We start from the raw sequence: 72,073 nt of genomic DNA, 5'->3' as shown, positions 1-72,073 counted from the left end.
TACCATACGACCTTGCCCCTGTTCCCCATCTAAACCCTCAAGCTGTACTCCTGCTTGCCCAGCCGATCCAGTAGATTCCCCTTGAACCGGTGGTAGTAGGCGAGAGGGTTGGTTCCTCTACCTCGTAAACCGAAGGACTATCAGCCGATCGGCAACGAAATAACGCAGGGGGATTATCATCTGAACCGTATAGACGTTGCCCGAAAAGGTTTCTTGGTACCATATGACCTTGCCCCTGTTCCCCATCTAAACCCTCAAGCTGTACTCCCGCTTGCCCAGCCGATCCAGTAGATTCCCCTTGAACCGGTGGTAGTAGGCGAGAGGGTTGGTTCCTCTACCTCGTAAACCGAAGGACTATCAGCCGATCGGCAACGAAATAACGCAGGGGGATTATCATCTGAACCGTATAGACGTTGCCCGAAAAGGTTTCTTGGTACCATATGACCTTGCCCCTGTTCCCCATCTAAACCCTCAAGCTGTACTCCCGCTTGCCCAGCCGATCCAGTAGATTCCCCTTGAACCGGTGGTAGTAGGCGAGAGGGTTGGTTCCTCTACCTCGTCGCTAGAGGAGCAGATCGATAAATTTGCATTCGAGGGAGAAGCTTTAGGAGGGGAGCGAGTAATAGAGCTCTCGGACGCCAAGGAAAAAGGCGACAGGCAGTCTAGTGTCCACCCCATCTTAATAACTACCCTTCCCGAAGACTCTTCGGACGATGACATGGTGGACTTAAAAAGCCTGATGAAGAAAAGGGGCACAAAGGCAGAGACGAAAGGGACTGGAACGTCCCAACCAGCTGCGAACCTTCCACCGCCACCCCCTCAGATTCCTCTAGATCTTAGCACCAAGCAGGTGCCAGATCCGAAAAAGAAGAGACCAATTGTTGATACTGAGGAGAGGGAGGTGGTCGCTCTAAGAGGAGCCAAGCAGCAAAAGGTGACAAAAGGTCACCGTGACAAGAGGGCCTCCTCCACTGAGAGCTAAGAGGACATACATGTGGCCGAGGTGCGCCGAGGGCCCCTCACCTAGTCCCCTAGGTTGGAGTTGGACGGAGCCCCTATCCCCTGGGATACCTCCCTCAGAAACTACGATGGGGGGAGGGCAGGCCTTGTTGCCGAGGTTTTGGAGCAGCTTCTTCTTCTCCCGAAGGACATGGACTCGTATCGGCGCTTCAACCAGTACGAGCTGTTCCAGTCCCTCAAGAGGGATATTGCCATAATGAGTGAACTGATCCTCTTAGTTCAGGTACCCTTTTTTTTGTTTTTACTTTACCTCCTGTCTTTACTCTTCGTTGAAAACTCTTGTCACGTAGGTTACCCAGCAGATATATGTGGTCGAGGAGTGGAACAAGAAAGCCCACCTCGAGGCTCAAGTTGCAGCCTAATCCCAATCGGAGGCTGAAAGATCTCTGGGTAGCCTCAAGGAGAACTACTCTCTGCTCTCTGAGCAATTAAAGGACATGACCAACCAGAGGAATAGCCTTGACACTGGGCTAAAAAACGCTGAGGCTCAAGCCGAAGACCAGCGCAAAAGGTTGCACCTGGCAGAGATTAACCTAGCAACTGAGAGGGAGCTGGTGAAGGGTCTTAGGGCTGAACTTCAGAAGGCCAAGGAGAGTACCCGAGTAGCTGAACAGAATGCTCGGCTGGCAAATGAGGCAGTTGAGGCCGAGAGGAAGGCTGCTTACCAGCTGAGGGTGGAAGAGACCGGGAACCAGCTTACAGAGCAGTTTGCCTCAGTTGCTCGAGACTACTGTGACATAACTTGGCAAAAGGCACTGGATGCTGCTGGAGTCCCCCTCGATTCTGACCTAAGATTACCTGGGAGCGTATATTATGACCCTGAGATCTGAGTGCTTCTAAGGTCTGATCCTCCTCCTCCTACACAGCTTCCTGAGGCTACGGAACAATCCTTAATCGGCCAACTCCCACCAGCTAGCCTCGAGGTTGCCAAGGAATTCTGTCAGTCTGACGATCTGAACAAGCCTGTGGAGGCTCCTCAGGACAAGGGCAAAGTTTTGACGGAGAAGAAGAAGACCCCCCAGAGTCCAAGGACTAAGCTGCTGATCTTTTGGTCTCTCAGAAGAAGGCCTAGAGACTTAGGGGTTTCTGTTTTGTATTTATGATATTTCTTTCTGTTTAGGTGAAGACTTTGTAAACTTTTCTTCTTTTTAATTAATGAAACTCTTTTGCTTTTATTTCTTGTGTCTCCGTTATGTTTTTTATGACTTGTTATTGTTGCAGACGACTGTCCTTTTTAATTGAGGTAACAATATAGCTAAACTCATACATCATATCATGTAGATGACGTAAGTAGTGAAAATTGGTACTAAGAATGGGTTTAAGTTTAAATACTTAGGAAAATTGTAACGGAGTGTTAACTAACCCAAATCATCTGGTCTGAGGACTACAGGCATGAATGAGTTTAAGTTTAAACACTTAGGAAATTGTAACGGAGTGTTAACTAACCCAAATCATCTGGTCCGAGGACTACAGATATGAATGGGTTTAAGTTTAAACACTTAGGGAAATTGTAATGGAGTGTTAACTAACCCAAATCATCTGGTCCGAGGACTACAAACATGAATGGGTTTAAGTTTATACACTTAGGGAAATTGTAACGGAGTGTTAACTAACCCAAATCATCCGGTCCGAGGACTACAGGCATGAATGGGTTTAAGTTTAAACACTTAGGGAAATTGTAACGGAGTGTTAACTAACCTAAATCATCTGGTCCGAGGACTACAGGCATGAATGAGTTTAAGTTTAAACACTTAGAAAAATTGTAATGAAGTGTTAACTAACCCAAATCATCTGGTCCGAGGACTACAGGCATGAATGGGTTTAAGTTTAAACACTTAGGAAAATGCGGTTCAAATGACGAGTCGGCATGCTGATTAAGGGAAAAGCCCGATTAATAATAATATCTTTTTAGGTTGTTTACATTCCAAGGACGGGGTATCACATGGCTATCTAGATCTTCAAGGAAATATGCCCCTATGCCAGCCCCTGAAGTAATACGATATGGCCCTTCCCAATTAGGCCATAATTTTCCCCAAGCTGGGTCCTTTGTAGTGCCAACAACCTTCTTCAGTACTAGATCACCAGGTTCCAAAGGCCTTGGCTTTACATTGGCATCGTAGCCCTGCTTGAGCTTTTGTTGATAATGTGCCAAACGAACCATCACATTCTCCCTTTTTTCCTCGACTAGGTCCAAACTCTTCTCTAGCTATTCATTATTGTCGATCAGATTGAACGAAGTGGTTCTCAAAGTCGGGAACCCATTCTCCAAAGGTATTACAACTTCAGCCCCATAGGTCATTGAAAAAGGGGTTTCTTCGGTAGATCTACAAGGTGTAGTTCTGTAGGCCCAAAGTACATGCGGCAATTCCTCTACCCATTTGCCTTTTGTGTCATCCAATCTCTTCTTTAGGCCGTTTACAATGACCTTGTTGACGGCTTCTGCTTGGCCATTACCCTGGGGATAAGCTGGGGTGGAATATCTGTTTGTGATTCCCAATTCGCTGCAATAACTCCTAAACGCTTTACTATCGAACTGCAGACCATTGTCTGAGATGAGAGTATGAGGGATCCCAAAACGAGTGACGATGTTTTTCCACACGAACTTTTGCACGTCTACATTTCGGATGTTGGCAAGAGCTTCCGCTTTGACCCATTTGGTGAAGTAGTCAGTGTCGACTAGCAGGTATTTCTTGTTTCCCGCGGCATTGGGGAATGGCCCCACGATATCCATGCCCCATTGAGAGAATGGCCACGGGCTGGATAGTGGGTTGACGATCCCACCTGGCTGGTGTATATTCGGCGCAAATCGTTGACACTGATCGCATTTCTTCACATATTCCTGGGCTTCGTTTTGCATGTTCGGCCACGAATAACCTTGCGTAATGGCTCGATGAGCCAAAGATCTACCCTCAATGTGACTCCCACAAATCCCTTCATGCAGCTCTTCCAGTAGCAATTCAGCAGCCTCAGGATGGACGCATAGCAGGTATGGTCCTGTATAGGATCATTTGTACAGTCTCTGGTCCTCAGATAGCCAGAACCTGGTTGCTTTTCTTTGGACTTTATCAGCCTCCCCTTTTTCTTTGGGCAAAACATTATACTGCAAGAAGTTAATGATAGGATCCATCCAACTAGGCTCGGCCCTGATCTGGTGAACCTGCACTGCCTCTGTCCCAACTTTCGTAGGCTCCTGCAGGTCCTTGACGAGGATGATTCTTAGCAGACTTTGCATCGAGGAGGTGGCTAGAGTGGTAAGGGAATTGGCATGTGCATTACCGTTTCTAGGTATGTGCAGCAAATTGAATAAGTCAAACCCCGATTGCAAGCTCTTAACTCAGCTCAGGTATCGTTGCATTCTCTTATCTTTCGCTTCGAATTCTCCTTGCACTTGACCTACAACCAGTCTCGAGTCCGAGAACGCTTCCAATGATTTTCCTCCCATTCTTTGAACCATGGCCATTCCGGTCAGCACGGCTTCGTATTCGGCCTCGTTGTTCGTGGCGGTGAAGTTCAGTCTTAGTGATTTTTCAATAACTATCTTCTCTGGAGATACTAACACTAGTCCTATGCCAGAACCCTTTTGATTTGCTGCGCCATCCACATACATTTCCCAATGAGAGGGACTTTGTTGAGAGATCATGCCAACCGATTTTCCATCCATGTCCGACGTTGGTATCGCTTCCTCTAAACGAGGCTCCGTGAACTCGGCTACTAAATCCGCAAGGATTTGGCCTTTGACTGACATACGGGGCATGTACTTAATGTCGAAAGCCCCTAATATTGTACCCTACTTGGCAATCCGCCTGGTGTAGTCAGCGCTTCGGAGTATAGCCTTGAGTGGGAGCTAAGTGAGGATGATGACCGTATGGGCCTGGAAATAGTGAGGTAGTTTTCGCGTGCCCAGCACTACTGTTAGGATGGCCTTTTCCAATGGCAGGTAAAGGATCTCGGCTTCATGCAGTGATTTACTTACGTAAGAGACTGGTCTTTATACACAGCAGTCTGCTCAGATTAGTACCAAGCTCACAGCACAGGGAGCCACCGCATTGTAAGCAAACAAGACTTCGTCCGGCTCAGGGCTGGACATAATTGGTGGCCGAGCTAGATAATCTTTGAGTTGCTGAAATGCCACAGCACATTCTTCAGTCCACTCAAATCCCTTCCACTTGTTGAGCAAAGAGAAGAAGGGCCGACACCTGTCTGCTGACCGGGAGATAAACTGGTTCAAGGCAACAGTCATTCCAGTTAGTTTTTGGACTTCTTTGGGATTCCGAGGAGCTTGTAAATTGTTGATAGCCTTTATCTGGTCGGGGTTGACCTCAATACCCTTATAGGTCACCATGTATCCCAAAAACTTGCCAGACCCCACGCCGAATGAGCACTTGGAGGCATTTAGGTGCAGCTTGTATTCCTTGAGGACTTCAAAGGTACTTTCAAGGTCCTTTACATGCTCAGCAACAATCTTGCTTTTCATCACCATGTCGTCAATGTAAATCTCGATGTTTCTACCAAGCTGCGGCTCGAACATCCTCGTCATTATCCTCTAATAGGTAGATCCTGCGTTCTTTAGGCCAAATGGCATTACCTTCTAGTGGTAGTTGCCAATAGGGGTGATGAAAGCGGTCTTTTCCTGGTCATCCAGGGCCAAAGGTATCTGGTGGTAGCCTTGGAAGGCGTCTAGGAAGCTCATCTGAGGATGGCCGACAGTGGCATCCACTAGCTGATCGATCTTTGGCATAGGGAATGGATCTTTGGGGCAGGCCTTGTTTAAATCGGTGAAGTCCACGGGCACTCACCATTTTCCATTCTTTTTCTTCACTACGACTGTATTCGCTAGCCACTCAGGGTAGAAAACTTCCTTAATAGCTTCAGCTTGTTTGAGCTTCGCTACTTCTTCCCTTACTGCCTCAACGTGTTCCTTGGATGGGCGCCGAAGAGGCTGCTTCTTAGGGGTTAGTAGTGGGTTGACTATCAGATGATGACAAATGAATTCCGGGTCGACCCCTGGGGCTTCATAGGCATCCCAGGAAAATACATCAACGTTTTTCTTTAGGAATTCTACTAACTCTTCCCTTTCCGGAAGAGGCAGCTCAGATTCGGCTTGAAAGAATTTTTCTGGATTGTCTCCGATGGTGACTTTTGTCAGATCCTCACACCTAGCTCCTTCTTCTGGATTCTTGGCAGGCAATTCTCGAGGCTTTAATTGCTATAAACCCTTATCGGCCCTGGACGAGTGCTCGGCTTCAGATTCATGCTGAATGGCGGCCACTAAGCATCGGCGGGCTATGGATTGATCCCCTCGGATCTCATGAACTTGTCCTTCGGACAAGTATTTGACTTTCTGATGTAGAGTAGAGGAAACAACCCTTAGTGTATGAAGCTAAGGTCTGGCTACGATTGCCGTATAAGGTGAATACACATCCACAACTACGAAATCCACCTCCACCACTTCGGAACTGGTTTGCACAGGGAGGCGTATCTGGCCTTTCGGGGTGATAGCTCTTCCCTCGAAACTCACGAGGGGAGAGTTGTATGGCGTTAAGTCTTGAGGTTTTAAACCCAGCCCCTTGTAAAGATCGGGGTACATTATCTCCACGGCACTGCCCTGGTCCACCATCACCCTCTTCACGTCGTATCCCCCAATTCTGAGGGTAATTACTAAGGCGTCGTCATGGAGTTGAATGGTCCCATCTTATCTTCATCCGAGAACCCTATGACCAGTTACGCTACTACCTTAGCTCTCTTCGGGTTTTGGCAGGCATCAGTTGTGGATGAACGGGCGACTGACATCACCTTTGAGGGCAAGGACCCTGTTCTTCCTGGTGCGGCAAAGACGACATTGATAGTTCCTAACGGAGGCTTGGATGGATCGTTTCTTCGGGATTCTGTGCTTGTCTGACTTACTCGGCCACTGGAGTGGTGTAGGAGGTGTTTTAATCTACCATCCCGGACCAGTTGGTCTAAGTGATCCCACAGGCTCCTACAATCCTCCATGGTATGCCCATGGTCCTGATGATACTGGCAGAAAAGATTATGATTGCGCTTTTCGAGGTTTCCTACCATCTTATTCAGCCATCGGAAGAATGTTCGCCCTTAATTTTTTCCAGAACTTGGTGTACTGGCTCTTTGAATACAGTGTTGACTGTTTGAGGGTTTGTTGATCCCGTCGCCAAAAAATCCCTCCGGGGTTTACCGCCGCTGAGTCGATCCAACCGAAAATCCCTTCTTTCTTGGGGGATAACCTTTTCCTTGCCCTTCCCCTATTGCTGGTCTTCTTCAACTCTTTTATACTTTTCGATGCGGTCCATCAGCTAATGCATGCTAATGACTGGCTTGCCAGACAAAGATGTCCTCAAGCCGTGGTCAGTGGGGAGGCCGAGCTTGAACGTGTCGAGGGCCATCACATCAAAGTTGCCCTCCATATCGTTAAACATCTCCCAGTACTTGTCCGAATACGCCTTCAAAGTCTCACCCTCTTGCATGCTCAAGGATAGCAGGGAGGATAAGGGCCTAGACACTCTTCGGCAGGTGACAAAACGTGAACCAAAGGCTTGAGTAAGTTCTTTGAAGGAGCTGATAGAGTTTTCCTGTATGTTGTCAAACCACCTCATCGCAACCAGTCTGAGGCTGGAGGGGAAGACCTTGCATATCAAAGCTTCGTTCCTGGAGTAGACTGCCATTCGCTGATTAAAATGACTGACATGTTCTACTGGGTCCATTTTACCATTATAGATGGTGAACGCAGGTTGGTTAAAACGCTGGGGGAGTCTCGCTTCCTTAATCCTGCGTGTGAAGGGCGATCTAGAGATTTGGTTCAAGGCCTTGCTTATGGCATCATTCCCTATATCTCCACGTGGTGGGCTCGGAGGTTGCTTCTCATGACGACGCTCCTCCTGGTAGGAAAAGGACTCACTGACTAGCGTTCGCAATCTTTGTTGGTAAGTGGGATCCTGTTGATCGTCGGACTCTTCATCGTAATATGAAGGAACCCGTTTCCGTTTTGTATGACGTAGCTTTTTTTTTTAACTTTTCAACCTCTAGCTACAAATCTTGGTTCTTCTGTCCATGGGATATGTAGCTCCCATCGCGTGACTGGCTTTGCCCAGTGTGCACGGGGTGTGCACTGCCCTCACAATCCTGTCTCTGCTCCAAATTAAGGAAAGGGTCCACATGCTGGGATGTCCTTGACTCTGCCTGTTGTTGGCCTCGTTCAGTCATCCTCTACTATTGTTTTCACCCCTGCACGAACTCTCCCCACAGACGGCGCCAATTGTAGGGTCTGATTTGGCAGCCTAGGCCCAAGAGGGATGGGTTACGAGCCCAATGAACCTAAGACAATGAATTTGTAGAGAGTAGGCGAAAGAGTTGGGCTAGGTGTGAATCAAACAGAGGTTAATTATAGCGTTTGAGGATTCATTGACACAAGATCATGTTCACCTTCTTTTACAAGTGTCTGTTCGAAGAGGTATATTATTGAAATGTAAGGTGATTACAATTCTTGGAACTATAATAAATTTGTCTAATTCTTCTCCCCCCCCCCCCCTCTTTTCGATCCCTATTATCAGAGACCTTTCTTGCTTATATAGCACCCTTTTCTATCATCTCCATCGTCCATTTGTTCTTCATCTAAGCATCCACTTGAGTGTATGTCCCATCAGGTACTCTCTTTGCCCCTCCATGAGTGGTAGTAGCTGAGATTACACTGTTCAGGGGTCTTCTCCACATTAATGCGGCCAGAAAAGTAGCTGTAGTGCATTTAATGCGGTGATGGCAGCTTTTCCTTAAGATATTTTCTCGTTCTAATCATCCCCAGATATGCCCAGAGCTTATCTTTGTCGTTGGGATTGCCTGAGAGTCCATTCAGACCTTCTATTCATTGGTTGGGTCAAGACTATTTACGTCCGAGGAGTGTAAACTCTTCGGACAAAGTGTGAACTCTCGTTACTCTTCCTTTACTTCTGGGTTGGCTGCGTTCAGATGAATTCTACCCTGACCCGCTATTACTCTTCGGATGTACAGTATTCCTCAAGACAGGGCCCACAGCCCAATAAGTATGTCTGGGCTTTTACCCCCCACAATATCTTATATTTAATAGTTTGTAAATTTTAAAATTTTAAAAATTGGTAAAATTTAATCAGATCCAAAATAACTTACCAAAAGACAAAAAGACTCCAAACAAACCATACCTTTTGAATTTGCATCAAGTGTTAAGTGTCCTCAGTTAATAAATTGTGAGTCCTTCAACGTTGGTTTCCTATTTTTTTACAACTTCAAGCAAAAAAAAAAAAAACCTGATGTTTTAGGTATTTTAATAATATGCCAGCACTGTTTTACATTAACATTTTTTTTAAAAGTTTTTTTTATTCCTAAAATTTCTCCTATTATTTAGATATTATTTAGAAGTAATTCTTTCCATGATTTTATAATTTTATATTTAAAGAAAAGAGAAAAAAAAAATAAAACCCCATGTTTTATAGATTTTTATCCAAGTATTTTTATTTATTAAACTTTTGGGCTTGGGTTCAAAAAAATAATACATGCACCAAAAAAGATTACATCACTTGATATTAGAGAATAGGTGGACTCCTCAAATAGGTGGACTCCCTAGAGGCTCTTCTATTTTTTGGGTAAGAGTTAATTTAGAGCATCCATTATAATTTCAGATCACTACATTTTCCAATAACAAAAAAAAAATCTAGGGGTGTGATGAGTATTATGTGTGGTGAAATAATTTTTCATCACACGCCTAGGTTATTTTTTTTTTTTTGGTTATTGGAAAATGAAGTGATCTAAATTATAATAGATGCTCTAAATTAACCTTTACCCAAAAAATAGAAGAGTCTTTGCGTGTGTGCTCAGATGCTAGTTACTTCTTTATGCACAATGGTAATTTTACTTCTGCTATTCTCGCTCCTAGTATCTTGCTTCATAGCAACGGATTTTGTCACATTAAATTATAGTGCCATCTTAATAGGAGGATTTTTTTTGCAATTTTATCATTGGGGTGGATTCACCATTTTAATGGTGGTGTTAATTTTATGTGTTCTTAAGCACCTACATTGTTCATACCAAGTTTCACCTTTATTGACTAATTTTCTTGCACTCCAAAAAACTAAAAATAAAAACTTTGGAAAACAGTTCAATCATTGCATTCAATTTGTGCATTTCATTGAAGATTAATGCATAACTTGAGGTGGAGTGTTGGAAAATATTATTCACTTTCCATGTCTATTTTTTTTCTTTTTTTGATAGGTAATAAAAGTTTTGTTGATAAGAAATGTACAATGTGTCTACGACAGTAAATTCACTGCACTTGAAGCGAATACAAACAAATCAAAAGGAAAGAGCTAACAGCACTTTCCATGTCAATTAATACCGAATCATGATATTGATCGTTAGAGAAAATCATAAGATTGGTTAATAAATCACGGGATTGATTGGTAGAGAAAATCATAGGATTGAAGCAATAGATAAGCAATCCAAATCCAAATTATCATTATTTTTTGTGTAATCCCCATTATAAATATTAATTCCATTGTAACTTATCAAAAATGTGAATGTGAAAATGTAACCCTTTGACCTTTTATCTCATGGATGTAGGACACAATTAATCATATAAACTCTCATATCTTGTCTCTTCTCTTTTCTCCTTCACATTATCACAGACTTCTTCAAAAGTAAAAAAAATGCATGAAGATAGAAAGAGAGAACAAAAATATTTAAGAGACCAATACTGAAAATTTTAAAATTCGATTGCCTAAAATCGAACGTATCTCAAAACTTAGGAACTAGAAATATAATTTACCCTTTTTGTCTTTGATAAATTACTTGCATTTAATGGGTTTTGAAACTCAATGACCCCACTCTCTACCTCTCCCTTATTCTTTTGATGGAAGGAAGCTAGTTGAATTTCAACTAATAGGCAAATATACAAAGAATATTATCACAATATAGTCTGAGAGGAATCCCTATTTTAGTATTCATCCAGAGTTTAGAACAACAGCAAATACTAATGAATCTTTTGCAGACATCAGTCCACATAAACCTCCCAACTTGAGTTAAGGACAATGTGTGAATATTCATGAAATCTATAGACGCGGATTCATCTCAACTTGCCCATACTTGTTTTAACATGAATTCTCCTTTAAATTGTGTATTTTGAACTTAAAGTTAAGTACTACATATGTCATTTTGATTTCTTTAGAATAGCTAGCTTTGTGACTCAGAATGGTGCCCCCTCTCTCCCAACTAAAAAACCCTATTTGGTGGGAGGAAAAATAAGACACACAAACAAAACATAATCAAAGAGTCATTTAAAGATTAATGCAATTAATTTAAGTATTGACAATGAATTATAAATGGAATCACAAAAGTTTTATACTCACTTGAGAGGATCTGCCAAAATTCGTTGACCAATAGTTACAAAACCGGTCTCCTTATCAAAATCGTTTTAAAAAAACACTAGTGAAATATAAGGAGACCGGTTTTTTTTAAAACAATAGTGATGAAGCTTCACCACAATCAACGTGATAGTGGTGAAGCTTTTCGTTTCTTTTATTCTCTGATAGGAAGAAGGTAGATACAAAGTGGCGGAAACGTCTCTGATACGATCGATGGCTTTTAAGTTTTGAGAAGAAAAAAGAAAAAGTTGGAAATTACATAGGAAGCCCCTAGGTTTTTCATTTTTCTCCAAACTTATTATAAACCGTTTCAATTTGAAAGCTATGTTCGCCGCTGTTATTTATTTCCGTTGTTTTTGACTAGTAAACAAAATAAAGAGAAATGGAAAACTGTTTTAACTTTGTATTTCAAGTCACCAATTTCAATTTTTTGGCATTCACTTTTGTACTCCAATTGAAATTTTTTTTCTTTCTAAATAAAGATGTTTCTCTTTAATCTGTTTCCTTTATATTCAATGGTGGCCGAAATGGCCACATACCACTATTTAGCAAAATATTTAACAATATACTATCTTTTTGAAATTCGAGTTTGAGAAAATCGAGTTTGACATGTAACTCGATCTTGAGTAACTTGAGTTCTATAAAAATATGCCACAGTGGCACTGTTGATATGGATTATTTTAATTAAAAATGCCATGTGAAACTCGAGTCTGAGATTGTTGGGCACTCTGTAATATGAAACTCGAGCTGTATAAGCTCAAGTAATGAGTAAAATTACGGTGATCTTTTGTTAGACTTGTGGATGAAATTCACTAGTGGCTGAAATTCACTAGTAGCTTCTAGAGAAAACATGAGAAATATCTTGGAGAGAATTACAGAAAGAGAGCAAGAGAGAAATGTCTAGAATTATAGAGAAATTTCTAGAGAAAGAGCAAGGGCGTGCTTGATATATATTCGTACATTTGGATCTCTTCGCCTCTCTCATTTTTCATTTATGAAGTTTGTATAGAAGTCTTGCAATATGCCTAAAATCCCAACTTAGACCTTTTCTGTCCACCTCCTTTTGAAACCTGGGAAGTTGGGATTTTATCTATGCTGAATATGTGATGGTGGCTGGATCTCACTATCACTTAGTCCTTCAGCAAGTAACCTTCAATATTTTTGCATCTAAAAGTAATATGCATTTGAGCTTATAAAAGTAACCTTTAGCAGGTGTACATGCAAATTAGATTTGTGAACTTGTATGAAAAGTGGATGGACTATCTAACAGTACATTGTAATGAAAAAGCTTGAAAGTGATAAAAAAATGAAAGCTTTAACATCATAAAGTCGAGAGAAAAAGAAAGCATTACAAGGAAAGTAAAGAAAGCAAAGAATGTATGTGGAAAACCCTTAAGGAGGGATGAAAAACCATGGGTAGGAATGTCCCTTACTATTTCAAGCTCTCTATTATGCGAAAATAGAAATTTTCCTTGTACTATGATGGTGAACCCTTAAGGAGGGATGAAAAACCATGGGTGAGCAAGGGAGAATGTCCCTTACTATTTCCAGCTCTCTATTATGTGAAGAATGGAGATTTTCCTTGTACAATGATGGTGATCTTCCTAAAAGAGAGGCCTTTTCTCTAACTCATTTCCTTACAAACTTTCTACTATTTTCTCTAATCTTCTCTCTTGGTTCTTGCCCTAATGGTCCAACAACATGTTCCTCTTATAGTTTGAGGAATGTTGCCAAGTACAAAAGATAGGTGTCAAACCATGATTCCTCCATTTGAATCCTAGTACAACTACTGTACTATGTAGTGGCTGGAGGAGAGAGAATGAGCACGCCAAAGTCAGGGTAGTGGCATGGAGGGTGACCTTGCCACAACGTGGGGAGCAATCCTTGGACAAGGAAAGAGACATCAGGGGCACTAGGAGTGATGCACTTGTCCTCAACAGTAGTCTAGCATAAGCCTAGCCAATAAAAGAGGTTATTTCATAGCCTCTAACCATAGGGGGTCATTATTCATACTTTTCCTTTCTTCTTCAAAGAAAAACTATTGTCAAAATATGGCTAACCTTTCATCTACTGTCTCCAACTCTCCACAGAATGACTTCACCTCTTTAAGTAGTGACTTAGGCTTTTCGAGCACTTACAATGCAGCAATGCATATTCCCCTTCCTCCTCCCCTTCCCTTTCCTATCTTCCCTCTTCCCCCTCAAGTTTTTATCCCTTTGGAGGTACAACCATGGGGAGATAGTGATGAAGAAGGGGAGAACTCGGAGGATCTTCAGTTGAAAGTTGAAGAGGATGTTGAAGACGGTGCTTATGACGCCTTCATGAGGGGTCCCCCAAGGCACAGAAGAAGGCTTAGGGCTTCCAAGACTAGTTTTGACTCCAGTGCCACAATTCCCAGTGATTCTAATTCTAATTGAAAGAGGCCAAATTCCTCTTTAGACTCTAGGGATGATGAAGGAGAAAAGGAGGAAGAAAAGGAGGACTAGACTCCAGACTACCTCTAGAAAGGTTTTGACTTTGAGGCAGATGACTCTGTTCGCCGTCAAGCCTCCAGTCTTTTGGTTTTTTCTATTTTGTTGTTGTTGTTGTTGTTTTTTTTTCTTTTTTTTCTTTTTTTTTGTAAAGAAAAAGGTGATAGGCCAAAAGGGCCATACAATGAAAATCTCCCTTTCTTTTTTTTTGGAACATATTTATATTTGATATAAACAATATAGTTTGCTCTAAACTTTGTTGTTCATTATATGTTTATTTTATGTTTCTCCTCTTCTTTTTATTACTGTATCCTTGCACAAAGGCATAACATGCAAACATGTTAGTTAAACAAAATGTGAGACAAAGTAGGATTAGACTTGTCGATGTAGGGTTACGTCTTTTCACCTCTTCTGTAAAGGCGGTTTCCCTTGTTTTTCTCATTTTTTCCAACTGCTTTTGTTAGAGATTTTGGTTCTCCCCTCTGTTGACTCGTGTCAATCATTATAAAAAGGTGTTTCACTTTTGAACAACCCTTTTTAGAAGGAAAAGAGTAATTGCCCAAACTATAAAAGGAAAAGGAACTGTCCCTTTCCCCCGTTTTTCTCATTTTTTCCTTATCTTCTTCTCTTTGAATCCAAACTTCAAAATCCTTCATAAGCATGAAAACCATGGGTGTCAAACGTAGTCTGAGATCCAGTTCTTCAAAGATTACAGAGCCTTCAACCCTTAAAATCAATAAGCCACTGCTAGGGGGAGAAGAAAATCCTTCCATAGAGGAGCAATGGTCATCCCCCCTTTCTTCAAAGATTACCTGTTTGATAAAAGTTTTGATTAGGACTCTGTTTCTTCAGATCCCCCTACATAGCATGTGGGGAGCCTGATAATCTTCTAACTATGGATCTAGATTTGAAACACATTCCTTGGCTTGGCACTTGTAGAGGATATTTTTCTCCCACTACTGATGTGGTCTTCAAATCTCATACCTCCATTTCCAAAGGCTAGAGAAGTTGGTGTCGAAGGGTGTTGACACATCCTCCCTTCATGGATATCTTACAAAGAGTACATCTTGTGCACATTGTGTTAGTGTTTTTTGCCCTAGATATCAGCAAGGATAGTGAGAGCCTCATTTATCTCTTATACTGGTGGAATTCCACTACTCACATCTTCTTTACAGGGTGTCAAGAAGTCTCTCCTTCCCTTAAGGATGTTTATGAGATATTGAGACTTTCCTTATTTGGAGATGGTGAGGTGGCTAACATTTCCTTATATCCTGATGAAGCCAAAGCTATGAAGTTCCTTGAAGATGCAGTAAAGAAAACCTTGAACAAGCCAATCTTGAAGGCAATAAGGAGAGGAAAAACCCCTAGAAAGGAAGTGCCAGAAGACACTAGTGTTAGCGGTGACAAAGGTTCCAAGGCTAACTTTTGGGGATGGATTAGATATTTCTAGAGAGAGTATGCTAATGGTGTGGATGAAGAAGCCAATTCAAATTCTTTAAAGGAAAGCACAGACTTCATTGTAGGAGAACGTAACTCTAGCCTTTATAAACTTGAAGCTTATATCGCTTTCTTGCTATCTCGCCATCTATTTGAAGGAATCCCCATGAGAAAATCCTAAGTAGACATTTCCCTTTAGCCGTCAATTAGCCAAAGGATGTTCCTTCCCCCTTGCCCCTTATTTCTTAGGAACTTTGTAGACTCATTTAGATCGTTTCACCATTGACCTACAACGTTCATGGGATAGATTTCAAATAAAGACATTCGTACCTGTGGCATTTTTACAAATCTGGTTATGGGAGCACTTTAGGAACTATGCTCCTGTCCCCAAAACTTTAAATTCCTTTAAAACCAACTTGCCATCACCCCAAGGATTACCAAGATCATGTCGTTGGAATAAGGTTGTGCTATCTTTTGACAGCTTCCTTTGTAAGGTGCTAGATGACTCTACTAACCAGATAGCTAGACCTTATTCCTCTTTGGAGGGTGGACTCCCTCCTTTGTTCCAGTCTTTGACAAATGAAATTGTTTCTCGCTATAGAGATGTTCCTTGGTCTGAGGAGGAACTTTATTTTATTGCTTGTGCCTTTACTTCCCATCTTCAAGCACGCTTTCAAGATGATTTTAAAACCCAAGCTTATAATCCTTAGAGATTTGCCTGCCAATTTGGTTTTGACCAAGGTGTATTGGGACATCTCTCTACCCCAACCCTTCCTGCTATAGTAGCGCTATTGGATTTTAAGAGTAGCAATCTCATTAAGGTGTTGGTGTTTGGTTTCGAAGTTCCTTTTGCCTCTCTCTCCAGAATTGGATTACCTTCACCGAGGTTAAAGCATGGTGGTCTGGCATTAGGGACCGTGTTAAGAACTTTTAGGAGAGTGGGTCTCAATGTGTGGATATCCCACCTATCTTCCAATGTGATTTGACTTTGAAACTTTCTGCCAAAGCTAAACCATCAGCCATCAAAAGGAAAAGGAAAGGCGTCAAGGTTTCTACTATCAAGAAACCAAGAGTATGTGTCTTTTTTCCCTATCCATGCTTTTGTAATGTTTTATTTTATCAAGGGCGTGTGTGACCCCCTTTTCTTCCTTCTCTCTTTTTACCTTTGGCAATTTAAAGAAGCTGTTCCTCAGACTCATTCCAAAGCGAAAGCCATTCCTTCAATACAAGATGTCTCTATACAGGAAGTGGTTTTTGAGGAGGAAACAGAATCTGATGTTGAAAGGGGGGATTCCAATCGAGTGTACATCAAGAATCTTCGAGAGAAAGAAGAGTTCATAAAGGTCACTTCCAAAGATCGAGAAAGTGAAAGCACCGAGATAGACCCCAATCCACTATTCTCATTACTTTCTCCCCTTTTGAAAGTAGTGTGCTCCAAACTTCTTTCAAAGTATCCTGAGATAACGAGGGATATTGACAAGTGGACACTACCTCTTAGGAGCTTTATGTTGGAACGCATTAGGTTTGTCGTGTCCCAATTGTAGTCCAAAGGTAAAGAGGATCATCTGACTCTCTCCTTTATGGACTCCTTTCCACACTGACTAAAGCTGATGGCATGGGTTTCAATGTCGGGTGGCTAAAGAGCCATGTTGCGGCATTGAGAGACCTAAAGAAGGCAGGGCCGTCTGTTCATACTTCTTTGTCCTCGCTTCAACAGTTGAAAGTAAAAGAAACTCTTGTATCAACAAAGTAGAGGAGACAAAGTTGGCCAAGGAAGCGCGCATCACTTCAATCACTCAGTTCCAGGAATCCATAACCAAACTTCAAGGGGATTTGTTATCTGCACAAGAAGACTATTCTGTCTTTTAAACTCATCTAGAATGTGTCAAAGCAGAACACGATTCTTTGATAAAGAAATTGAAAAGTTGGAAAGTGAGCTAGGACCTCTGAGCTATCTAGACTTCTCTTTTGAAAACATTGATTCTCTTACAAACATTATTTAATTTTCAAGTTGTAATATTTTATGGTCATAGAAGGCTTGTTTGTTTGTAAACTCTATTATGTTTGTTATTCAGCTATGATATTGAACTTTGCATGCGTATCATGAATAGTAAAATATAAGATAATAGAATGGAAACTCATCTAGAATGTGTCAAAGCAGAACATGATTCTTTTGATAAAGAAATTGAAAAGTTGGAAAGCTAGCTAGGAGCTTTGAGCCATCCAGACTTCTCTCTTGAAAACATTGATTCTCTTACAAACATTATTTAATTTTCAAGTTGTAATATTTTATGGTCATAGAAGACTTGTTTGTTTGTAAACTCTGTTATGTTTGTTATTCAGCTAGGATATTGAACTTTGCATGCATACCATGAACAAGAAAATATAAGATAACTGAATGGAAAGGGTTTTATTTAATAGAGATAAAATTATGGAATAGAAAGTATCAGATTATAAAACTATGCATGGTACTTCTTAAGGTGAGCTCCGCTAATAGGGCTATACTCCTTCGTACCTATATGATCTTTCAACCAATAATGTCCAATCTGGGTTACTTCTTCCATAATGTAAGGTCCCTCCCATTTTGGTGAAAACTTGTGTTTGACTGCTTCAGCTACACCTTGTACATGAGGGGCTGTTTTCCAAACATGTTCTCCCACTTGAAACTTTCTTTCTTTTGCTTGGCCTTTATGCCTCGCCTTCATACTTGCCTGGTAAAGGCAGTTTTAAGAGGTAGTGTTGTCGAGCTTTTTTTTAATGATCTCCAGGATGTCTTCTCTGGGTATCCCTGTTATCTCTGCTAGCTTTATTGCTGGCCTTACTAAATCTATTGGGATAATAGCCCTTATGTCATAGGCTAGGGAAAAGGATTTTCGCTTGTGATTTGGCTATCCTATGAGCCCACAAAGTTGTAGGAAGTTCCTCTCTTCATCCTTTTCCATTCTCCTTAGTCATTTTTCCTAATATCTTTAACAATCTTTTGCTAGAGGCCTCAACTTGGTCATTTCCTTTAGAATAATAGGGTGTTGATGCCGTGTGAGCTATAGAGTACCATTTTGTTAAATGGTGCACGTCCATATTCAGGAATGGTGTGCCATTGTTAGAAATGAATCTACTTGGTACCCCAAAATGACATTATATTTTCCCTCAGAAAATTAGCCACTGAGCTACCTATTACTTTCTTCATGGCCACAGCTTCCACCCATTTAGTAAATATCTCAGTGGCTACCAATATCCAAACGCATCCTTCAAAAGGGGGATTTATGGGACCTATGAAGTCTAGCTCCCAACTGTGGAAAGGATATGGAGTCATTGTTGGGTGGAGGCTTTAGCGGCTGGTATGTATCTTATCCCCTCACCTTTGACATTCTTGACACTTCTTGGTGAAATCTTGGGAATTTCTTTGCATGGTGGGCCAATAATATCCTTGGTGCAAAGCCATTTGCCATAGCTTTCTGCCACTGAGGTGTCTTGTTGGCTCTCCCTTGTGTAAATCAAAGAGAATACCCTTTACTTCTTTGTTGGGAATGCACACTAACCATTTCCCTTGGAAGCTTCTCTTGAACAACTTCCCATCCACCATCTTGAATCTTGTTGCATATTTCTTTAGCCTCTCTCTTTTTAATAGACCAGCAGGTAGTACAACTTGTGAAAGGTATTCTACTAATGGATCCTGCCAATTTTCTTCTTGTATTTCACTGTTCAGCACTTCTACTTTGTCTAGGGGAATTATAGAACAAGTCTTGCAATCTCTCTACTCTTCCTTAGCATTACTAGCCATCTTTGCCCTAAAGACCCCTAGCATCTACAATCTTTTGTATAGGCCGACATTGAGGTTCACCCTACACATCTCGTGGTGCAACCTATGCAGTCATGTCAGCCCTTCTTATCTTGAGACACACCTCATCAGCAACCCTTTTGCTTCTCTAAAAAACAAATCCCTATTAATCTTGAGGAAATCCTTCATGTTTAATGGCAAGTTCGATCCAATATCCCTTCTTGGATCATTGCCTTTAACAAGGGTTCTTGGCAATTTTCTAGGAGGCACAATCTGCCTTTGATCAGGTCAGGCTATTTCTCCATCCTAAGGTTCATCTTCTCTTTCTTCAACATAGACTTGGTGGCTAGAGTGGCTAGTGAATCAACCAACTTGTTCTCATTCCGATTAATCATTTTGCAATTTATCGATGTGAAGTGTCTCATGAGATCCTACACTGTTGCCCTATAAGCAGCCAAGTTAGGATTCTTCACTCCATAGGTTCCCTCTACCTGCTTAATGACTAACTCAGAATCTCCAAACACTTTTAATCTCTTTATGCCAAGTCTCTTGGCAGCCTTCAATGCCACTACTAGGACTTCATATTCTGTTTCGTTGTTTAAACAGGGGAAATACAACTTATAGGCAAATGTGTATTCCTCTCCTAGTGACTTCAACACTACTTCTATCCCTCCTCCTTAGGATGTAGATAAGCCAAGTGCATAGACCATTCTTGCTCCTTTGTCACCAAAACTTCCTATTGGGGGAAGTGAGAAATCACTAGTCCCTAGGATGTTGGCCAGCAAGTTGGCCACTGCTTGCCTTTTAATGGCGGATGGTCTTATGCACTCGATATCATGGCACTCTGTTAAGATGGCCCATTGAGCCATTCTCCTAGACAACTGAGGGTGGGTTAGGAAATACTTCACAAGATTGCTCTTGGTCACTAACTGTACATGATTCCCTAGAAAGTAGTGATTAAAATTTGACACAGCAAAAGCTAAGGAAAGGCATATCTCTTCAGTCGTGAAGTATCTCAATTCCATTCCCTTCATAAGCCTGTTAATGTAGTATACTGACCTCTCCATACCTCCTTGCTCCTGAGCTAATAAAGCCCCTTATGATTAATCTGTATTGGCTATGTTTAGCAAGAAAGGCTTACTAGGTAATTGAGCAACCATAGTATGAGGATCTGTTAGAATTGCTTGTATCTTCTTGAATGCCTTCTCACATTGATCACACCATACAAAGGCCACTCTCTTCTTGGTTTGTTCGACCAAAGGTTTCAAGAACTTAGCTAACTTGGGGATAAATCTTCTCAAGTAAGACACTTTTCCCACAAAGCTCCTCAATTCCTTTAAAGTTGTTGGTGAGGTAAGAATAGTTATTGCCTTAAATTTAGTGAGATCTAAATCAATCTCTCTCTGATGGATAAAGAATCCTAAGAACTTTCCTAAGGACACCGTGAAGACACACTTGGAAAGGTTCATTCTATGTTGTACTCCCTCAACCGAGTTCTTTGCCTTTACCACCAAATCATCCACATAGTCCTCTACCTGCATGTGTAACTTGTCACCAAAAATTAGAGTCATGGTTCTCTAATAAGTAGCACTAGCATTATTCAATACGAAAGGCATCATTTTGTAATAGAAATTCCCAAAAGGTATCCTAAATGCAGTTTTCTAAGCATCTGATGGCTCCATAAATATCTGATTATAACCACTGTAACAATCCATGAAGGAAAAACGCTCATCTCCAGCTACTGCATCTATCAGAATATCAACATTAGGCAATAGAAACTCATCTTTAGGGCATGCCCTATTAAGATCTCTAAAGTCCACACAAATCCTTATTTGCCTACCTTTCTTCTTCATAGGAACTATGTTGGCCAACCATTCTGGACATTTGATATCTTCTAAGAACCCTGCCTTTAAAAGCTAGCTCACTTCAACTTTGAGCTTTTCTTCAACTTCTAAATGATACTTCCTTGATGGCTGCTTCACAAGTTTGGCTTTAGGGTTAACATTCAGCTTATGTATGACCATCTTGGGATCTAATCTTGGCATTTCTTCATAGACCCATGCAAAGTCATCTCTGTATTCTTTTAACAAAGCTATCAATCTTCTCTTCTTCTTTTCTAGTAGACCTTTACTTATCTTTACCATCCTTTCTTTTCCTCCCTCACTGAGATTGACTTCAACGAGTTCTTCTTGGACATTCTTCATGACATTGTTCATACATTTAGGGGATTCCTTGATAGGTTCTCCAACCATGTGCTCCTTTTCTGGCTGTTAAGTAAGGCTAAAGGGGTTAAGCCTACCATTCTCCCGACCTCCTTCCTTTAACCATCAGAACTCATAGACCACCTTTCCATCAAGCATGGTGATCCTTTTGATTTTAGGAGGTTTCTCAAATTCTATGACTTCCCTATCATCATCTTCCTCCATTTCTAAGACAGTGGCATTGAAAGGGATGATCTTGTTTTCTCCCCCAGGCTCAAATTCTTGATACAAAGTTATTTCTGTATGATGGAGCTCTACCCAATCATAAGGCTTTCTAGTAGCCTCAATGGTCACCGGCCTTCTTTTCATAACAACCTTCACACATTGATGAGAGGTAGAGGCCATCGCTTTGTGAGCTCTAAGCCAAAGGTGGCCTAAGATAATATGGTATGATGTATCATCCTCCATCACATGCATAAGAGTACATGCTCTGATAGGTCGTACCCTCAAGTCTAAGGATACATGTCCTAGGGTATGCTGCTGCAATGATCCTATCCCTGCCACTTGGAGTAGCTCTCAAATGATTTTCTTCTTGTGGAATGTGTAAGGCTTCCAATGTCAAGAGGGGCAAAATGTTAGTGGAAGCACCAGTATCCACTAAGGCCCTCTTAATTTGGGAGGCTCCTAAAAAGGCAGTGACATACAAAGGCCTCTCGCCATCCAAAGCTTGATTGGCTAAATCCCTGGCAGAGAAGGTCACTCAATCCTTGGTCTCTCAGTAAGCTACACTCCCTTGAGAAGCAACTGTTCCTTGGGTCCTTTCCATCACTCGAGTCAGGGCCTGGGTTGCCTTTCTCCTCGCCAATGGCCTAAGGCCTATTCCTTTAAGAAATGCATGAACTTTATCATCTTGTTGGTTTTGGAACATCATTTCTTCATCTTGCAATGGTAGGGGTGTATTACTACTACTAGCAAATCTCTCAACTTCTTCTTCCATAGGATCCTCACAACCTATGAAAAAGGTCATTGCCACTTCAGGTCTGTGCATCCTTTGATCTACACGCTTTCCATTTTTGATGAACAAATCACCCTTGGCCACTTTTTCATGGAATATGTTTCTCAGAGCATAACAATCCATGGTGTGGTGGTCACTCCTTCTATGATATCTATAGTAAAGCACACCTCGCTTTTCCTCCTCTATTGGTTCACACTTGCACTGAAGCAGGACTACCATGCCATCCTTTACTTAGGCTTCTAGGATATTGTATAGCTTTTCTGTTGAAATAGAAAAAGGAGGAGGAATACCACTTCTCTCTCTCTTTCTACCTTTGATGGGTTTCTTTGGCTCTTCGAGCACAGCGACTTCCACCTTTTTGCTCTCTCACATCCAAGGTTGTTTGAGAGTGCTAGTGGTTTGTGAAGTCGAACCCTTGAAAGGCTTCTTCACCAACATGCTCGTTCTCTTGGATGCTTCTACCAGCCTTGTTAACTTAAGATCTATAAGTTCTTTATGTAGGGACGATACTCATATAGTAAGCCAGCAATGCAAATATCCACCAATCTTTCTTCCTTTATAGGATCATAACACATCAAAGAGATTTGAATCTACAGATATAGTCCAGTAACCCTTCAGACACTCTCTGCCTCTTCCTGCAAATATGATAAAGTAAGGATCTCATCCAAAATGAAAAACTTCTTCATAAACTGGGTAGCCATGTCATTCCAGCTCAAAACCAACCCTGGCAAAAGCCTGGTGTACCAAGTAAAGGCATGACCTTCCAAAGATTTGGAAAACTCCTTAAGCCTCAGCTTGTGGTCATGGGAGTGAGCTGTCAAGGCATTCACATACCTCCTAATATGCTCTTTGGCATTCCTAACCTTGCCATCATACTTAGGAAAAATGGGAGGTGTGTAGTTGGCAAGATAAGGTTTCCTAGCCATCTCTAAGTAGAGCTCTCTACTTTCCTAGTCGCAAGTAGAATGGTTGTGATATCCTCCCTGGTCAGATATAGAGATGCTTGGGGTCCTTCAGGTTGTAAGGATACCCTTTGGTTGAGAAGAGGATCAAAATTCGACCTTTTGGTTTCTCCCCTGGGTCTTTGGCCACCTTGTAAGGCATGAGGAAGAGCTGTCCTTTGGCAAAAGGACTGGAGCTCTTCCCATATGGAGGCTTAAGAACGCTAAAGGTTCTCAATGGCTGCAACGAGGTCCCTATTACCAAGCCGTTTGACCTTTTCAGATGATTTTGTGCTCTCAGTGTGCATAGAGACATGGTCTAGCTTACTTCTGCTTACTAGTTCTCTCCTGAACTAGCCTGAGCACCTACATTTTTCCTTCTTTGAGGCATTGAATGGCCAAAGAGAAAGATAACTAAAAATAAGAATGTAAAAGAACAGATGGTATACAACTAAAAGGAAGAATAACTAGAGATTATCCCCAGTAGAGTCACCAAAAATGTACATGCAAGTTAGATTTGTGAACTTGTATGAAAAGTAGATGAGCTATCTAACATTACATTTTAATGAAAAAGCTTGAAAGTGATAAAAAATAAAAGCTTTAACATCATAAAGTCGAGAGAAAAGAAAGCATTGCAAGAAAAGTAAAGAAAGAAAGAATGTACATGGAAAACCCTTAAGGAGGGATGAAAAACCATGGGTGAACAAGGGGAATGTCCTTTACTCTTTCAAGCTCTCTATTATGTGAAAAACGGAAGTTTTCTTTGTACAATGATGGCGTTCTTCCTAAAACAGAGGCATTTTCTCTAACTCACTTTCTTACAAACTCTCTACTCTTTTCTTTAATGTTCTCTCCTAGTTCTTGCCCTAATGGTCCAGCAATGTGTTCCTCTTATAGTTCGAGGAATGTTGCCAGGTACAAAAGACAGGTGTCAAACCATGATTCCTCCATTTGAATCCTAATATAGTTGTTGTGCTATGTAGTGGCTAAAGGAGAGAGAATGAGCACGCCAAAGTTAGGGTAATGGCATGGAGGGTGACCCTGCGACTACGTGGGGAGCAATCCTTGGACAAGGAAAGGGACATCAGGGGCACTAGGAGTGATTCATGTGTACTCAACAGTGGCCCAGCACAAGCCCAGCCAATAAAAGGAGGTATATTTCATAGCCTCTGACCATAGGGAGTCACTATCTCCCTTTTGTGAGTGTTGGATGTCCATGTCAGGTGAAAATCTCACTCTTCCCCAAGATGGTCACGCCGTTGGCACAGACCAAAGATCCTTTACTTTAGCCAACGTTTCCTCTCCTTTGCTCACAGCCACTCCACGTGTAGGGTCCGGATGCAGCCATGTTAGCATTCTCACATGCCTTGGCTGGTGTAATGTACATTAGGAACTTAAAATAACCTTCATTAATTGAGCTTATAGGGCTCGAGTTTCATATTACATGGTACTTGAGTTCCACATGGCCTTTTTTAATAAAATAATCCACATTAGCATGTGCCATTTCTAGAGTTCAGTTACATGTCAAACTTGAGTTTTGCAAACTCGAATTTAAAAAAGGTGGTAGATTGCTAAATATTTCTTAAACAATGGTAAATCCTTACATATTTTGCCAAATAGTGGTATTTGACCAATTTGGTCATTCAATGGTTGCCAAATAGATTTATGAACAAATGAAAAATACAAAGTTTAATCAATGATGTCTTGCTTTTCTCTATTCCAATAAAGTGAAAAAAAAAAAAGAATAATAAAGTAAAAAAGAAGAAGGAGAAGTTTGTATCGGGTTAACTAAATTAAATTAAAATTCAGGACTTGTAAATTCATGTGCTTATTTTAAATAAATATATAAAGCTAAATGCAAGTACAAATCAAACCCTAAAATTAAATCAAATACCCTGAGAGAGAGAGAGAGAGGGAGAGAGAGAGAGAGAGAGAGAGAGAGAGAGAGTTAGGGCATGCAAAAGACTAAGAGTGACTCTAAGGAGGAGCCAACTATGACACGAGCCACCAACAAGACTCACAAAGAGAGGAGACTGTTTGAGGGTAGTGACTAGCTTGGTGTTTGCTTGAAGAGAGAGAATAGTGTTTCAGTATTTGGTAGAGAATAAAGTATTTGAGTGTTTGGGTAGTGACTGAGGTTCAGAGGTGCTATGGAGAATTCTCATTTAGTAACTCGAGTCTTTTAGACTCGAGTTTGCTTTAATATAATCGAGCCTCAACACCTCAAGTTCCAGGTGGATTTAATGGTTACACATGTATTAAAAAATTCACGTCAACATTGCTAGAGCATAAAACTCAAGTCTTTAAAGACTCAAGATATTAGATTACTAAATTGTTTCAAAAACCTGCTTACTTGAGAAATAGTTATTAAATTATGCTAAATGGCACTAATGTAATCATTAAAGCTATCAAGAGAATATTGACTAATAAGTTTGACATGAAAGATTTAGTTGTTGCAGATGTGATACTAGGAATGAAAATCTGATGGACTTGTCTTATATTAGGCTCCGTTTGGGAGGAGAGAATGAAATGGAATGAAAATAATATTTTTAGAATATTCTTCCTTCGCTCTTGTTTGGGAGTTTTAACGAAGAGAATGAAAAGTTCATTCCCTTGTTTGCAAGTTTAGGTGGGAGGAATTGAATGGTTTAGAGAGAATACTCATTCTCTTCTAAGCCCTCAAAATATCAAATTTTTGATCCTCCCAAATTGGGAGGAATAGGAGGGAATAGATTTAGGTTTAATAAAAATTTTATTGAAATTCCTAAATTACCCCTTGAATCTTAACCCTCTTTATTCTCAACCTGCCATACCAATATTTTTGCTCTCTCTTAGCCGCTCATTCTTTCTCACCCTGCTGCTAATCACAACCAGCCATACCCAACTGTGAGTTTTTCAATTGTTTTGACTTCATTGATTTATTTACTATTAAAAAGTTTTTCAATTGTTTCAATTGTTTTGCATTCATTGATTTTTTCTCAACTAGCCGTACTTAACTATTTGTATTCTGCTTGTGCACGTGTTCTTAATTCCTATCATTGATGCACAAGTAGCGTCAGGTCAGCATAGTGCAGTTTGCTGCTCCTTTCTCACGCTGCTGCTAATCTCAACCATCCATACCCAACTATGAGTTTTTCAATTTTTTTGATTGCATTGATTTATTTACTTTTAAAAAGTTTTTCAATTAAATTGTTTTCATTGATTTTTTTCTCAACTAGCCATACTCAACTATATGTATTCTGCTTGTGCATTTGTTCTTAATTCCTATCATTGATGCATAAGTTGCGTTGGGTCAGCATAGTACAGTTTGTTTCCTTTAAATGATACATGTAGTGTTTTTTTGTTTTTTTTCCTTTCATTCCCCTGTATTCGGTATGCTGGAACAGGGTTCATACTTTTGTGTAATACATGTGCTTTAATTTAATTTTGGTATGTTGGAACATGCTGGAACAGGCTTATATCAATAAAAGATTTGGGTAGACAATAGAGAACATGCTAGAACATGCAGGATCCTTATCAATATTACTTGTTCGTAGTTAAATTAAGTTCATTAGTTTCAATGAAATAGGTAGACGATAGAGTTGGGTAGATGATAATGCTAAACTAAATTAAGTCCATTACGTGTGCTTTAATTCTTATCATTGTAGATTATTAAAAAATTCCTATCATTGTCTTTTGTGTTAATGAATGCTAGTATACCCAGCTACCTGCTTGTCTCAAACATATTGGTCTACTGTGCAACAAATTAAATCATTAGACTATTAGTTTTTGACTTTAAAATTAAGTCCAAATATCTTAATATAATGTGTTTGAGTTATGGGTCTACTGTGCAACAAAATTATGAATGTGTTATTAGTCTTTGAGAGATAATGTTATAGTTTAACTTTTCTAATTGCTAGTGTACGTGTACTATAACAGATAATGTACTTTGAGGGATAGTGTTACAGTTTATCTCTCAAAGACATTAATGTACGTGTACTTTGAGAGATAATGTTATAATTTAACACTTTGAATCCTAAACAAAATTAATGTTTATAGTTTAATAGTTTTATTTTTAGATTAGTTGTAACACATTCATAATTAGTTAGACTAATAACGTAACTATTTTTTTAGAACATGTGCCCATAATTTTCTAAGTTGGATTGATAAAATAACTATTTTTTTACTTAGATGGATTTGAATGATGGGGTACTTAAGACCATAATTTTTTCGGACTTTATGTGGAAACTAGCCTTGGTTCATGCTGCATGTTGTTATTTGTGTTACATTATCCATCAAAGGAAACGACTAAAAAGAAGACGTGTTCCCCACATTCCTACACAATCAACCATAGAAAGACAAAAAGTTTGTGATGAAATAATGTCTCGACTTAGGAATAGTGAAAAATGCTATAATGTAATACGCATGGGTCCATAAGCTTTTCAAGGTTTGTGTGACATTTTGATGAGAGATGGTGATCTTCAAGACACATAGCGTGCCACGGTTGAAGAGCAAGTTGGCAAGTTTCTTCAAATGCTAGAACATTATTAGACGGCTCGTACAATGTCCTTTTTTTGTCATTCCGGTGAGACCATTAGTCGCCATTTTCATAACGTGTTAAGATCAATAATTATGTTAGAGGATCAATTCCTTCTACAACCTGATCGAACCCAAGTGCCACTTGAAATACTACAAAGTAGTAGGTTCAACCTATATTTTAAGGTAAATATATCATGCATATAATTTATATTTGATAGTAGTTTAGTACAAATATAAAGGTAAATGTTTTTGAGAGATAATGTTAATCTCAAGATTGTATTGGGGCACTTGATGAAACACATGTTCGTGTCAAAGTGTCTAATGAGGATGCACCAAGATATCGGGGTAGGAAGGATTACACGACACAAAATGTGTTGGCGGCATGCTTATTTGATTTAAAATTCACATACGTATTACCAGGTTGGGAAGGAACTGCTTTAGATTCAAGAATAATAAAGAGTGTTTTAACTAGAAACGATAACTTGAAAATCCCACAAGGTAAATTTAATTCAAATACGTATTAGGGTGTATTCTTTATAATTAAAAAAATTTTAGTATATAATTAATGTTTGTTATTGTTTATTAGGTAAATATTATCTTGTTGATGCGAGATACATGAATAGAAGTCGTCTGATTGCACCTTATAGGGGAGTGCCTTACCATTTAAAAGAATACTCTATTTGTCCCCCTAAAAATGCTAAAGAATTTTTTAATTTGTGACATGCATCACTACGCAATGCCATTGAAAGAGCATTTGGTGTACTGATAAAGAGATTTCCTATCATAGCAAGTACTACAGAGTCTACTTATTGTGTTGACACACAAAATGAAATCATTTTATCATGTTGTATACTTCATAATTATTTAATGGGTGTCGATCCTAATGAAAGTCTTATTGCTGAAGTTGATGAAGAGGTTTTACATTCTCATTGTGGACGTGTGGCCTCCACTACAAGAGAAGATGATGAGGATGCTAGGCAAGGAGATATTTTAAGAGATTCTATAGCATCAGCCATGTGGCAAAACTATCTCCGAATGTGATAGCTTTTGGGTTTATTGTTATAATGTTGTTTAAGACTGTTATGTTTAAATCACTTAGACCTAAATGTTATGCTAACTTCTCTTTTCAGTTTGATATTACTCTCTATCTCTTGATCATTAATATCAATATCTACACATTATTTTATATGTGTTTTTTGTCCTGTTAATTATAGCATAGGCAAGATATCAAAGAAGAATGGTGGAGACCCAAGCAAAGAAGTACAATGGAATAGTGTTATGGATGATGCTTTAGTGGATGCTTTTTTACATCAAGTGATCATAGGTGGTAGAGTAAATGGAACTTTTACCTCTAAGGCATATGATGACATAGTGAAAGAGTTGGTCGAAAAATTTCACATGGAGATTAACAAGGATAAGGTGAAAAATCGACAAAAGACACTAAAAAAGAATTTTCATGAATGCTATGACATATTTAAATAAGGATTGAGTGGTTTTGGATGGAATGATTCTTTAAATATATGGACAGCTGAACCAGAAGTTTGGGAGCCACTTATAGTGGTAAATTCCCATTTTTTGTTAGTTTAATTTTGTATTACATAATTATATATTTGTTGTATTAACATTTTTCTTTGTTTGTAACAATCTAAACCTACAACCAAGAAGTGGATGACAACACCTATGCCCAACTACTCTAAGATGGCACAACTTTGGGCTAAAGTTAGAGCAAAAGGTGATCATGCTGAAACTGCAAAGGAGAAACATGCTAGGTATGTTGCATCGACCACTATTGATGAGATTGATAATTTGGTATTCCAAAATGAAGTTTCTTTGAAGAACTTTGAAGTCGAAGATGATCAGAGGTCACCAAAAATTAATGTTGTATGTTCTCAAGTATCATCACAAGATGCAATGTCTTCTAAAAGCAAGAAAAGACAATTGGCAGAAGATAATGAACTCGGGAATGTAATTTCCCAGTCATTTGATAATGTATCAATGGCAATTGATAGGATGACTAAGGTTATGGCAAAGTGCTTTTCAAAGTCATACGGAGTAGAAGTTCACACAGCTTTGGGCGTATTGGACTTAGATCCAATATAAAAGACTGAGGCCTACATATTTTTGATGGAAAATCCAACATATAAGGAGATGTTCTTTGGTTGCCCAGATCATGAGCACAAATGTGTCTTATTGACACTGATATCTAGGCCTAAAAATTTTAAAAAGTGTGGGATTTTTTGGCCAACCTTAGTTTTAGAATTGATTATGTTATTTTGTTTTGTTTTGGCAAGACTCATTACCGAAGTTTTTTTTTTTTTTTTTTTTTTTTTTTTTTTTTTTTTTTTAAGATATTTGTTTGCATTTTTAGACAATATTTATTTTGTTGAGAATAAATATGTGATGCGTGAATTGCTTTACAACATAGAAATATACATAACTTATTTTTTATGTTCTTTAAAATGAGGGGTACAATAGTAATGTTATTACAAAATGATTCAATTCCGTTCCTTCTCATGTCACTTCCAAATGATGTTACTTACATTCCATTCCATTCCATTCCTTTCCATTTCTTTATTTTATAACATCCAAATATGATTTTTAAATTCCATTCCATTCCTTTCCCTACTAAATCCATTCCATTCCATTCCTTTAATGATCATTCCATTCAATTCTATTCAATTCCCTAATAAACTCCCAAATGGAGCCTTAATCATAATAGCATTCAAAGTAATGCCTTTTGATTTCACCTATTTCAACCACAGATTAGGGATGTATTGTTTTGAATGAAAAAGTTATTGTCAAGGTTGATGGATAAACCAAAATTGTTGTTTTAGCAAGTCAGGTTCAATTGACCCACTTTCCTTGGAGAAATTATACAGTCCTCTGGTGGACCACGTTACTTGTCTATCATTCCACTAAAAAACTTCCACTTATTTAAAATTGTTGTGTCAGTAATTAGTTTTTATTTTAAAAAAAAAATTCTAACTTAACAATTTTAAACAGGTATAAATTTTTTAGTGGAATGATAAATCACGTCGCTTGTATACCATGTGGACCTTATAATTTCTCCTTTCCCTGGGGTCCAAAAAGTCCTTACCCATACCCATTTTTCTAAGATCGAAGATATAAAATGGGGATTTTTTAGAAAATAACTACAAAACCCAAACAATAGCATAAGTTAGGCAACGTTTGAAACTATATTGGTTAATAACAATTCGACTTTAGTGAAATCGATTTCACTGTTCATATCGCCTATTTTTTGTCAGTTGAAGAAGCCATGTAGATAAAGAAATTGAGTCCTTTGGACTCATTTCTTATACATAGAAACCGACTTCAGTGAAGTCGATTTCTTTGTATAGAAAACGACTCCAGTGAAACGACTCCAGTGAAGTCGATTTCCTAGTCTCGTCAATCCATCTCACAACACCATTAGTCTCGTCCCACAGCTGAACGGGTCACGTGTAGTGAACAGAAAATCAATTTCAGAGAACTTAATTTTCGTCAATGATCCCCATCCCTCCACGTGCTGCCATAGGTCCTAGCTAGGACCTATTCTGCTCCTTACCGTGGGGCACCTTCTTAAGAATCACTCTTAAAGAAATGACTCTCTACTCTTAAAGAAACAACTCTCTACTCTTAAGAAACCCAGTACCTCATTTCCTAAAAAACCTCAGTACCTCATTTCCTAAACACTCATCTCACATAAACACTCTCAGGTAATGTTTTTACAATATTATTTGCTAGTTTTTTTTTTTGAAGAAAATATTTAGAACATATTAGGAAAAGTTTTGTTTTTGTTATTTGTTACATATTGTGATTATTTGCTAGTTTTTTTTTTTAATTAATATTAGGACACATTTATATAAGAACATGAATCTACTTAAGAAAAAATATCTATAATGACTAGTAATATTATGATTAATTGTTGGGAATATTTTTTTAAGAAAATATTTAGAACATATTAGGAAAAGTTTTTTTTTTTGTTATTCGTTAGTGTAAATATTGTGATTATTTGCTAGTTTTTTTTTTTTTTTTAATTTTTTAATTAATATTAGGACACATTTATATAAGATCTTTTTAATTAATAATAGGACACATTTATATAAGATCATGAATCTACTTAAGAAAAAATAATGACTAGTAATATTATGATTAATTATTGGGAATATTTTTTAAGAAAATATTTAGAACATATTAGGAAAAGTTTTGTTTTTGTTATTTGTTAGTGTAAATATTGTGATTATTTGCTAGTTTTTTTTTTTTAATTAATAATAGGACACATTTATATAAGATCATGAATCTACTTAAGAAAAAATAATGACTAGTAATATTATGATTAATTATTGGGAATATTTTTTAAGAAAATATTTAGAACATATTAGGAAAAGTTTTGTTTTTGTTATTTGTTAGTGTAAATATTGTGATTATTTGCTAGTTTTTTTTTATTTAATTTTTTAATTAATATTAGGACACATTTATATAAGATCATGAATCTACTTAAGAAAAAATATCTATAATGACTAGTAATATTATGATTAATTATTGGGAAAATTTTTTAAGGAAAATATTTAGAACATATTAGGAAAAGTTTTGTTTTTGTTATTTTTTAGTGTAAATATTGTGATTATTTGCTAGTTTTTTTTTTTAATTTTTTAATTAATATTAGGACACATTTATATAAGATCATGAATCTACTTAAGAAAAAATATCTACAATGACTAGTAATATTATGATTAATTATTGGGAAATTTTTTTTAAGAAAATATTTAGAACATATTAGGAAAAGTTTTGTTTTTGTTATTTGTTAGTGTAAATATTGTGATTATTTGCTAGTTTTTTTTTATTTAATTTTTTAATTAATATTAGGACACATTTATATAAGATCATGAATCTACTTAAGAAAAAATATCTATAATGACTAGTAATATTATGATTAATTATTGGGAAAATTTTTTAAGGAAAATATTTAGAACATATTAGGAAAAGTTTTGTTTTTGTTATTTTTTAGTGTAAATATTGTGATTATTTGCTAGTTTTTTTTTTTAATTTTTTAATTAATATTAGGACACATTTATATAAGATCATGAATCTACTTAAGAAAAAATATCTACAATGACTAGTAATATTATGATTAATTATTGGGAAATTTTTTTTAAGAAAATATTTAGAACATATTAGGAAAAGTTTTGTTTTTGTTATTTGTTAGTTTACATATTGTGATTATTTGCTATTTTTTTTTAATTAATATTAGGAGACATTTATATAAGATCATAAATCTACTTAAGAAAAAATATCTATAATGACTAGTAACATTATGATTAATTATTGGGAAATTTTTTTTAAGAAAATATTTAGAACATATTAGGAAAAGTTTTGTTTTTGTTATTTGTTAGTGTAAATATTGTGATTATTTGCTAGTTTTTTTTTTATTATTCTTTAATTAATATTAGGACACATTTATATAAGATCATGAATCTACTTAAGAAAAAATATCTATAATGACTAGTAATATTATGATTAATTATTGGGAATATTTAGTACATAATTGTGATTAAATTACAACATATTGGGAATTTTTTCTTTTGTTAGTGTAAATATTGTGATTAAATTGTTTGCTATGTTTTTTTAAAAAAAAAAAATTAATATTGTGATTATAGGGAATATTTAGTACCAAATATTGTGATTATTATGTTATTACTCACCATTTGGGAATATTTGTTTTGTTTGTTAGTGTAAATATTGTTGGCATTTCATACGCAAAGTTGTGTGATTGATGTTGATTGAGCGTTATAAATTTGTCACTAACACAATTGCACTTGATGATCTATAGGTTGACAATGATCCATATAAATATATACTACGGTGGACCCCTTAGCAGTGCCAACCCTTATGATGGATGCTCATTTCAAGGTCCGGGTATCTAGTGCTACTATATGATGATACGCCGTAAGTTAAAGACCTTGAATGAGCTGAAAGTAAAAATTATGGAAGAGTTGCAAGTGAACCCTACTTTACATGACATACATATTACTTTCCATTCTCTATATGAAGTCCTCAATCAATGCATTAATTACAGAAATATGGCGATAACAGAGGACAAACATGTGAAATTCATGTTTAGTAAGATGCAGAAATGGGAACAAGCAGCAGATTTTGAGTTATACGTCACTTTGGAGCCGCGTGCGGAAGTCGGCGTAGAGGAAGAAATTGTACAAACAACTACATCTCTACAATTTGCAGTCCTAGATGATTGATGCACCATATTGGGAGGCTATACACCCCCTTTTCAAGAGACACCAGCAACAATTGAGAGCGAACCTGGAAATAGATATGAAGATCAATTGTGTACACATAGAGGTGAATCCTTTACAGTTCCAGTAGTTGAAGATGAAGACGAAGACTGTGTTGGGGAAGATGTTAACGATAGAGATGAGTACGAAGAGAGGATTGACAATGGCGACTTTGACAGGGGTCTTGATGACCATGAAATTGCTCCCATTCTTCATGTTGATGATATGGCTGAATGTGATGAAGATGATGCGAACGCTAATGTTAAAGTTCATCATGTTACTAATAGGACCCCCATTTATGAACCTCCTGCCTCATCATTTTATGAAAATACTTGGGAATATGGTTGATCCTGAAGTTGATCAGCAAGCATTTGGTTCTTCTTGGAATGCAGACATGAATTTTACGAAAGGGTTGATTTTTGCAAATAAAGAGGCGATGAAACGTGCATTAACAATTTATGCCGCAAAGTATAACAGAAACATTATCACTAGTAGGTCGACCAAAAGTAGACTGGCTGTGAAATGCGTCGATGAGTCATGCATATGGTACGTTGGGGTAGTCGAGAAGCCTGAATATGGACTATGGATGGTCCATCTTATAAGGGTCCTCATAGTTGTATACCCCTTGCCACGGCCCTTTATGATAGAATGATGGATTGTAATTTTCTTGCAACAGAATTTGTTCCATTGTTGCAAGAAAAACACACGGCAACAATTTATCACCTCAGATATTTCATTAAAGGGAAGTATTATGGGCATAAGCTTTCTTACAATAAGATATGGGATGCGAAACAACGAGCTATTGCAAAGATATTTGGGGATTGGGAAGAGTCTTACCAAAGGTTGAGAAAGTTATTGTTGACATACTTGGATCAAGAACCTGGCACCCGGTTCTGGTGTCACACCATACCCAAGGACGAGTTCGGTGATACAATATTGCGCTATGTATTTTGGGCTTTCGCTCCATGCATTGAAGGATTTAGACATTGTAAGCCAGTGATCAGTATTGATGGGACTCATTTGTATGGTAAATATCGAGGGGTGTTATTGATTGCAGTGGCCACCGATGCCAACAACAAGGTTTTGTCACTCGCCTTTGCCGTTGTGGACAAAGAGTCAAGGCCTAGTTGGAGGTGGTTTTTAGAACGCCTCAGGAATGCACTAGGGGATGTGATAGTAGATAAGGACATCTGCATAATTTCTGACCGACATAAAGGTATTCAAAATGCAATTATAAACTGGCCTAGAGTTGATGATGGACGAGTACGAGTAGTTCACAGATATTGCCTTCGACATGTTGCTAGTAACTTCAACACGCATTTTCAGGACGCCAGTTTAAAGTCATTGGCCTTGCAAGCAGGGTATGCTACTCAGGAAGCTAAATTTGAGTTGTACATGCAACCCATCAAGGAAGCTGAGATCGAGGCCCTTAGGAAGAAACGGAGAACCGAGCTGCAGGAAAGTGAGCCCGACTCATCCATCGTGCCATACACATATCTAATGAAAGAGGATTTACAAATGTGGACCCAGCTATATGATGGTGGATACTGTTATGGGGCTATGACAACTAATGTCTCGGAATGCTTCAATGGAGTATTGAAAGGTGCCCGTGGCCTACCCATTGCTACAATGGTTGAATTCATTTGGAGCAAACTTGTTGCGTATTTCCATGATCGACACAAAGAAATTACTCATGATCTCTCAAATGCCAAGGTATGGAGTAAATATGCCTTAGAAATCTATGGAAAAAACCTGCAAAAATCTATTTCACACCAAATAGCAGCGTATAATAATCAGAATGGTATATATCAAGTAATTACTGCATACAACATCAATAGCTCTGGAGGGGGACACCATAGTCATGAAGTAAACCTAATAGCCAGAACACGTCGTTGTGGAAAGTGGCAAAATCGAAAGATCCCTTATTCTCATGCAATTAAAGCTCTTCAGCACTTGGGGCAAGATGCGACTACATATATTGACCCATGTTATAGTTTGGAGAACACCATTTGTACCTACTCACATCCATTTGTAGTGCTAGTGTCAGATACATTGTGGAGGGATATGGATGGTCCAAAGTGGGTGCCTGACCCAAACCTATTGTGGGGCAAAGGTCGACCTGTGACATCTAGGACACGGAATGAGATGGATGGGGTTCAGCGAGAACCGAGAACCCGGAGGCCAGATTCTGACTTGAGGGAGATTCAACAAAAGCAAAGTTGTGGACTGTGTCATCAACATGGGCATAACAGTAGAAGATGTCCGCTTTCCCGTGGGGTTTCGACAAGCGGTAATGATCCAAACTAGGTAAGTGATGTTTTTATATAAAATGCCATGATGGACATCAATTAAATGTTGTTGCCTTGATTTCAGCATATTTAAATTAGAAAATGGCTAGATATTAAAACCAATCTTGCATGTATAAATCCAATGATTTTAGGGCTACTAGTAGAATTTCTAAAAAAAATTTCATATCTAATCCACTTCAACCTATTCCACCCACCACCAAAAGAAAGAACCCAAAATAAAAATAACAAAAAAATTCAGTTCTTCATTGTACTTTCAAACAACAAATTAGTATCTTCCATGATCCATGCCAAATTTGTTGTATAGAACTGCAGGAATTGGCAAAAGTGCCATAAATTTATATTGTTCAAAGCAGAAGGCATTGCAATGTAGTACATTGATTGCTGAGCATATTTATAACACAAAAATTAGGAAACATGTATCAACAGAGCAAGAAACTCACTGACTATTACAAATTAAGACAAAACATAACAGGTACTCTAGGGATGCTTTTATATAAAATGCCATGATTGTATCAATTAGCCAAGTTGCATAGATTAGTGCGTATGTTTTGGCTTTTGGTATCTAACAACAATATTTGAATTTTTATCAGGCATGCAGATACTCGCTTTTGGACTAGCATTGTAGATGTAAATTAAGGTTCTCTTTATTGTGTATTTGAACTTACTACTACGTTGTATGCAGACAATTATTACTACTAGGTTTTATGCAGACAATTATTATTTTGTTTATCATTGAATGAACTTGTAATCAAAGTATTCTATATCCAATGTATCTGTTTCTAGATTGTGATATTATGAATGTTTAATTTTGCCTTTCAATTAGTTGTTAATTATTTCCATTCTTTTCCCCCTCTGAAACGTTATATAGCATCATTAAGTTATTCTCATTCTAAGAAAATCTCATCTTGCAAATAATGCTGGACATAGTGTAGAGTAAGAATGCAATTAGCAAGTCAAGAGGTTAGAATAATGTTGCTTTTTTGAGTTACACGTCTTCTACACTTATTTCCATGAGAATTTGTATTGTACGTAACTACTGTTTATTATTGTCTTTCCATCCTAATTCATAAGACAATGTATGGCAATTTGTCTTATCAAGAAGCTATTAAACTGAATAAGCTAGGGGAAAAAACCTATGTCATTATGGTCGATTTGTTTACGCTTGGAAGAAAAAAAAACAATAACAAAGCTGAAGAAATTATTCATCTATGTCATCTATTTTATCACATACAAGATTGGTTCCATCAAATATTCCAATCAATTATTCAATTTATTCTTACAACTTCTTGTGTATTTTCTTTGACTCGTGGCTCAATGGAGCAAGATGTAGAAACTTAGATGGCAAATAATATGTATAACAATATAAGTGATCTGCTTTTGTTCACGAATCATGATAAATTGAAACAACCTTGTAGGAAGTTAAATAAGTACAACTCATGCACATTTGTTCTTTCCCCTTTGAAATGTGAATTTATTTTCACTTCATTGAAAGTAAGGTTAATTATAATAGCATTTGCATAAGGTTTTGCACCCACTAAGATTCCAAAAATCCCGACACAACTGGTTAGATAATAAGATTTGCAAACGCAATTTTTCAACACAGGAAAGCGCAAGGCTGCATGAATTAAATGCCACAATTATCTCATTTTGGCCAACTCTCTCATAGATAAGTAACAAGGAAAACACCAAAATGATCTCACGGGTGAGAAATGGAAGTATAGGCTCTGACAAGAGATATAATAATTTCACTACTATAATTTAGTCACTTTGGTTTGCAATGAATCAGCCATAACAATAACCTTAGAATCACGAGGAAAATAGCTTACATTGAATTCTACAAGCAAATTACTAAGATTAACAAGCAATGGTATAATTCAAAGGTCCGCTCTCCCAGGATATCTAGGGAAAGGAATAACGTCTCTGATATTCTCAATGGCAATGGCAAAAAGAAGCATGCGTTCAAAACCAAGACCAAAACCACTATGTTTTACTATTCCATAACGCCGCAGGTCAAGGTACCACTCATATGGCTCAAGAGGAAGCCCCATCTCTTGTATTCTACAAAAAAAAGAAAGTATTTCGACAAAATTGCTTCAATAATTCAAGGAAAAATGATTTCTATGGAGTGAAGTCTAATCAAGGAAAATAAATGTCAAATCTTTGGGAAAATAACTAGTGAAAAATTTTAGCATCATTTGGAAATTCACACCCCAAAAAGAGACCAATCAAGCATAAACATTCCCATACCTCTGCTAAATAACCTTTGTAACGCTCCTCCCTTTGGCTTCCTCCATTTAACTCACCCACCTGGAATTTAAGACATATATCAATTTGTTCACATGCAAAGATGCGGCAAAAATTAAAACCAGAATTAAGTACATCAAAACCAAACAACAAACAGGTAGAATAAGACAATGTACCTTTCATAAAAGACAGTCACAGACCTTTCATGTTCAAAAGCTAAATCAATCCCCCATTTAACACTATTCTCAAACTTCTGGCCATTTCACAGCATCCTCTAGAAGTTCAACAGCTTCTGTATATGAAATCCGCTCAAAATGGGTGGAAGATACCATTCTTAGGCGCTCAATGCAAGTTTTATCAAACTTATCAGCCATAAACTCCATATCATCAAGGCAGTTTTCAAGTAACCACTGATACAAAAATCTCACATATGCCTCTGCACACTTCATATATACAAAAACAGACACTTTAATTTTACATCTGTGTATTACATTTTATACAACATGTATATACGTGCACCACAAACAGATAAAACATCAACATTTCAGCCTTTTTTTACCCAGCAATTGACATTTCAACCAATATTTCCTTGTATTTCTTAACAGCCTATTGCATAACAGCTTGCATTGCAATCCCAACACATAACAATTGCTGATGAAATAGTGCAGATGGATGAGCAAAGCGGTGTAAAATGAATTCATTGGAACCAAACCCTATTATCTTGAAATTGCACTGCTCCTTCGACAAAGCCATGTCAAGGTTGATGTATTTAACAACAATTAATTTATTAAATTATGATAACGGAGCTGCCCACACCAGGATTTTCTATGGGATACAAACACACATTTCAACCTCAAAACCCCATGGATCAATGGTATAATAGATTGACACCTCATGGGCTGTTAAGTACATTGAAACTCTACAACCGTCTAAGTGGGGGAAAGGTGGAGAGAAACTCGGGCAATGTATTCATCCCAAAAATAAACCAAAAACAAAACAAATCTTGGGCAGCATAAGTAAATTGAATCACTGGTCAAAGTTCCAAATTGCAACTCTGAAAAAAAACTACAAATAGACCTCATTATTTCATACTTGATTAAACCACCCCGGTCGTTCACGCTATGAAATAACAATCTCATATGATAAATGAAAATTATGAGAGAATCAGAAGAAATTCCAATTTCGTCAACTGGACACAACGTCTTAACAATAATTTAGCTGCCTTGTTAAGTTCCTTGCAGTTTGGAACAGCATTTATCTAATAAAATCATCAGAAAAGCATTTTATACCCAAACCAAAGCCCCACGTTGGTACCATACCTACATTTTGAATTTACTGTAGTGTGAGCAAAATGCTATGCTCTTTGCCTAAAAAAGAATTAACTGCAGTAATTAAACCAGCTGATTGAAATCATACTTCGTAGTTGTCTTAGCCTTACAAACTACAAGAAACCCCCTTTTTTTGAGAAATCAAAAGGTAACACTCTCTCTTGTGAGCAAGCAGTATTAAAATGAGGAGCATCATATCATATACAAACACCATCTAGCTAAAAACAAGTGTCTCTAGTGACGACATGAATTATGCTGTTACAAGCCATCGTGTTAAAATCTAGGAGCTATACTATCAGGTAAGAAGGCCGTATGACGGCAAGTCTTCCAGCCGTGTGATGTCTTCAAGCAACTCTTTTTCCAGTTGACGCCGTGTGGATTTCATCACCGTCTGTAGAGAAAAACAACATAAGAGAACACAATTCAACAAAGAAAAATTACAAACAATCAAATAGCAGCCAGGAAAACAGCCATTGCTGCTAATAAACACAGCATCTGTGAATACAAGAACAACTTCTCCAATAATTATGATTCAAGCTATTTCTGTTAAGCAAGAGGACAAGTGGACAACCGTAGATACTATTATAAGGTTTTCCATTAACCTGTTCATCGATGACAGTCTTCAAAAGACTCATTGTAACTTAAAATGTTCTCGACATTGCTACAAGGAAATCTCAGGGTGAAGAATACATACATTGAAATCCATATATGATGCACGCATATTAAGCCATTGTTGATCCATTAGCTTGAACGTGATGCAATAGAGAAGATCAAATGCCGATTCATTTTCTGTCATGCAAAAAACATCATAAGAGAAGATCAAATGCCAATTCATTTTGTCAAGCAAAAAAAATTATGATGTTTGAAGATAAATACTTGCAATAGAAAATGACATTAACTTAATGAAAGAACCAGATAATTCTTAACATAGATCCTCAGAATCATGGTGGCAAATATAGCAGGAAGCAATACTCTATACTTGCAATAGATATGGTTTCTAGTCCCAAGAGAGATGACAGGTCACAGTGCCATTTCAAGTCATTTTTCAGTGACAGTATCAGTTTCCTTTTACCTTTGGAAGTACAAGCTTTCAATAAACTGTATAGGTAACAAATCTTTTGCTAGATATGCAGGCCAAATGAATTAAGATAATTGCCATAATATGATTTGGAAAGCACCAAAAAATATTTATTTTTATTTAATTTTGGAAGTCAAAATTTTTTTTTTTTTTTTTTTTTGGGTCAGGTAGAGTTTTATTGTTTTATTAGGTTAATACTTTTTTATTTAATTCCCAGTGTTGAGGTTATCTTTGTAATTCAATAATTGGGATCTCCCAAATCAATTGGAATTAGGGTTTTCTATGTGCACTAGAGTAACGGTTGAATCATAGTCTGCATAAGTATGGTATTGTCCTCCTAAGGAGACAAATTAAAATTTGATTGATGAATAAAATTTCTCTTGAAATCTTTCCAATGGTCTACTGCTGACTGCACCCAACCCTAGGTGCTAAATCCTAGAGGTTTTGTTCTCTCTTGCTAGGAGATGGTGGTTGTAGTTCACTTCTACCACATGGGCTGTACATATTACCTTTAACAATGCCTGACGTGCAGCTTCTCTGTCCAGCTCCCTCTTCCTTTTGGCCTCAGCTACAGCTTCTGCTTTGGCCTTCCTTCGAAACTCTTCAGCAGCCTTGGCCTCTGCTTGCAACCGTGCTTTCTCTAATGACAAAACACAAAGCAAAAATCAATATCTTGTATGGCTTAGTAACTGATTAGAAGAAATGAGAAAAATTCTCAATGTGAGAGAGAGAGATAAAATTTCAATCAGCAGAATGCTCATATGAATTTTTCCGAGATATTATGACATACCTTAATAGCACTAACAGGAGCTGAAGCTTTAACAGCATCAGGTTCACTCCCAGAAGAACTGCCTGAATCTGAATCTGTAAAAAAGATAGCATACAAGATTTCAAAAAAAAAAAAAAAAAAAAAAAAAAAAAAAAAGTTAAACTAAAATAGTAACAAGTTATAGAACAATCATTCCAACTACAAGCACAATTACATAAAGGCCTATATAAATTTTCATAAGCCCACTTTGGAAGATAGTTGATGAGCAGCAGCTGAAACATATATGTCATTACCAGTGCAAATGGCCATTCAATGCTCTCTTCCTCAGCCAAGAAATTTAATTCCTGATATATATATATATATATATTTCCCCCCTTCTAAAGAGCTCAATAAGTGCAAATAAGCACAACCTAAGAGAGGGAAATTCTTAGCTTCACCCCCAGCCTACCCTGTAAGTCAAAAAGTCATCAAAAAGTTTTAGGAATTAAATGCACTGTTAACATCTAGACATCTTTAGGTCCTGAAAATATATCCATTAGGACCTAGTCACATCAGCGTGCAAATGCATTTCAACTTAAAATATGAAGTTTCTGTGCATTAAAATAGTATATAAAACTTCATTCATTCATTTCAAAACAAATGGGCCCTGGACCTTCAACAACAAAATTGCTGACAAAGCACACTCTGTAGGAGCTTCCAGCAAACAAAAGCCAATAACCACATTACATTCAGGGAAAATCTACAGGCCATATTCAATCTACAAGTAAAGCATTTTCTTTGATAAGTCAAGTAAAGTCATTACATGGCCTAAAGAACCACAAAACCAAGCTCTAGGAAAACTAAGCCGGGGCAGAACTACCTGCAACCTTAGGGGGCCAACACTCCCCCCACCCCTCCCACCTTAATAAAAATAAAAATAAATAAATAAATAAAAAATCCCAATGGTCCTCTTAAAAAAAGAATTTGAGAGAAATAATGAACTTTCCATGATTTCATTTTACATTGAAAATTTTGCTCTTATATCAGTTAGTGTTTTTGTTCATTTATAGTTTTGAAAACTTCATTGGTTCCATCGTAATTTTTTTATTTACTTTGGTAGGCAATTTGGTAATTTATATTGAAAGTAAAATTTTTAAGAATTTCACTGTGGAGATGCATGATAATAGATTAATTTTATTATATGAAAGATCAAGCTAGACATTAGAGTTTAAAAAATGATAACAGCTCTTAAAAAATTAGTAAAATATATATACACCATAGAATTTGTTAATTATGACTTATTCTAGTATTACAAAATTAAAATATATAGCACATTAGGGGTTTGTTTTGACTAAAGTATCAGTAGCATAATGAAGAAATGAACTCCCAATTTAACAGTAACTAAATATATTTGATGAGGTGGAAAACAGACTTCAACTTATCAAAGGCACAATAGGAAATGTTTATACGAAGAAAACCATAGGTTTCTTTCTTAGGTAAAGGAATGGTTTCCAGCTTTTTTTTTAGGGGGGGGTGGGGTGGTGTGGGGGGGGATTTGGGAGGGGGTTGCAAATCTCAAATTTGGCAAGAGAGTACATAATATGTTTCAAAGTGTGTATAAAAACTATAGAGTACATAATATCTTCAAACATAAGTCTCTCAAATGAGAACTGATCTAAAATGGTTAAGCTTACAGGGAAATCCTCCACTCCACTCTCCAAATTTCAGTAAATTGAAAGCAAATTGTGAAACCAAAAAACAAATGAACAGTACACAGAAACACGAACCATTGTGAGGGGTTACATGCCCTCTCACAATGCATTTGGGACTAAGACTACAATGTTTAATACAAATCAGTACTTCATTATGCATCCATCAAATGCGATTTGTGAGAACATGGAAGTTATAAAAATCATCAGAGAACGTGGATATCCACCCACCAAATTTCCTTCTTTGTAAAAGCTAGAGACTTAGAACTGACAGGGTACCCAAAGAGCATAAGAAAGGAACTGATGCCGTTGTGCCTAACAGAAGCCAATTAATCAAATCTCAAGATTTTTACCTGGGCAGGGGTTAAATCAAATGAGGGACGAGCATCGTTTTCTCTTCTCTGTGCGCACACACAAGAAAGACCTCTTCCAAGCCATGCTGCCGATCCTGCTACAACTTCAGCTGTAAAAAGGTTAAACCCCCACTAATGAAAATCACCTTTCTAAATATTAAGCTGCAGAGTTTTATTTTCGGATCTTACATTTGACGACCCACTAATGAAAAAATCAACTTTCTAAATATTCAGTTGCAAAGCTATATTATCCGAATGTACATTATGACAGAATTAACTAGATCTACAAACTTCTTCTTTTTTCATCAGTAAAACCAAAGCACACTGAACTGAAGACTGTTCACCGTCGACAGAGTTTTGCAAAGTACGCCTTTAACAACAAATAAGGGCTGTTAGTTGATTTATAAACTACAATATCAAGGCAAAATCAAATCACATCAACTCGTAAATGCAGGACACACCCCCCCATAAATCACCATTTACACACAGTCAAAAAACACATTTACTGTTATCGATCAATTGAACAAAACTCGTAATGATACGAAACTTATCACGCAAAACTAATGCAATTTTTAAATTCTTTTGGCTGATTCAAAACTACAGTTATTCCAATCTAACATCAATGAACTAGAGTAACCACTAAACAACAGTGTTTTCGTCGCGATTATGAGCTTCACAGACAGTAAATTTCACAGTAATACAGTAATGCCACTACACGGTGACTTTCTTCTTCATCACCAACAAAACCCTAGCCAATCCTCTTCCTCACCAATCCGAAACCGAACTCCAATCCAAATCCAAATCCTCTCTCTCTCTCTCTCTCTCAACCACAAAACATAACGGAGCTGCCCACACCAGGATTTTCTATGGGGTACAAACACACATTTCAACCTCATTTGAAGCATTCAATAGAACTTCAAAACTCTATAGATCAGCCTTCTCAAACACCATAAATATCAATGAGTATACAAGACATAGGTTTCACATACCTTAAGTTCTGCAAATGCTATTTCAGGCTCCACCATCCAGAACTCAGCTTGTCATGTAATAACTAAGCTTACCTTCAGTCCAGGCATAGTACCACTAGCTGCATCTCCACAAGCACCAGAGATTCGTCCATGTTCACATTGAAGTATCTAACAATTTAAAAAAGGAAAAACAGATCCTTGACAATCAGGATAATTGATTCTGGCCTATCAAAGTTCTTATTTTATAAGAAAAAAGAGAGCAGAGAGGGTGAAGTCTGGCCATCCATTATTGTTGTCACATGTCAAAAAAAGAGTTAAACTGATTTAAATAACATAAGATTACAGCTAAACCAAACCTTAGGATCATGACTGCCATGTCTGAATTTTTAGAAAAATCCAAGATGATATCTTCTGCCATTTTTGTAGCTTTTCCATATGGATTAATGGGGGCCTGAAATCATGCAACAAAGTTTGAGTCTTATAACAATAAGACCACTTACACATATAAAATAGTACTAGGGTACTAGCATGCCACCCGAAATTTTATTGCCTCACAGAAAAAAGGAAAACAAAACCAATAATCTTATTCTTTTCTTTTTTTTTTCCCTGTTAAGTCCGATAATAAATAAAAATAATAATATTGATGTCAATATAACCAATCTTTATCCAATTAACAATTAAAATTTCAGAAAAAAAAAGAGGAGGGTGTAGAACCCTCACCTGAGGAGTTACTTCCGTAATAGGCATCTTGTCAGATTCCCCATATGTTGCACATGTACTAGAATATGTCAATTTCTTCGCACCATGTGCTGCCATGGCCTCTAATATTACCAAAGTATTTGATGTAATATTATGATAATACCTGTTGCAACAAGGTCAAAAATGTAATTAGGAACATAATTTACAAGTTTCCACAAGATGAAGCACCAATTTACTTGCTGAAGGGGAATAAAGCAAATTTAAAACAAAATAAACTTGAGCGAAGAAAAGCATAGCAAAACAAAGCATATACACTAGAACAAATTCATATATGCAAAGCATGACCCATAAAAAGTCAACCTCAATCCAAATCCAACTCTAACTTGCTGCCAGACCTAATAAAATGAATCCCAAACGGGCCAAACCCATTGATAGAGATTTCAACATTAGCAAGCTATCATCTCTCCACACCCGAGTGGATGGGCTTTAGCAATCAACTATGGTAAAGGAAAATTAATACATTTCAAAACATTATAGATTTGGTCACATTCCATTTGGATATTATTACAACACAACCAAAAAGGGTATAATCCATTAATCCCACTATGAAATTTCAGATTCATGTTAATTGGGCCAAAATTTCATAATTTTAAATTTGCTTGAATTTGATCCAAGCAAGCTTTACAATTTCATGCTATTGTTAGAAAGTTGCTGACATTGGGAAATCTAGTAATAGCAAGTATCCTCCCAATCAGAGTGACTAACAAACTTTACATGCATCATTTACAATTTTTCTCATGTAAAACATTTTAATGATAATCCCTGAGTTCTACATTTATGGTTTCCATAAAATTTAAACTTGTTCAAGAAAGTTTGAATTCCTAAGATGCAAGAAATACAAGTCCCACAAGCGAGAACACTGTGTACTAGATATCGAAAGCAATACTTACTTAAGCGGGAAAAGGGTGCTTTCCCCAACATATGCTACAGCTGCAAAATGCATAACAGCATCAAATGCATTCTCTGAGAATATTTTATTAACCTGAAAAATCTATTAAGGTAAACTCCAGGTGTGACTATTTATATTAAAGTAACAAGTCTTACATGAAGTTTATTCTATAAAGGGCACCTTCGGCATAAAATATATATATATAAAGGGCATAATAAGGATACAGTTTTTGCATTTGATACAGATGGGATGCTGATCCTAATGCATTTTACGTTTATGCTGTCTCCTATAATGTTTGGTAGATGGGGGAGGGGGTACTGCATCTCCTTGGTGAGGCTCCTCGCGTTGCTGCAAAGATGGAGTTACAACCAAACAATGGATTAGATGAATTATAATAGCATTAACAACAATTACTCAATATTCATTACATTAAATGAGTTGTCATACCGTGGGGCCAGCCTCGTGTCCTGCTTTGCGACCACCTGTCCCACAAGGAGGTGCTTTTGTTGTGCGTTTAGGTCGACCTTGTGGGGGTGACTGTAACCCAACAACTACCTGCTCAGTCTCAACATGCACATCTGGCATATTTGCTTGACTCCTAACAACTTAAGATCCTACAACTGCGGGGGAGGATGGTGTAGCAGATGAAGTGTGAGTGAGGCCCGTAGTCATGGGATCTATATGCAGTCCAGGAGTGGGCATGGATGACATGGAGTGACTATGGGGTGATACATGGTCTATATGACCAATGCTGTACGAGGGGAATTGAGTGTGCATGATAGGAGAGGGCTGACTGAAATCATAGTCGAGATCAAAGGATGGCGGAGTAAATGAAAGATGAGCGGGGTCAAAAAATGTACGTGGGGTGTGTGAAGGGATCTCGGGGTGAGAAGATGCATGAGAAGTGGGTAGAGGGATCTCTAGGTCAGGAACTGCATAAGCAGTACCTGGAGGGATATCTGGGGAAGGAGATGCATGTGGACGTGGAGGGAACTCTGGGGCAGGAGATGCATGTGGGGGTGGAGGGAACTCTGGCTCAAGGGATGCATGTGGGGGTGGAGGGGGATTCGGCCTACTGACAACCTGATGGGGTGCACCACGCTGACCATGGCTATGGCTAGCACGATTTGAGCTCGTGCTTGGTTGTCCAGTATCTTCTGTTGCATCTAGATTTGCCCCATCGGTCTCTTCCAAGGGAAGTTTGGTAGTTATACGATGAAGGCATTCCACATATTTAAATACAGCTGAGATATGCTTGTACATGGGACTACCTACTGTATATTGCGTCAACATTTGCTTGTGATTGGCAACCTGCAAGTACAAAAATACAATTAGTACATCTAACAAAAAAAAATTGTGATATGCAACAAAAATTGAAAAGAATGGTCGAAGCGATTACCATAATAAGAAGTGAAGCGGAAGTGTGGTCAACGAACATCCAAGTCACCCTATCATACCAATCGAAGTATGGATGAGTAGGCGACATATCACCCTGTAGTCGTGCTCCATGACATAGAGATCGTGCTCGTCTATTCCATACTCGGATATGGCCATTATGTTTGTCCCTCCAATTCACCTCTATCTTCCTCCCCAGGTCTATGTCATGAAGGGCATCGTTAGTAGCAACATATGGGGGGATTTCTTGTACCATCCCAAATTGATGAAGAACACGGTACGGTGTATATTTCTCTACTAGCCAGAAGCATACAAGCGGCACCCTCGTCGTCCATACATCCTTTCCTGCGATACAGAATAGAGGCAGATGGACTAAGTCATCTTGATATGGTTCCCAAACCACCCAAAATAACCAAATAAAAGGGCAGCACATTATGCAATGTTCCATTATTTTCGACTATGAGCTATTTTACAAGCAGTAAATACAATAGTCATAAACAATAAAAGAAATACAATTTGGGTACCTGGTTGGGATGCATACAATCTAATAGCTGACGGTACTGAACCAGATAGATTTCTTAGGGGCTATTTTTCATGGTCATGACCTACACAGTCCTACAATTAAGAAAGAGAGAGTCAATACTTGGAATTGAGAATTTGAAGTAATCAACAATAATAAATGATGGGCAATCGTAAATTTAACATTACATACCACTAAGTTTATACCAAATAATGATTATCTAAACATATGATTAGTGGTGGAGCTAGAAATTAATAACACTTGTATTATATATCAATAATAACATAATAACATATGACCTCAGTGGTTGTAAAACGATATATAAAAATAAATAAAAATCCTATTTATTTTCAAGATTTGAGGAATATCAAGGTTAAAATTTTATTTTCTATGTCTAACAATATGTCATGTCGTTTAAAATTATGGATCTATTTCCAATTTTCAGAATCAGTCAAGGAAGAGACTTACTTAATAGACAGTGGAGAAGATGCAAATGGTGGGCCATATGCATCATTTGGTGGGAGGTCCTCCTTCCTTAGGCACAAAAAAGGGAGTCTGAATCATGCCCAATACTGAACCAGTAGCAAGGCCCCACCAATCTGACTGGCACCACTGTCGATTGCCCTGCATAACTCTCTGTACAACCATGCAAGGCAAGTGCTCCCCCAACTGTACTGAGGTGGATTGCGAAGGTCCCTCAACATCTACAACCACATCATATGCACCCTATCGCCGGACTTGTCGGCAAAAATTGTGTCTGCCAGTAATGCTAGAATATAACACCGTGCATATTGATGCACAACCACCTCTGCTGCATCATTAGGCAACCCATGGTCAATTTTTTCTAGTAGCTTGTTAATTAGGATCCTTTGTCCTTTAAGCACATTTCCAGTAGGAGGAATTCCAAGCATACTCTGACATTCAACTTTTCATGTCAAGTTAGTTACTCCAATAATTGCATCACCATCGATTGGAATCCCGAAAATAACTTCCACATCTTGCAATGTGATTGTTGTCTCACCACATGGCAGGTGGAAGGTGTGGATTTCAGGCCGCCATCGTTCAACCAAGGCCGTTATCAAATTATTATCAATCTTTCTACATGGAGTCCTATACAGCCCAATTAATCCAACTCTCTTGACAATGTCGATGACGCGATCATCCACCACTATGGGGCATCGTTTTTTGAGCTCGTCATTACGACCACGACATTTCAGTACCCCCGGATCCTGTACATGATAGAACCATGGTGATGAGATGCAATATGTCATAACCCTTGTATATGTGATTGTAGCTATTGATCCCAAAAAACAAAAATAAAGCTGTTATGAAGGGAAATTAAAATATCATCCCAAAAAAAAAAAAAAAAAGCAACAATGGGAGCAAAATAAAATGATGCAATGCACTTGATACATTTGATAGAATGCTAGTGCACAGTGCAGAGCTATCAAACATTTACTAAATTGATAATCAATAACCAAATATTATTCATGTAATATTTAATTATAAAAAGACCCATTTGAAATTATTATCTTGTCCCATACATACAAAAATTATATTAAAAGAGTTAATCTATTATAAGCACAATACAATCAAATTTACAACTTCCTAAACACCGATTGCAAACATATAAAACCAAAATCTTCAAGGACAATTATGATAAATAAGTAGCAAGGGTTATTGGGGCCTTATCACAAGAAATCCTATTAACACAAACAGTGGAGGAAGTGGAAGCTTTGGCTTGTCAATGTGCAATTATGTTTGCTGTTGGGATTGGTTTATACGAACTCATCTTTGAGTAGATGATGCCATGGTCATCATCGACCAAGTCCAGCAAAGAGAGCCATGTAAAGCTCATTTTCGAAATGGACAAAGTTTACATCCAGATTTTCATAAATAGGGGGACAATATCTGAGCTATGTAGGGGATTAGAAATTTTAGGAAGTCTAACATTTAAAATGTGATTGATAGATTAATTTGTTATGTGTTGATTCTTTCAGTTTTTACGACAACTATAAAACAAGTTTTTTTAGCTATGAAACTAGTAAAAATAAGATTTTATAATAGAATAAATGATGAACTTTTTGGCAAATAATATGATAGTTTATATAGAAAATGAATTTTTTTTATTACATGAAAAATCGTCTTTATGTATGATTTTGTTGTGAAACGTTCTTTTTGGATATTTTTCTGTTTGTCTATAGTGAATTAAATAGATTTTGTATGTTCATTAATGTTTAAGAATATGATGATATATTGAAGTTGATAATTTTGTATTTAATAGACTTATAAATTATGTTTATTATATCAATGTAACAAATTGGCCTTCTTCAATAAAAATTCATGGCTACGCTCTTGTTGTTACTCGTGGGGGACCTATGTAATTTTGAAAGTGGAGTTGCACTCCTCCTAAGACTACACCTGAGTTTAGGTCAATCTCTTCAACTACAGTTAATAAGTATTACTTGCGCAGCTACATAATAGCATTTACAAAACTCAACTAGCTACCAATAAAGCAATAACAACTATATCTCCCAAATCTCAAATCTTTACAAATTTTACTATAAAAAGTTTACACATTGTTGTGGAAACAAAATTAAGAAACTAAAAAAAAAAAAATGTAACTTGGTGGCACGTCCACAACTACAATATAATAAATGAATATTTGAATTAGTTATTGTGATAGGTGACATAACAATTTTTAAGACTTAAAAATAAAATTTGTAAAATATCTAACATCACTTTTTCTTTTCTTTTTTTATACTTCTGAAAAGTTGAGATAAAAATATATGACTCACATGTTTTATTTTAAAATAAAAAATCAAGTTAAGCTTTGGGGGCTATAATATGTTAGGGACCCTACATGGGAATGTTTCTAAAGCTAAACCAAAATAACTTGGAGCTCATAGATAGGTTCCTTTCAAGCCACAAAATTAATATCTTGTCTTTATTCAGAGAATAAACAATATTCTTAGTTTCTCACTGTATAAAGAGTACTTACAAAGACTAGGTATGAGGGATGTTAATTATTATATATGAGCCATCAACTTATGCATCCAACTCCAAGTAACAAAGAATGATCTCCTGTATCGAGTATATATATCATCTCTCTCATAGCAACAGTCAACCAATCTAACTTAACCCAACTAATGGGCATGACTATGCATTCAAACCTAGTAATACTATTGACAAACTTAGAATTTTAGAAATGGAAAAAAAAAAATCAACATAATATAAAAGGATAAGAAGAGAATATTCAGCACGTGGTCGGTTTTAATTTTACCTTGCCTTCCCAAACAGCGCATGATCGATGAGTTGTTAGAAACCTTAACACCGAATTCTCATTGGGACTAGGTCCGAACTCATCACGACTCTGAGCAGGAACAGCAGCCATACTGCACGAAGTTTAGGGAGTTAAGAATAAATATAAGCACATGTTGAACATAAATTGGTAAGGATCATGATCAATTAAAATGTGACTCAGCAGGTCATGATCAATACCAGCTAAAGAGCTGAATTCTCCTTGTTTTACAGTAAGAAGATAGGCATTTAAGGCAATGGAAGAATTAAAATGTACAAGCAAAATCTTTAGCTTACACATATTACATTTGACAGAATGAGAAACTTTTTGAATAAATAATAAAGTAAAAAACATTTAGTATATAAGTGTAAAGAACATAATCAAAATCCTACATTTTCCTTGAATTGAACAAATCATTTCCTCACATAAATTTGAACAAATCATTTCCTCACATATGCTGAGGAGGTTACAAGATTGAGAAAGTGTAGGCCTAGATAGAGGAGAGAACTAACTTCGAATTGGAGTTGGAACGTGATCGAATATGAAGGCATTATTCAAAGTTATTTTCTCACACAGAGAATGGTTTTGTGTGTGAGAAGAGAAATATAATAAGGTGGTACTTGGTGTGTTTATTATTATTTTTTTCCATATAACTAGGACTACAAGGTAATCATGTTTATCATTTTCTCAACCAAAAAAAAGAGTACAGGGTGATCATGCTTATCCCAAAATCTTTAAAAAAAGAATAAACTGAAACATATAAACAAACATTTATACTCTTCGGGAAAAAAAATAATGACTAATTGTACCAATGTACAAATTGTAATTGGCTAATTGTCTATTGGATAGTGATTCATCTGAAAGAATAGAGAAAGCGTTCTTAATCTATAATTTTTCAAAACCCATGGATTAGGAATGCATTGTGAGATGGACCAAATAATTGTCATGATGAAAGCTGTAAATTTTTCATTTTAATTTTTTTATACACTAGAAAAGGTTTTGAATTTAATACTCACCGTTTATACCATTGTATTTCATAGTGCCCCAACTATTATTTTTAGGATCTTTGTTCTGTTAGTTATATGCTCTGAATTTGACAGTAGAATTTGCATAACAAGGACTTGGTTGACCAAGTATCCAACAAGATTCTACCAAGAGTTTCTATCTAAGCTCGCATAACCAAACTTGACCCTCGCACAACCGAAGTCTTCAGTCTTGTACAGTGAACAAAAACTTCAACCTTCAACCATTATTTTCACAAATTACATTACAATTATAAAACAAACAAATACAAATAAATTTGTCATGAAATTAGCCAAAACTCATAAATCCTAATAGTTTTATCCAAATGATTTTTCAGCGGTTTAACATATTGCCTTGGATAACTAGCTTAAGACATGCATCTTATATTTTGTACAACAATTACATTAGTTTACAATTGTTTTTTATTATGTTATTAATATTTTTAATTTTGGTTTTATTCTTGTCCTGCTTAAACTGAAATTTTAACTTTGCCACTTATTCCACATACATCCAAATTTTCAAAGTAAATCATATCAGAATTTTAACTAACTTATATCTTTTGGAAAACTTCCTCGTCTTATATGGAGGGTGGTAATTTGTTGATTTGGTCAGGAGCCTCTAGACTTAACTCTTCACTAGCACAAATTTGAAAAATAGGATGGGCTAATTTGTCATTAGCAGCAATCAAATACATGGCAAATTTTGATTGGTGGAAACATAAAGTGAAATACTAAAATGGGTTATGTGTTAACAGGTGCTTTCATGAGAAATATAAAAAGATGTCAAAATAATTAATTGCTTTGTCATTTTCCCATAAAATATTTCTAAAATAAAAATTAAAACCAATGCGCATAAGGCATCTGTTAACATTTCCCAACAAAAATTTAGAAGAAAGGATTTATTCCTAAAGAAAATAATATGGACAATACAAAGTTCTATTAGCTGCAAATAATAAGAATAAAAAAAAAAAAAAAAAGGGCATATGAACAAGTTTCAAATTTGTTGCTACGAGTAAGGAGCCACACAAGTGAAGACACCTGATTAAGCGAAATTTCATTGAACAGAGAAACTACAACCAACTTAGCAGTATAAACACACTAGCAGTATAGACTCAGACTCTTCTTGTATATTTGGGATCATTTTGCCTAATCCAAATCTAACACGAGCCAAGTAGCCATGATTATTCTCAAAAAGGAAAAATAGTAGCCATGATTGATTGGACTAATGCTTCATTACTTTTCACATTGTCTTTTTATATACTTGAGCATTTTTGTCTATAACCAGCAGAAGCACTTAGTTGCAGCCCAAGCCAATTTACTCGAAACTCTTAACTACCCGGCAAACATTTTATTGTTTAATTGATCTTATCATTCCAACTTTACATCTCTTCTGACTACCAAAGGAACACTAAACGAAAAAATAAAAATAAATAAATAAAATAAAACTGATCTTTGTTTTACAATAACTCCATATTCATACTAACTAGCTACTACGTTTCCAATGAATAGTTGGGGCATCTAATGAATACCCCAAGTGAGATCCCCTTTAAAAGGTAGGCAAACAATATCCAACCTGTTGGGCTGATAAAACTTCATAAATTTACTCATTGCACCTAACTATTGGTGGACTCGTACCGTAGAGGAAAGAAAATGCAGAAACAAACTAGTCCGGTGTTATTGAAGGAAACAACAAGGAACAATCAATGCATGCATTACCAATAACCCCAGAAAAAAGAGTCCTTACTTTTTGTGAGGTAATCGGAGCGACAGAGTGAGACGGAGACGGAGCGACGGGAACGAGAGGTAGCGATGGCAACGGAGCGAGAGAAAGCGACGGCAACGGAGCGAGATGACTGAGAGAGAGACTGAGAGTGAGAGTGTTTTGAACTTAGTTTTTTCTTTTTGAACGGGATTGAGAGTGACAAAGATGGCGATGGCGACGGAGCAAGATGATTGAGAGTGAGAGTATGAGAGAGACTGAGAGTGTGAGAGAGACTGAGTGAGAGTAGAGTGACAGAGGTGAGTGTTTTGAACTTCGTTTTTGTTTTTGAACTTCAGTTTTTTCTTGTAGCGCGCGTTGAGGGACGCGTGGAAAGGAAAACGACTCCAGTGGAGTCGTTTTCTGGGCTTATAAAGCGACTCCAGTGAACTTGATTTATGGTCTATGTGGCCATTTTTAGCCACCTCATCTACTGTTTAGAAAAGGAAACTTGAGTCCAATTTACTCGATTTTATAACCCAAAAATCGACTCCTCTGAAGTCGAATTGTTAGAAAGGAAATATGTTTGAAACGTTGCCTAACTAATAATATTGTTTGAATTTTATAGTTATTTTATAAAAAAATCCCACCTCATCTACTGTTTTAAAAAAGGAAACTTGAGTCCAATTTACTCGATTTTGTAATCCAAAAATCGACTCCTCTGAAGTCGAATTGTTAGAAAGGAAATATGTTTGAAACATTGCCTAACTAATAATATTGTTTGGATTTTATAGTTATTTTATAAAAAAAATCCTATAAAATGAAATGAAACCTGCGTAATGAATTGATGCTTCGAAACTACAATGGACCTTTTGCAACTAAAACGTGTAAACACCAGTTGAATAATTGCACTTGCGCTGATCGAATATACTTGATAATGTAAATTATACAGTACAACATTATTCTGAAAACCAAAGTGCTGTTGATGTCCTTGGTTCTTACCCACATTCACAAGTTTAACCCAATAAAAATAAAAATTTAAAAAGGAGGAAGGTTACTTAGAGGGAAGGAGAAGAGAAAAATCTTTTTCTCGGTAACATGTCACAATTCATGGAGAGAATATTACAAACATCACCAAATGCCAAAAATGAAGAAGGAAAAACTCTAATACTAAAGCTTCAAGTTGTTTTCTCCTTCCTTCCAGCAAGAATCATTGGAATCTGGAGGTCCCTACTGAATGCTTGGTGAAAGAGCATGCGTGTTTGGAACTCTGATACAACTGGGATCCAAGACAAAATGATTATTGGCAAAAAGACTATCAGCCCCATTATGTAATCATATGCTCTTGCTAGCTCCACTAATGAATCCCAGAATCCTATCTTCTTCAATAATGGCCTGCATGCGTGCCCAACCTTGGAAGGACGAGACAAAGAAAGAATTGATTTAGTGAATCATAATTCATCAATTGAAAAACCTCATCGTCTTAAATAAGAAATATCTTTCTAAGAACCAAGCCACTCATGAGCTAATATAAGGAATGGTCAAAGCACAATGTCCAAAAATGTGACAAATCCTAGCACTTTGTCATGGTTCAAACAGAAAAAAATTGCAACTTCAACAAATTCAAAATCTAAGGTTGTGTTTTGTGACAGTTTTTGTTTTCTATTTTTAAAAATTTGTTTTTGGGAATATAAAGAAAAAACAATTTTCTTGTATTTTTGAAATCAAAAACATGTTTGGTTAGTTGAAATTAAAAAGATACTTTTTTGAAGAAAAAAATAGAATATACTAAAATATGTTGTTACTAGGATTTGAACTCTAATGCTAACACATTAAATGAGTCAGATTCATTAAATTTGTTATGAGTAATAGGGGCAAAATAGTAATATCATGTACTTTATATATAAATAATATTTTATGTGTTAGGATTGACTTATCAAACCCTAAACACTTTCACAGTAAACAACATGGTATCAGAACCACCAACATGTTAGGATTGAACCATTGATATTGTTGTCACCGGCAACCATAACCTTACCCGCTAGCTCCGACGACCCTAATAAAGACCTCCGACAATCTTGATTTAGTGGCTGAAGGAGTTGTCCAGTGTCGTTGACCCTTTCTCCGGTCTTGCGACACCAAATCGATGTTGCCTGACTGCGAGAGAGGCAAGGTTTTACTTGCCCTACTCCGGCGACCCATCCTAGCTTACTCGTCGGTCCTCATGCCGCCGCTCCTGCACCCTAGCACCGCTGCCAGAGTTTTTTCAATTAAGGGTTTCAACCATGGTCTGATTTGTCTTCTCTTCTTCAATATGTACTCTGATTATCTGTTTAGGCAGCCTTAGGTTGATGTTTAGTGGTGGATCGGGCATTTCTTTTTGGTGTTGGTATGGATTTATTGCTGCCTTGTTTTTGGAATAGTTTGGTGTTGATTCTTTGATAGATGAGTTGCTGTTGGTGTGGCTGATTGATTGAAGTACATTGGTTATTGGTTGGAGTTTGTTATAATTCTGTTCAACATATTTTGTAATGTTAGTTTGTTCTTCAGATTGCTATTATGGAGTCCAAAGATAGTGCTCAGCCCCCAATTATTTCTTATCTCCTGATATGCTATCAATTACCTCCATTCATCTAAATGGTAGTAATTATGCTCAGTAGGCACAGGCAGTTGAAGTTTTTCTTCTTGGTAGAAAGAAGTTTGATTACATGATTAAGGAATCTCTTGTACCTACAGACCCTAAATTTGCTGATTGGAGAGCCGAAGATGCACAAATTAGGAGTTGTTTGTAGAATAGCATGGAGTCTAAGATCAGTTGTAGTTTGGTTTTCTTACCAACTGCTAAACTTTTTTGGGAACAAGCCAAGGAACTTTACTTTGGTGTTAACAATTTGAAGCGGATTTATGATCTTCATCAAAATTATTTCTTCTTGAGTTTGAGTGATATGTCTTTGGAAGACTATTATAACAAGTTTAAGAGTGTATGTGAAGAACTCAATATTTATCAACCTATCTCCTCTGATGTTAAAATTATGAAGAAACAACGAGATTCTATGCATGTCGCTCGCTTCCTCTTTGGACTGCCTAAAAGTTTGAATATAGTAAAATAACAAATTTTAGCTAATCCAGGCCTCTCTTCATTGAGTGAAGTTTTTGGTAGACTTCGACAGGCCACATTATCTGATTCGAGTACTGATCATTTCTCTTCCTCCAATACTGATGCATTACCTTCTGGTGATAAATATGCCTTTACCACTTATATAGGGAGTACTAGAGGTGGTCTTGGAGGTCAAGGTCGTGGGGGCCATGGTTGAACAAGGGGGTCGTCGTAAAGGATGTGGTCTTTGTAAGTGCACTTATTGTCATGGTGAGAATCATACAGTAGACTTTTGTTGGGAGTTGTATGGTAAACCCTCGACTCACCAAGCTAGTTTTCAAGTTCAAGAATTGCCTTCACACTCACTTCCACCAACATCCAAAGTAGTCTCTATTCCTGAGGAAGAGTACAATCGCCTCCTGTTTGCATTCCAACTTTGTTGGGTTTGATTCTACTGCTACTTTGGCTCAACAAGGTACTTCCGCTGCTTGTCTTGCCACTCAAGGCTCTTGGGTCATTGACTCAAGTGCTACTGATCATATGACAAGTACCTCAGGTTTACTCTCTGACCTTGAGCAATCTAGTAGTGTTCCCAATGTTACATTGGCAGATGGCTCAACCACTACAGTTTCTGGTTTGGGCACTGCCAATCTCAGTCCTAATCTTTCTCTCTCTCTCTCTCTCTTTTGTCTTATATATTCCTGATTTTCCTTTTAACCTTTTGTCAATTAGTAAGCTTACTAAAATTTTGAATTGTGCTGCCATTTTTTTATCCACTCATTGTATCTTTTAGGATCTCAAGACGAGGAAGATTATTGGTGGAGGGTATGAAGCCAGTGGACTTTATTACTTGGATCGATGTGGTTCTTCCTGTTTAGTGGCTTCTCATTTGTCTATCTCGCCTCTTCAGCATCATTGTCGCCTTGGTCATCCATCTGTCAAGAATTTAAAGTCATTAGTTCTGTCATGTTGTCAAATTGAGTCTTTACAATGTGAAGCATGTCAGTTGGGTAAACACCATATGGTGCCTTTTGCCTCTAGGCGTGAGAGTCGTGTTAATAGTCCTTTTCATTTAGTTCATTCTGATATTTAGGGTCCAATAAACACTCCCTCATTGTTGGGATTTAGATATTTTGTCATTTTTGTTGATGATTATTCTAGAGTCACCTATCTTTATCTTATGAAAGAACGGTCTGAATTGTACTCAATTTTCAAATCATTTTATATGGAAATAAAGACTCAGCTCAATGCTTCACTACGTATTTTCCGGTTTGATAATGCTCGTGAATATTTTCATACATCTTTGTCTCAATTTTTTGATGATCATGGTATAATTCACCAATCTTCATGCCCCCATACTCCACAACAAAATGGTGTTGCTCAATGCAAAATGCGTCATTTGTTAGAGGTCACTCATGCCTTAAAGTTTCATATGCGTGTTCCCAAATCATATTGGAGTGATGCTGTTCTTATTGCCTATCACCTAATTAATCGTATGTCTTCCACTATTCTAGGTGGTTAGATCCCTTACTATGCTCTCTCCTGATGCACCTTTGTTTCATCTACCCCCTAAGATCTTTGGTTGTGTGTGCTATGTTCATATCTTAGGTCCAGGGAGTGACAAACTTGATCCTAGATCCATTAAATGTGTTTTTCTTGAGTATTCTCATACTCAAAAAGGATACCGATGTTACTCACCTACTCTTCGGCATTGTTTCATTAGTGCTGATGTCACATTTGATGAATCTCAGTCATATTTCTCTTCTTTGGTTGCTAGTGATAGTTCTCCTCCTTGTCTTCCTCTCCTACCACCTGTGTCTCCTATTGAATCTCCTCAGAAACCACTCCAGGTATATTGTCGTTGGCAGAAACCTCCAACAGAGACTTCGACCCCGCCTAGTGATTTGACTCTTGATCCTGCCTCTCTTCCAATTGCTTTGCGCAAAGGTAAGCGTTCTTGTACCTCTCACCCTATCTCTCAATTTGTCTCTTATGGTCACTTGTCTTCATCTCTTCATGCCTTTACCACATCCTTGAATTCTAATATTGTTCCTAAGTCTATCCAGGAGGCTATGTCCATCTCTGGTTGGAAATCTGCTATGGAGGCAAAAATTTCTGCCTTGTCTGAAAATGCTACTTGGTCTTTAGTTACTCGTCCTTTAGGGAAAACTACTGTTGGTTGTTGTTGGGTGTATACTGTGAAGTATTTGCCTAATGGTTCTATTAAGCGTTTGAAGGCTTGCTTGGTTGTCAAAGGGTACACACAGACATACGATGTTGACTATGCCGAAACATTCTCATCTGTTCCTAAAATTTATTCTGTTCGAATTTTGATCTCCTTGGCTACTAATTTGGGTTGGCCATTATTTCAGTTAGATGTTAAAAATGCCTTCTTGAATGGCGATTTGAAGGAAGAGGTGTATATGGAGCAACCACCTGGGTTTGTCGCTCAGTCAGAGGGAGTCTGCAAAAGTGTGTAGGTTGTATAAGGCCATCTATGGTCTTAAACAATCTCCCAGAGCTTGGTTTGGTAAATTCAATGAAGTAGTGTTAAAGTTTGGATTGCAACGTTGCCACTCTGATCACTCTGTGTTTTCTCATACCTCTGATAGAGGAAAGATTTTGTTGATAGTATATGTTGATGATATTATAATAACTGGAGATGACAAGCGGGGTATTGATGATTTGAAAAGATACCTTCAAAACTCCTTTCGAACTAAGGATCTGGGTAAACTTCGTTATTTCTTGGGTATTGAGGTAGCACGATCTAAAGAAGGCATCAGTTTATCACAGAGGTAGTATGTGTTGGATATTTTGGAAGAAACTGGCTTGTTAGGATCTAAACCAGTGGTGACTCCTATGGATCCTAATGTCAAATTGTATGAAGATCAGAGGGAGCTGTTATCTAATCTTGAGAGATATCGTCGTTTGGTTGGTAAACTAAATTATCTCACAATTACTTGCCTAGATATATCATTTGCAGTTAGTATGAAAGATCCTCACCTTCTACCTTGGGAGGCAATTATTTAAATTATGAGGTATCTTAAAGCACATCCAACTCGATATATACTCTCCAGCTTGAGGGGGAGTGTTATCAGTAATAGGGGTAAAATAGTAATATCATGTATTTTATAAATAAATAATATTTTATGTGTTAGGTTTGACTTATCAAACCCTAAACAGTTTCACAGTAAACAACAAAATTAAATGTGAAAGAAATTGAAGTAAGGTCTTAAAGATTGAAGCAATTATGAAGCAAACAAAGAATAACAATGCAACAAAGAGCTCAGAATCATAGGAAACCAGAAAATGAGGGAAAGAGTGAGAAAGAGATAGAAATAGAGAGAAAAGAAAAGAAAGCTCCAGAATTTTCTGTAAATGCTTGCTTGAATCATTTGCATTACAACTATCTCTATTTATACATAGAATTTACTGTAACTACTTAATTAATCAATCCTGAAATCACGAAATGGATCCATGAAAGGTGGAGCTAAAGATAACAACCTTTCCTGCCTAATCTCAACTGACAACAGGCTCACTAATGTGCTTAGTAGAACGACAACGTTTTGGCTTATACAACAACATAACTAGAAAGCCCTTGGCAACTAGTCTTGCCTTATATCGAGCTATAGATCCATCATTGTTCAATTTCAATTTGTAGACCCATTTGCAGCCTACTAGGTTGATCCCAGGTGCAGTAGGAACTAATGACCAAGAGTTTTGTCTTCGTAAGGCAGAGAACTCCTTATCCATGGCCTTTGTCCACTGAGGATATTGAGAGGCAACCTTATAAGAAGATGGTTTTGTGAAGGTGTAGTCTAGGACAGCCTTGTAGCAGAGCTTCTTTTTAGTGATACCATGTTTAGATCTGGTCATCATGGGGTGAGTATTGGTGATAATGAGAAGGACAGGTTCCAGTGCAGTGGTAGGATTAGGACTGGATAAGGGTGAACTGGTAGCAGTGGAGATAGGAGCAAGTTGGGAATCTATAGGAGGTGGTGGATTAGGATTAGGCATAGGACTAAAAGAGGTAGGTGTTGAAGAGTGCAAAGGAGTAAGGGTATGTGGAGAATTAGAAGATGAACTAACTGAAATAGGAGTAGATGAGGTGGAAGGAACATAGGAACCTAGAATGGATGGTTGATTGGATGAATGCAAATAGAGAAGGTTAGATAGCCAGATGTCAGGTGTAGGTTTGACAGAATGTGGAAGAAAGGTAATATGAGAAGAAGTAGAAGGAAACTTGGACTCATTAAACAGTACATGCCTACAAGTGTACAAGCGGTTAGATTTGACATCAAGACACAAATACCCCTTAGAAACAGATGAATAACCTAGGAAAATACATTCAGTAGTCCTATGCTCAAGTTTGTGTTTAGTGTATGGTCTAATGTAAGGGTAACAAGCACAACTAAACACTTTAAGGGAAGTAACATCTGGATGAGAGCCATAAAGTTTGAACCAAGGTGAGAGAAAACCAAGTGAAGCAGTAGGTAAGAGATTAATAAGGTTCATAGCAGTTTGAATAGCAAAAGACGAAAACCTGAGAAGGTAAGGAAGCTTGGGAAAGGAGTGCCTATGTTTCCTTTCTACTAACCCATTTTGCTAAGGAGTATAGGGACAGGAGATTTGATAGTGACTACCATGAGAAGAAAGGTAAGACTCAAAGAGTTTGGAGGTGTATTCCCCACCACCATTAGATCTAAATGTCTTAATAGTTGCTGAAAACTGATTTTTAACCACAGCATGAAATTGCACAAATTCAGAATAAACTTCAGATTTATTGTGAAGCAAGTACAACCAAGTAAAATGTGTATAGTGGTTAACAAAAATGACATAATATTGGAAACTATTTATTGAAGTAAAAGGTGCAGGAACCCAAAGATCAGTATGTACAAGCTCAAATGGTGTAGTAGCAACAAATCTAGAGCTAGAAAATGGAAGCTTGTGCATTTTTCCATGTAGACAATGAGCACAAGAATCTACAAAGTTTGTACACTTATTAAAAGACAAGCCTTTGTGTTGAAAAAGAAATCTAAGAACTTGTGCATTGGGATGACCAAGTCTGTTGTGTCACAGAAGCCAACTAGATGGTGAAGTGAAGACTGAATTGCAGATTTTGTGAGGAAGTAGAAGCTTAGGTGCCTTGTGAGGGTAAATAGGATAAACCCCACCTTCAATCTTGCCCTTATAGAGCATTGTCCCTGTGGCCAAGGCCTGGATAAACAAGGTGTTTTCATCAAAATAACACCAACAATAATTATCATGAAAGATTTTGTGGACAGATGCAAGATTGAAAACAATAGTAGGAACTCTTAACACATTTTTAAACTGTATTGCAGAATTAGAAGATGGGATAATAGTGTTACCTATGTGTGTGATAGGCAGATTTTGTCCATTACCCATTGTGAGATGATCCTATCCATTGTAGAGTTTAGGAAAGCTTAGGAGATTAAGACTAGAGGTAACATGGTCAGTAGTTGCACTATTTGCTAGCCAAGGCTGCTCTTGTGCAATCATAGAGTTGGAAGAAGTGGCCATTGTTGCCAATTTAGTGGGTGGATGTTTGCCTTGATAGGCATAATCCATCCTATGGTAGCAATCTATGCTATATGACCAGCTTTGTCACAGATTTGGCAAATAGGCCTTTCTGCTCTTGGACTAGATCCTTGATTAAAAGAATATTGTGAAAACTAATTAGGTGAAGAGCGTCATCCTCTACCTCTGTTTTTGTTGCCTCTACCTCTACCATGATTAGTGGACTGATTGTAATTGCTAAAACCACCACTGTTATTAGATCTAGGTGCTGTGTTGACAGACATTGCAAAGGTTGAGTCTTTAATCTCCAGTCCTTCATTCAATGATTCTTCTTCTGCATTTAGCACAGTAGTTAACTCATCAAAACTCGATTTTATGCTTCTTGTCCTAATTTCAAACCTAAATGCATTAAATTCTCTTGGAAGTCCTTTAATTGCCACATGAAGCAATTCTTCATCATCTAGAAAAACTCCAACTGCCATTAATTTGTCCCTAATGACCTTGATTTTCTACAGATATGTGTCTACAGAATCTAAACCTTTCTTTACATTGTGCAATTCTCCCTTGAGATTCATCACATGAGATCTCGAAATGGAAGAAAACCTGTTTTCCAGGACTTTCCAAACTTCTAGAGCTGATGAACAACCAACAGTTATAGCAAGAATTGAAGGTGTTAAAGTGGAACTAATAAAGGTAAGTAGTGGCTTTTCCTTGGATTTCCAATCAAGATAATCTAGATTCAGTACTATTGTAACAATACCTGAGAGATCTTTCAAGAATTTCTCTAGAACAAGAGGAATTTCATCAAGAAGTTCAATCATTGAATAAGTCTCCAGCACCATGGAGATTTGATGCTTCCACACTATGTAGTTGGATTTGTCCAACTTTACTGTCATCATGTTTGACAGCAGCAACAGAGGCTGATTAGTCAAATTGATTGAAGGTGAAGTTGTTGATGAAGGCATAGTTGAAGAAGAAGAAGTTGAAGTTGTAGCTACCATCATAGAATCAAAGTTGGTAGGGATCGTATTAAGCTCTGATACCATGAAAGAAATTGAACTAAGGTTTGGAAGATTGAAACAATTATGAAACAAACAAAGAATAACAATGCAACAAAGAGCTCAGAATCACAGGAAACTAGAAAATGAGGGAAAGAGTGAGAAACAGAGAGAAAAGGTGGAGCTAAAGATAGAATTGACTGTAACTACTTAATTAACCAATCTTGAAATTACGGAATGGATCTATGAAAGGTGGAGCTAAAGATAACGACCTTTCCTACCTAATCTCAATTGACAACAGGCTCACTAATGTGCTTAGTAGAACGACAGCGTTTTGGCTTATACAACAACGTAACTAGAAATACAACGACATCGTTTAGCTGACTAGCCATTACTGTTGCTCTGTTCTTGAGATTTAAAAACTAGCCGTTGGGAATTCTCAAGTGCATACTTAGCTTTAGATATCTCAACAAAATGCATTTTTATTGACTTTTAAAAATTAGAAACTGAAAATAGCATTTTGCATGTTTTTAGTTTTCTTCACAAATTGAGTTTTGAGAACAATTTTTGTTTTCTATCCATTTTGGGTTGCCAAACAAGTTTTTTAGCCTCAAAAATAGAAAATTGTTTTTGGAAATAGAAAATAACAGGAAAAAACAGTTACCAAACATACCCTTAGTCTACTTTGAAATTTTAAGAATTGTAGAACATACAATATGCATTGGAATTTGCAACTGAAAAATCAATGGGAAAAATATTACTAAGGAGAAGTGAAAAAGATTCTTGGGCCAGAAAAAAGAATATGATAATTTTCTTGGCTAGAGAAAATATAGGGAAGACAAGAGCAGCATATGCCTTTAAAAAAAAAAAAAAAGGTTTAGGAGGGTCTGACTAGAGTAGTTTATCTACTTGGGTGTTAGCATAATAGCATCTTTTCTGTTGGGTTTGGGCTTGCAAGCAGAAAACCGGTGAACCATAGTTGTTATACTAGCCCCAAGAGAGCACTAGTGGGCATTGAGCTAGGGTGTGGGGTTTTTCCTAAGAACTTCCAATTGTGGGATTCGAACTTGGAATCTCCATCCTCCAAACCACTTGAGAGTAAGCCCAATGACCACTAGATAAACACCGTTGGTGGTAAAGAGCAGCATATGTTGTCACTAAAAGATTATACAGAATAATTCTCAAAAAGAATTTGTTATGTTGTTTCTAAAAAAGAAAAGAAAAAAGAGAGTTATGTTTTCTTGAATACTATGCAAGTACAACTATGTTTGAAAATTAATGCTTGCTAATTTGAATTTAATTTGCTGCTAAATTAATGGCAATTTCAACAAGGCAGGAAGTTTTTAAGACAAATGGCATAGTTTATCTAAAAACTCACAAGCTACCCAGTTCTTTCTACGTTAAGAATATGCAGAATTTTAGACTTACAAGAAGAAGGGCCCATCCCGTGGGTGTGAAGGCAAGGATAGCAGCAAATAAATCTGATACAGTGAGCCTATGTAAAACAAAAAGGAAAATCATGACCAACATGAAGCCAAGGAACAAAAGCACTTTGAGAATCCTGAACAAGATCTGAAACTTGGCGTCAGGTCTTCTTCTACCCGCTGGCACCATCTGGCAGCAGTATGAGAAGAATATAGGCAACAAAATACCAAATGAACATGTATGCTTCAAGAGTAAAAATAGATAATGGGTCTAGTTAATGAATGCCCTTAAGACATTTGTTAATTGACCATTTTAGGAAAATTTTGATACCATTTTCATGAGAAATATAAAAAACTATAAAAAAATCAGTTACTTTTTTATTTTCCCATAAAATTTTTCCTAAAACGGTCCATTAACAAATGCCTTAAGGGCATCTATTAACTTTTTCCATAATATAAATATATATATTCAAAAGAAAATAAAAAAAGAGAGAAGAGGCAAGAGAAAATAAAAAAAATTGCACCATGATATACATATGTGTGTGTGTATTTGTAACTTTGCTTTTCCTTTTTGTATAATTTGTAACTGTTTGGAATTTTAGATGTTGCCTAATTGTATCAATTGTTTTTGTTATTATTATTTTGAAATTGTTGGATTTCATATTTATATTGTGACAATGGGTATTGAAGGATAAAGTTGAAGCTTTAGTTCATTGTGCAACAAAGATTCATTCAGTCGAGCAAAGTACAATCTTGGTCAAGCGAAATTCAAAATATAAGTTGTGAAGCAGATTCTGGGTTGCGCGAGTTCCAGGCAGAAGCTTTCGGTCAACCAAAATCCTATTATGAGAAATTTTTAGGTTTGCTTCAAGAGTTGGTTTTTGGATGAGGAAGATGAAGTACTCCAAGCTCCACCTGTTGCTCCAACAAATATCCTACCTCTTCTCTATCAGCTACTATAGGGTCAGGAGTGTATTGAGGTAACATTAGCTCATTTAAGTACAGAAGTTTGAGACATTAGAGATTACCTTAATGTTGATCATGAGGACAATATGATATACCCCCTAGGCACTTCATGACAAAAAAGGGGGAGGAAATTTTGGGAGTAGACTTACAGGGAGAGAATATGATTAATATTTCTTTTTTCATAATGGGGATGAATATATTTGGGGAGAGATAACTAATTTTTGTTTTAGTGATTTCTTATATTTTGTGATTCAATGATGTAATCTCTAAACACTTAGCAATTACTTTTTATGCATTGAGCTTAATTGATATGTGTTCTATGCAATATCTTTCGTATCTTGGTTTGACTGTGTTTAAGCCTATGAACGTAATTGTTGCTATGTTGGACATGTTATTTGTGTTTGATTGATACTAAGCCTAAATTGTTGTTAACATGTCCGCGTTATTCCCATGATTGAATGATCATTGTAGCCAATTGGTGATTGTTGGTGTATGGTCTAGTTTGTTGTTTCTATTTTTAATATCTCTTGATATACTTGATCGATGTTGTTCTTATATTACCTGTATCCTATGAGTTTAACGTTTTTATTTAGTTTATTTTTTCTTTAGGAAAGACATGCACTTTTGTAAGAGTTAATCAACTTGGTCTCTAGTCTAGGTGTAAGTTAGTTTGGGATGTGTTTCATAAATTATACTTTAGTACTTAATTCTGTATTAGGGTTGTTCTGCCAAAAGGGGATTTTGTTATAATTTTTAGATGTTGGCTGATTAGTGATTCCATAACAATTTTGTTTGTTTGTTAATTGTAACAATGGGTAATGAAGGCTAAAGTTGAAGTTTCAGTTCATTGTGCATCAAAGATTCATTTGGTCAAGTGAAATACAATCTCTGTAGAGCAAAATTCAAAATCTTGGTCATGCAAAAGCTCTCAGTAGACTTTGGGTCAATTGAAATCCCATTGTAGATAATTTTGTGACTCTAGCCTATACCCTGTTCATATATAAACCTTTTATTAACCCTAATCTCCAGCGAAGGAAGATGGCTATCAAATTGAAAAAAAAAAAAAAAAAAAAAAAAACCCTGTAAACTAAGATTATTCTTCCAACCCTCTCCAAATTGCAAAATCCTGGAGAGGTGAATTTAGCCACCAAAACACTAGATCACCACTAGTGGTATTGAAGTGCAATATTAAAACCACAATGACATTAGAAATCTTCAAATGACTTTGAAGTAACCAAGAGATTGGTTTGGCAGACAGCGTCTCAACTTGCTATGTTGAATTACTGTGAAGACGGATGCTTGAAGAGCAGTTGCGGCAAGAGTTGGGAGCTTCAATACAACACAAATTACATGTACTGGAGGTCTTGTGAGTTTGGTTGTATAGCAACTGCTTTATGGTGGATTTGACCAGTTGGGCTAGGCCCTAGAGTGTTTATTTTTGTTGGTTCACTTTGTGAACAATTCCTCATCTCTTGTGTGTGATTGTTCTTGTTGTGGTTGGTTTTACTGTTTATCCATATTAAAATTGAATTCAGTTAATTGACCAATTAGACTTGATATTAAGAAATTGGTAAAATTGGTAGCAAGCTGATCTAGGAGTCTAAACGTAACTTTAGTAGACCTGTTTAATGTTAAGAAGAAAGATAGAAAAGATGGGACTGAAAAAGTACACAAGGGATTAATGTAATTTGGCCTTAGCAACCCACGTCCACACCACAAACCCCTATGCAGCTCTATTTTTACTATTCAGTTTTGTGTGTTAAAATATAAATAAATTCACATATTGGTGTCAGCTTGAATAATCATTTAAGCTAGTAGTTTCACTTAAGTTAATTACTTTGACATAAATTTACTGTATATCTGTGAATTCCATATGCATACCATTAGGACGAGAAGAGCAGTCACCATCACTGACCAAGAAATTCCGTAAACCTACAAAGAAAGTGGCCCGAAGTAAATGTCAGACAGTGTAAGCTGGTTCCATAAACCTAAATAGACTTTAATAGTCGAACAAGGAAACCATAATTGTAGGATGTAAGAATTATTACCAGCAAGCTCTTGCTATAATGAGCTATGTGAAGATGGTAGACAATTCCATACTGGTATACAAAGAAGCGAAATGCAAGTATTATCTCAATCACTCTCCCCCTGATACTTGTATATTTTAAGTGTTCATGTTCTTCCTTCCACCATGATTCCCAACTTTTGGAAGGTGGAACCCCAATACCACCACGATTTCCCATCCACATCTTCCAATCCGTCCAATCATCTACTATCTTTGGCCAGTCAAAACCAGATGGATTGAACACGAAAGGAGCAAACAACCATGAAGCAACAAGAAACCACATAGAGAAAGTGATGAATTGATCAAGATATGAAGTGTGATACGATTGCCCATAAACTTCATATACAATCAATAGAATAAACAACTCCAATCCCTTCACAAAGTGACTTCGTGAGTACAGCCTGTAGTTATCAGTAAACTTAGCATGAAAAACAATAAATCCTCGGCCAGTAGCTTGATATTTAGAACCTCCATGCAAAATTGTTCTTCCATAATAATGTGCTTTTGTTCCAAGCTGGAACATAAAGAATACTGAGACCAGTTGTAATTGCATGATGATAAAATCACTGAGGGCAATACGAAATCCCTTTTCCAGGTCAATTTCCATAACCATGGGCAGCATTATCAATAAGCCAAATTGGAAAACAGATTGGGTAACCAGAGCCTCTTCAAGGGCCTTGCTCTGTTGTATGCTTGGTTCCCTAAGGATCTCTTTCTCAATTCCACTCAAAACTAAGTACATACGCCCATACAGAAATACATATACAGTAAGCACGGCCAACTGAAACAACAAAATATCCAAATGAAGCCTAATCGTATATTTAATATTTATACAAAATACGAACAGGAGTTTGTAGAAAATCATTGTGTATGAAATGAGAATTGAACCCAAATTCTCCTCATGAAAGAAACCAGATAATGCCACTAAACCACAAGGCCCTTTGCAGACAAAAGAAGAGGTTGGAATGTAAAAGAAGTTACCATTTAAAGAACATAGTAATATTAAAAAGAAAATCATACTCATTGACCAAAAGTAATCTGGTGACAAAATTTGCAAGCACATCCTAAAATAGGAATCCAGTCTTAAAAAAGATTATATAAAAGAAAGTAGTTTGGCTAACATACCATACTACTAAAATAGAAACCCACTGTTGTGAAGTAGAATGACAACATCCTATAGAAGTCAAATCGATGTCCAAGATGATAAACATCACGGCTGAGTGTCTGTTCTCCGTTTCCATTTGCAAGCTTAGTCTCAAAAAGGGATATCTGATTCATCCCCACATCACGCCCCTTGCCTACTTGGATATACTCATGATGTGTTATAAATCCCCACGCAGAGTTGAATTTAATCCTGAAGAGATAAGTCCAATATAGTGAGCAAAAATTACCAAGTAGTCAATCATCTTTAATGAACCAGAACCTACCTGCAGATATATTCTCGTTTAGATTAATTATTTTTGAAGCTTTGCTTATGCCGCCCCTTGTTATGTGGAAGATTCTATCAAATATATCAGGATGACCATAATGGAACCGTACCCTGCAAAGTTACATGGAATTTAATAGACAAATAATAAGAGTGCAGAATAACATCAGCTAGCAGTACTAAGTCATTCATGACAATGGGCTCCAGCTTAAATGAAACTTCCCTCTTTCATAATAATGAGATGGAAAGTGAGGTCTTGGATTCAAAATCCACTAGGTGCATATGTTGAAGGAATGGGATGATTACACCAAAATAATGTTGCACCCCCACATACCATATTTCTTCCTATATCATGGTGAGAAACTTCCTATATAGAGCTTGAATAAAATTCAAACTCAATAGACACAGCTCTACAGGGTGTAATATATCTTAAATATAGACAACTCCTTGTTGTAGGGTAATGTATGTTATGAAATGGTATTGTTAAATTATTTATTGTCCCAAAAAATTTAAGCTGATAAGAAATGGTGAATTTAATTATTTAACCATAATTCTAACACTTCCCCTCATGTGTGGGCCCAAACTCCCCTTAATAAGTTGGGCCCAACATGTGAGATTTTTAACATTTTAAATGAAAGGTAGAGCAAAGACGGGTGTCAAACTTAGGAAATGGTAAATTACTGATTTTCCTAAAAGCTTAAGTTGATGGGAAATGGTCAATTTAATTATTTAAACATAATTCTAACATGAATTAGTGCATCTATAAATTGATGCCTGGCAGAAGATTATTTACCATCCAAAAGGCTGTGGTAACAAAGCAAGGTTGTCAATGTAATACCCAATACTTTAAATTGGAAATAATAAATTTGAAAGACTTCCATCATTCGTAAAGGAAGTTCCATTGACAGACAGGTTTTGGGGATTTGGACCTCCATAGCTTATTGTAACTATCATCAACGTACAGTCGATCCAAATGAGGAGTTACTGGAGTTTTAATTGCACCAAAAATCTGTTCAAATTTACTAAAAAGCTTGAGTTTGAGAAATACTGGAAAAGTTTCAAAAGTCAAGCACCATTCTCGGCATCCAAATCTAAATTCAACAAGTAGCATATTGAAAATATTAAGAGTCCGTCTCAAGTGAATTTAAGAGTTTTATCAGAAAGTTGGAAGCCACAATAGAGCCAACCCAAAAGATTCAGTAAGAAAAAATTCATTGTAAATACCTAACACAAAGAATTAATTAGACTAATGGACTATTTAGAATTAATTGTCGGACTACAAACTTAAGGATTATGTATTATTCAACTTTTATCTTCGAGTATTTTGACTTTTTTTTTTTTGTGCGTATGTTAGAAAAATACTGATTATTGCTAGTTGATCTTGCTCATCAAAGGCTGGGTAACAGTAGGAATAGCAACCAATTTTAGTCCAACAAGTTTTTGACCCGAACTCGACTGGATTGAACTCGATCGACCTGACCATTCACCAAGTCTACTTGGCAGTGGATGTCTTTACAAGGCTAACGGTCATTTATGAGAATAGGCATTTACATATTCGGAATGGGCAGGATCCGCCTCAGATAGAAGATCAACTATTGGATACTGCACCCTTTTAGGGAGAAACTTGACTACTTAGAGAAGTAAGAAGCAGAATGTTCTATCCCATTCTAATGCAGAAGCTAAGTATAGAGCCATGGATCATACATCATATGAGCTTATGCGGATTAAACATCTACTTGAGGAATCAAGGTAATGTGCAATTAACTTTGGCTATGTATTGTGACAATTATGCGGCGATTCAAATTGCTTTGGATCCTGTGATTCACTCATCCAAACCTATCTTATTTTGTTCACCAAATGAGCCAGTTTATGTCTGCTCTACGATCAATTCACTATGCTGTTGTCTTGTGCATTTTTCGATATCTTCAAGGCACTCTCTTTCATGGCCTTCACTTCTTTGGTTAGTCTTGTCTTGTTCTTCGTGCATACTCTAATCCGAATTGGGTAGGATACCCCACTGTCCACCATTAGTTATTCCTTCCTTCTTGGCTCATCTTTGATCTCTTGGCGAAGCAAGGAACAAATTGTTGTGGCCCGCTCCAGCATTGAAGCTAAATATCGTGCCTTTGTTGACACCCCATCTGAACTCATTTGGCTTCGATGGCT

The 72,073-nt window shown here is 37.1% G+C and overlaps 3 protein-coding genes and 1 long non-coding RNA gene across 4 annotated transcripts; 1 reads left to right on the top strand and 3 right to left on the bottom strand.

Annotated features, from left to right (window-relative positions):
- Positions 1 to 34,653: 34,653 nt before the first annotated feature.
- Positions 34,654 to 36,378, top strand: LOC111990146 (uncharacterized). The gene has a single exon (XM_024021938.1). It carries the CDS (start codon positions 34,654 to 34,656, stop codon positions 36,376 to 36,378), a length of 1,725 nt encoding a protein of 574 aa, XP_023877706.1.
- A 1,592-nt stretch (positions 36,379 to 37,970) lies between these two features.
- LOC136065683 (uncharacterized) lies at positions 37,971 to 38,851 on the bottom strand. The gene is made up of 3 exons (XR_010627282.1): positions 38,801 to 38,851; positions 38,628 to 38,687; positions 37,971 to 38,438 (listed from the first exon to the last, which is right to left on the bottom strand). It is a non-coding gene; the product is annotated as an uncharacterized LOC136065683 (long non-coding RNA).
- A 1,141-nt stretch (positions 38,852 to 39,992) lies between these two features.
- On the bottom strand, positions 39,993 to 46,568 carry LOC136065682 (UDP-arabinose 4-epimerase 1-like). The gene is made up of 9 exons (XM_065769210.1): positions 46,458 to 46,568; positions 45,529 to 45,670; positions 45,165 to 45,259; positions 44,830 to 44,976; positions 43,841 to 43,950; positions 41,821 to 41,894; positions 41,540 to 41,670; positions 40,647 to 40,741; positions 39,993 to 40,343 (listed from the first exon to the last, which is right to left on the bottom strand). The coding sequence occupies exons 1-4, from the start codon at positions 46,508 to 46,510 to the stop codon at positions 44,904 to 44,906; spliced, it is 363 nt and encodes a 120-aa protein (XP_065625282.1). The 5' UTR covers positions 46,511 to 46,568; the 3' UTR covers positions 39,993 to 40,343; positions 40,647 to 40,741; positions 41,540 to 41,670; positions 41,821 to 41,894; positions 43,841 to 43,950; positions 44,830 to 44,903.
- Positions 46,569 to 55,263: 8,695 nt separating this feature from the next.
- Positions 55,264 to 70,021, bottom strand: LOC111990147 (callose synthase 7; the record flags this gene model as incomplete). The annotated part of the gene is given in 7 exon segments (XM_065769209.1): positions 55,264 to 55,805; positions 65,455 to 65,640; positions 68,298 to 68,348; positions 68,465 to 69,262; positions 69,607 to 69,815; positions 69,818 to 69,835; positions 69,909 to 70,021. Coding segments are annotated over 7 exon segments (1,609 nt in total), but the record flags the coding sequence as incomplete, so codon positions are not given.
- Between the last annotated feature and the right edge of the window lie 2,052 nt (positions 70,022 to 72,073).

The sequence above is a fragment of the Quercus suber genome, unplaced genomic scaffold (genome assembly GCF_002906115.3).
Source record: "Quercus suber isolate HL8 unplaced genomic scaffold, Cork oak 2.0 scaffold_1081, whole genome shotgun sequence".
Classification (NCBI taxonomy): domain Eukaryota; kingdom Viridiplantae; phylum Streptophyta; class Magnoliopsida; order Fagales; family Fagaceae; genus Quercus; species Quercus suber.
Note: the sequence above shows the minus strand (reverse complement) of the source record. Positions and strands in the feature narration are given on the sequence as shown.

What these genes read in the sequence shown, in the direction of transcription:
- LOC111990146 (XM_024021938.1), top strand. Translation starts at nt 34,654, where the DNA reads ATGGATGGTCCATCTTATAAGGGTCCTCATAGTTGTATACCCCTTGCC.
- LOC136065682 (XM_065769210.1), bottom strand. Translation starts at nt 46,510, where the DNA reads ATGCATTTTGCAGCTGTAGCATATGTTGGGGAAAGCACCCTTTTCCCG. An exon ending in TTACGGAAGTAACTCCTCAG is followed by an intron (nt 45,260 to 45,528) that starts GTGAGGGTTCTA and finishes GCATGATTTCAG; the next exon opens with GCCCCCATTAATCCATATGG. An exon ending in ATGGCAGTCATGATCCTAAG is followed by an intron (nt 44,977 to 45,164) that starts GTTTGGTTTAGC and finishes TTAAATTGTTAG; the next exon opens with ATACTTCAATGTGAACATGG.